The sequence below is a fragment of the Benincasa hispida genome, chromosome 11 (assembly GCF_027475165.1).
Source record: "Benincasa hispida cultivar pf3 chromosome 11, pf3_genome.v1.1, whole genome shotgun sequence".
NCBI classification, from domain to species: domain Eukaryota; kingdom Viridiplantae; phylum Streptophyta; class Magnoliopsida; order Cucurbitales; family Cucurbitaceae; genus Benincasa; species Benincasa hispida.
This window is the reverse complement of record NC_143488.1, coordinates 21,933,738-22,005,826: the sequence shown is the minus strand read 5'-3', so window position 1 is coordinate 22,005,826 and position 72,089 is coordinate 21,933,738. Positions and strand designations below refer to the sequence as shown.

At 32.8% G+C, this 72,089-nt stretch overlaps 1 long non-coding RNA gene and 2 pseudogenes across 5 annotated transcripts; 2 read left to right on the top strand and 1 right to left on the bottom strand.

The window, feature by feature from the left end:
- Positions 1-13,849: 13,849 nt before the first annotated feature.
- LOC120090593 ((+)-gamma-cadinene synthase-like) lies at positions 13,850-47,788 on the top strand (annotated as a pseudogene).
- Positions 47,789-48,111: 323 nt separating this feature from the next.
- Positions 48,112-51,403, bottom strand: LOC150032476 (uncharacterized). 5 transcript variants are annotated; one of them, XR_016524378.1, is made up of 4 exons: positions 51,138-51,391; positions 50,776-50,927; positions 49,875-49,934; positions 48,112-49,412 (listed from the first exon to the last, which is right to left on the bottom strand). It is a non-coding gene; the product is annotated as an uncharacterized LOC150032476 (long non-coding RNA). The 5 variants fall into 5 exon arrangements; XR_016524380.1 differs by lacking the exon at positions 49,875-49,934 and having other exon boundaries at positions 48,112-48,271; positions 48,890-49,412; positions 51,138-51,385; XR_016524379.1 differs by having other exon boundaries at positions 49,851-50,927; positions 51,138-51,403.
- A 9,860-nt stretch (positions 51,404-61,263) lies between these two features.
- Positions 61,264-67,597, top strand: LOC120090594 ((+)-gamma-cadinene synthase-like; annotated as a pseudogene).
- Positions 67,598-72,089: the final 4,492 nt, after the last annotated feature.

Below are 72,089 nucleotides of genomic sequence, written 5' to 3'. Positions count from 1 at the left end.
TGGAGTTCCTTTTCAAATTCCATCACAGCATGTTCTATGCCATCCATTGATTTTTTAGGCTGCAATGTAACATTCATGCAATCAAGCACCTTATCACGAATCTCACGATGGAGTTCTGTCACCATAATTAGACTTTCATCCTTCTTCCCTCACTCTTTAGCCTTTCTCTGGAACTCCTTCGCCAACACCTTCTCAACAGAGGCAGAAGCGCCTACTCCATTGCTTGTTTTATTTCTTTTGTTTCCACTTCTTCTCTCAATGGGCTCTTCCATTTCAACCACTTCGATGACGCCCTGTGTCTCCTTAGCCACCATGTTGACTGACTCAAGTAGCAATAGCTCAACCTCAACTTGCTAACCGCTTGGTTGATTGACCATGCCTTCGTCTAAGGATTCGATAGGGTTTATATTTTTTAGAATTTCTTCATAAACTTCTCGTTCATCCTTACGCCTTGCCTTGCTTATGGTGGAGCTAGATGGTTTAAGGTGATTATACGGCGATGAGGACTGGGATGCTATTGTGGCTGATGGGATGAGTATGGGATTAATGGTGAACGTGATGCCACCGTGGGTGGTGGTGCATAAGTCGGTGCGACGGTGACCGAGAATGAGATTGGGTTGAAGGAAACAAAAGAGGACATTACTTTGTAGGAAAAAATGAGGGTGGCTGATCGGGTTGAAGAAGAGGTATTTTGAATCGTGGATGTAGTAGGTATAATCGAAATGAGGGCCAGAGGGATCTTTAAGTTCACGGAGAGGCATTTGGAATGTAGAGGACATTGGACTTTAGGTTCGTGTAAAGAAAAAGGGTGCTCGAAGAGGGAGAGGGTTTAAATAGGCAAATGATGAAGAGGAAACGAATGGTTGGCTCGTGATTCGAGGCAATGATAGCGCCGCACACATTAATGGTGGGCTGATAGAATGTCTGGCAGCATTTCTTTTCACCATCCTATGTTGGGATGGCGTATCGTTCCCTCACATGCGATGGGTTCTTGGAGATGCGTTGGGATATAATTCTCCTACATCTCCAAGACTCATCGCATCACTCATCGCATTAAGAAACACTAATTCTCCCTTTCTCTAACATGTTTTCTTTTTAGCAGCTAATGATAACCAAAAATAAATAAACAAAGGGAGAAACAATAACTAAGCAATCAGAATAAAGGATAAAAAAAGAAATGAAAATAAAGTATACCAAAAAAGGATACGATATGTCCCTTGAAGGATATTTCTTTATTGCGCAGGGACTTCCTTCTATTGCATCATTTATGCTTGCCTAGGTCAATGAACCTTTTTTCGCAATCGAGATCCCATCCACAGTAAGGTTTGATGCGTTGTCCATTATCTTTGAAAGCATTGGCTTCGTCCTCACTGACCAATTCTACCGTTCCATGCAGATAAACTACATTGATGATGAATGGTTCTGACCAATGCGATTTCAACTTACTTGGAAAAAGACACAATCTATAATTAAATAATAGATCTTTTTGGCCAATTTCAAAATTTTTCATACGAATGTGTTGATCATGGCAACACTTTGTTCGCTCCTTTTATATTTTGACGTTCTCATATGCTTACAATCTCCACTCATCCAATTCCAATAATTGCAGCATCTTTGCTTCTCCCGCAACCTTCAAGTAAAAATTGAGCTTTTTTGTACCCAAGAATGCTATGTGTTCAAGCTCAAACAATAAGTGCCATGCTTTTCAAAAGATGAGAGTGTATGGGGATGTCCCTATCAGAGATTTATATGCAGTGGGATACGCCCATAACACGTTATCAATTCTTTGAGCCCAATCTTTTCATGTCAGATTAACCACGTTCTCCAAAACTTCCTTGATTTCCCTATTTGATACCTGTGTCTGACCATTAGTCTTGGGGTGGTATGTTATTGCTAGTTTATTGTACACGTTATGTTTGACTAAAATATTTCTAACGATGAGATTGATAAAATGTGTACCTTCTTCGCTTATAATGGCATGTGGAGTGCCAAAGCGAATGAAGATATTTTTCTACAAGAATTTTGATACTGTGATTCCATCGTTTGAAGCATAGGAAATCGCCTCCACCCATTTTGATACATAGTCAATAGTTAGTAGGATGTAGTTGTGTCCATTAGATGGTAGAAATTGCCTCACGAAATTTATTCCTCAGACGTCAAATAGTTCTACTTCCAAGATGACATTCATTGTCATTTCGTTTTTTTAGAAATTTCCCCGTGTGTTGGCACCTGTCGCATTTTATGAAATAGTCGCGCGCATCTTTGAATAAAGTAGGCCAATAGTATCCACTTTGCAAGACCTTTGTAGAACTGTGCTGACTTCCAAAGTGTCCACAATAAGGCGATTCAAGGCATTGATAGAGAATGCGATGAAATACCGTCTCAGGATATGGTCAGGTCATCTTTTTTACAGGCTGGGTCATCCCAATAATAGGATTTACAATCATGCATGAGCCTTTTCTTTTATTGAGAAGTATAATCTTTTTGGAATTGCTTGCAAACAAGAAAGTTAACAATGTCTGCATACCAAGGAAAGTATTCATCAATTTTTAGCATCAGTTTGTCAAGGATTGAGGTGTTCACAGAAGGTTGTACTCGATCATTTTCATGATGTTTGAGCCTTGACAAATGATCAGGGACCTTGTTCTCTGTCCCTTTTCTATTCACAATCTCTGTGACAAACTCCTGTAGTAATAGGACCCATCTGATCAACCTTGGTTTTGCATCCTTCTTGATCATCAAATATTTGATAGTAGATTGATCAGTGTGAATGATGACCTTTTATCCTAGTAAATAGGGTCGAAACTTCTCCACAACAAAAACCACCGTCAGCAACCCCTTCTCAGTGATCATATAATTCTCTTGGGCGTCGTTAAGGGTTTGACATGCATATGCAATAGGATGAAGAATCCTTTTTATTCGTTGAACTAATGCTGCTCCCATCACAAATCCGCTAACCTCACACATCAGTTCAAATGGTTTTGTCCAATATGGAGAAATTAGTACAAAAGGTGAAACTAGTGCTTTCTTCAACTTTTCAAATGCATTCAAACAATTATTGTCAAAAATAAAAGGTCGATCCACCTTCAGTAGCATATTTAGTAGCCTGGCAATTTTTGAGAAGTCCTTGATAAATCTATGATAAAAACCAGCACAGATGATATGATGACTAGCAAGGTTTCATTCTTTCATAGGAAAGCATACTTCAAATGGGCTGGTAATACCTTCAATACAAGGACTGGAGGTTATTTTAGAGAAGTTTTATTCAATCCTTTTTCTTCCTCTATATTCAACAGTTCATAATTTTTTTGTATCATGATCATCACATTACATGATTCGACTGCAATGTGAAAATTCGTCCTCTGATTCTTCATCTGTTTCCCAATCAAAGTTGCAGGGCCATTCCTCATCTACATCGCATGAGTGTGCTTCATCTGGGTAGCTCATCGCCTTAATGATGCTGAACTTCAGCTTTTGACCAATGAAATTCATTGTAATCTCTCATTTGTGCACATCGATTTGAGCTCTCCCAATCAACATCTTTATCAGCTTCATTACAAGTATAATGAAGTCTGAGGATGAACTTATCCAGTTTAACTAATACATCTTCCAACTTTCCTTCTGGATGAATGAACGATCAGTCTGCTAAATAGATGGTCACTGATGTGCGCTTGAGTTATCAAATTTCCAATTTTTTGAAAATTGACAAGGGCATCGGATTTATGCTTGCTTGTAGATTTCATAGTGCACGCCCAATATAAATTCCTTCGATTGAGCAAGGTATTATAAAACTTCCAGGATCTACATTTTTGGAGGAATGGTCGCGTTGCTGACTTGTGTTAGAGCCACCATCTCATATTTCCCTATGCTTCTTTTCTTGGATATAATATCCTTTAAAAACATAGCATAAGCGGGCATTTGTTTTATTGCCTCAACGAAAGAGATGTCCATGTGCAATTGTTTTAATATTCTTGAGAAGCGTTGATATTGGTTTTCATCGCTTTTCTTCTTTTTCAGTATCTGTGGAAATAGAGGTGACTACTTGTCTTGTGGTGTTAATGTTGTAGGAGTTGGTTATTTCTTCTAGTTCTTATTCTTCCTTATGAACACTTTCCTCGGACGTATGATCTTTGCCTTGTTGGATTTTAGATTCTTCATGTGATTTTCTTTTTACAACATTTGTCGTTATGCGTCCACTCCATAATGTTACCGCTTGACATCGTTCCTTTCCTTTGTCTCTCATATGGTGAGAAATTTTTGTGGTGCTGGGAAGTGCTCCTTGTTGCATGTACTTAAACTCACCTGCAATCTAGCCCATTTGTACTTCAAAGTTATGAATGCATGTTGCTTGATTTTGAAGATTTGTTTCATTCTTTTGAATGTATTCCTTCAGTAAATTTTCTAAAGAAGAGTTTGAGGATGACTGAGATGAATTGGTTGTCTGCTAGAAACCGTTTAGTCTTTGTTGAAACCCCGGTGGTCCATCTTTATAGGCGTTGTCATTATTGACTTATGCATGTTGTTGATTACCACCCCAAGAGAAATTCGGATGGTTTCTCCATCCAGGATTATATATGTTGGAAAAAGTGTTGTTTTTAATTAAGTAGACAAATTAAGGATTGCACAGGCATTCCTCAAAGGAATGAGGTTCTTTGGAAAAGACACAACTTTCGTTGTTCATTTTTGCAATTGCATTCATTTGCCCACCTTTTGCACCTGCCTTTGCCATGCTCATCGCCTGGAGCAAGTCTGACATCGCATTAACATGTGTTTGTAGAGATGCGATAGCGTCATTATTTTGGGTTCAATTAGTTCTTAACCCATATTCATTTTCCTGCCAATCTTCGTGATTCTTCGAGATCTAATCCAATATATTTTTGGCCTCGATTTAAGTTATTTCTAAAAGTTCATTTTTCGTTGTAGCATTCACAGCGATCTGTGATCCTGAGTTCAAACCATAATAAATGATTTCCATCTGAAGATAATCAGGGAGTCCATTATGCGGACAATCCCTAACCAATCTTTTGAATCTCGCCCACGCATCACTGAGCGTTTCTGATTCTCCCTACTGAAAGTTTGTAATCAACCTTCTCCTCTTTGCATAAACTTCTCTACTACTTGTTCCCATGAAGTTATCTCCCCTGGTTCAAGCAAGTATGCCCATTTTATAGCTTCGTCGCATAGTTAAAATGGGAATAATGTAAGTCGTACTTCCTCTTGTGCGGGAATACAAAGGTGTTGCATATTTCGATAAAACTCCTCAGATGAACGTGGGGATCTTCACTGCATCTTCCCCTAAATTTACCAGTAGCTTGAATCATTTGAAGCATTACGGGCTTCATTTCAAATCTTGTTTCATTCAAGGCTGGTCCTATGATTCTTGGGGAGAAATCATACAAATTGGGTGACACATAATCCCTAATGGGTCTATTGCGATCATTTGCCAACAAAATTGGGTTGGCAAGTGCTTCATTGTGATTATTTTCCTCTCGTAGTTCCTCCAGGTGGTTCTGCTATTCGGCCATCTTACGAGCTCTGTTTTGTCATTTTTTTCAGTTGGCTCTCTGTCTTCAACGAAAAGTTCTCTCTATTTCTACGTGGTCTAAAAGCTCGAGATTATTTTCTTCACGCATACAACATTTGCGCCTTTCTCGCAGTCAAGGTACAATACTCCATAAAGCTAAGGTATGCAAAGATCAATAAAAATAGCTTTAACACACTTAGTTACCGCAATCCCCAACAGTGGCGTCGAAAATTTGATGCGCTCTTTACATGCAATGAAATAATAATGTTTATGAGATTTAACGCTCAATTTTCTCTAGTCAAACCCAAGTACAAATTTGACCAAAGTTCCTGGTGAGTCCAAGGTCAAACGCAATGATTGTTTGTAAGCGTGTGATAAAACTAAAAATATGATCTTAGCAATAGTTAAAATGTTCAAGGGGGTAATTGAATAATCTAACTTACATCTAAATATGCGATGGGAATTATGTTTAAAATGAAGTAGTGTGAGTTGGATAAAAGTTATGCGATAAGAAGTTGAGAAGGATTTTTACAAACTCATTCTAAACAACTAGATGGAATATGTGATCAAGCTATACACTCAATATTACAATCAACACTTCTCAGTGTTCTTTGCCACATTATCTTATCTCTAAGATGCATGCGATAAGTGTAATATGCAGAGAATGTACTTATTTCCAAAGAACATTTTCTCTTTTTTTATGAGGTCCTAGTCTAAATTCTTTCAAACTCATATTAACTTTAGTTAGAAAGATTTCTCAATTGATCCAAGCGAAAAATATAAGCATGCATAAAACAAATTTATTGCATGATTCCTTTTGTTATTTAGTCGTGTTAGCTACAATCTTCTTAGCTCATGAGGCGATTTAGTTACGCATGATGTTGGTGAAAAATACAGACAAGGTATATAACAAACATGTATTCATATTGCAAATCTGAATTTGCCAATACAAAAATTACAATACAAATACATAAAACAAAAAGAAAGGGTTAGAGAGTTAAGCCGTGGTTCATAATGTCTTGCTTCCTCCAGGTCGTTTTATAGCTGCTACACTTAGACAATTGACCAATATTATCCTCTTCTCTCCCTAGAATCCTAAGCTCTCACTAAGGAATTTCTATGGAACATTGGTAAAGGTTTCTTGTAGAATTTCTTCTCAGGGTATTCTTCTCATCTCCCATAGTGTATCCCATGATATTTATCACAATGTTTGTAATATGACGTCTTTATCCTTTTTGCATGGCATTTGCATGGGTATTTATAGCCGTTCACAAGCACTTATTTTCTCTAACTTATGATTCTGTTGATGGGGCAAACTAAATTCCATATCATGCTACATCGTCTGCAATGTGTCAATGGTTCATTGAATCTTCAACAATATTTTCCTGTCGGCCAGTAACGCAACTTGGGATGTGACATCCACTGCCCATGTTCTGTCATGCCTCAACGCTTTGTAGCTTATGCGATCGTCTTTCCTTTTCTTCTTTGGTAATTCTTGCTTGATCGTATTAGTGGGTATGCAACATGCGATCGCACGTTCGTTAGACTGCTGAAGGATATTCTGTATAGAAATAGTGAAATTAGTTTGAAATTTAAATATGTTATGTTAAAAGTATGTGATTGCATGCTTCACTTTTCATATAGATTTATCGGTAAAATTATTTAAATTTCATGCCTTTGCATTATTATTTTAAATGAAAGAGATACATAACATGTATTTCTACAAGATTATCACACCACCAAATTTAAAATAATGTTTGTCCTAAAGCATATACTTAAGACTTCTTATGATTTCGATCGCCTCCAAGAATTGCCTAGAGACCTTTAAGTGCCTCACCCAGTTTGCTAGACTAGAATTTTTTTCAATTTTACTTATTCTTCCTATAAATTTACTTCTAGCCTTGAGAAGCTTCAAGCTTATTCTTCAAAACTCCTTTACTCATTTCTAAGACTATCTCATATTTCTGAAAATGAAGATTTGGAATGATAAAAAGATTTTTTCCTTACTACTTCTTGTTGTGATTTTGCAGTAATCAAAGCGTTTAACCTTCGTTTTGGCTTCCCCCACGGGTCTCATGCAGACATTCAACTACGAGCTAATCTCTTTTTTCAGACTAAACTCGTGCCTCTTTTTGAGGCAGTGGAGTTACGATCACTTATTCTTTGTGTTGATCACGATTCTTGCCTTCATTTTGGCCTACCTCCACGGGTGTCATACGAATATGCAACTATGAGCAAGTTCTGAACTCAACAACTCTCTTTCTCTCTATTTTTTTTTTTAATGAAAAGTACTTGAGGAGAATAAATATTTTTTTGAAAATTTTTCAAGTTTTCAAACCTTTTCCACCCCTAAATTTAGAAAGTATCAAGTCTATTAGAAAGAAATATGCGATGGTATTAGAAAGTTATTGTAAATGACGTTTGTTGAAAATCTTGCATGCTTGCTGAATCCTAGAAGTAACTTTAAAGGAAAAATAATATTAAAACTTAATACGAATTAGTTTAGGTGTTAGTGTTAATGCTATGAATTTGAGGCGAAAACACAAGCGTTGCACTGCGTAGCATCGCAACGCCCTTGTGCAGCGTTGCAACGCTACGACAACTGCTATATATAAGAATTTCATCCAAAACATAGGTCATAACGTCGTTTTCCACTTTTAGCTCGATTTTCCTTCTTCTTTCCTTCGATTCCTATAATAATTCGCCATGTTTAACATTTTTGAAGGAGATTACTGAATTTAGAGCATGATTTTTCCTTCTCCTTTCCTCCGATTCCTGTAATAAGAACATAGCTTCACATTGTAGTTTATTTCCGTTCCTACTTTGTTCTTGAGATTTGGTTGTATTTTGTTGAGGATTGTTCTAGTTTATTGACATATTATCATGTATTCATTCTTCAATCTATCTTTCATGGATAATCTGAAAATTAAGCTTTTATGGTTGATTAATTGCTTTGATTGGCCCTAATTCACAATGATTAGGTAGTTAATCACCTAGAGACAAAGGTTAAGTAAGTTTATGTAGTTAAATTGGTATCCCATTTAACCATCATTACTTTCTAATCTAGATTGATCTCGCTCAAGTAATTGATTAGACATTGGAGAACGATTGTTTGGCTTAGCATTTTCCTTAATCTTAATGCTTGTTGATTTATAGATTAGTGGAGGATTCTCACTAATTCTTTAAATTAACTGGTTCCTAAGGACTACTGGTAAGGATTCTAATCGAATAGGCCAAGTTTTTATTGGAAATTCTCGCATTGATCTTTCGAAAAAATTCATAATTGAATAGGAAGGGAATGGAATAAAGGACGTAAACCCAACCTAGGTGTTTTGTTTGATTGATTATTTTTATATAAAATTCACTCAACTCACTCTGCACATTTTAATTCACACGCACACTTTAACTTTCATGCAAATACATAGATCATCTTCACATACACCCCTTGGTTACATCCTATAAGTTTCTAAATTGAGAAATCTGACCCAGCTCTCTGTGGATCGACCCTGGACTATCCATTTGTACTACAGGTTAGTATGAGTTGCTTGTTCGGGATTTATAAATTTTATTTGTTCATCGAGGGTTTATAATCGACGATAAACCCCGAGCATTCACCAAATTTGACATCGTTGCCTTGGAGCCAAACTGATTTCTTAATTTTTTAGGCTTATAATTCCTTTCTTGCTAATCAATTTTCTCTTTTAATGCATGACCGATACTCTCGAAGGCTCTAGATTATTCTATTTTACAAAAAATTATCAAGAGAAGTGGAGAATCAGAAGACATAGGAGATAGCAAGATGCGCTTGAAAGAAATATCTGTGTTGACACACTTGAAGAAGAGTCTGAAGAAGAAGGTGTACTTGAAAACACATTGATAATCATGGTTGAACGTGAGGAAACACTTAAGGAGTTCGCAGTACCTAACTTCACTCAACAGCCTCTTTGCATTGCCTATCCACAAAGGACATGTAATTTCGAATTTAAGTCTAGACTAATTCACTTACTCCCTTCCTTTTCTCGTCTACTAAGTGAAGACCCGCACAAGCACTTGAAGAAATTTTATATGGTGTGTGATGGCATGAGACCAAATGGGTGACTCAGGAGCAAGTTAATATGAGGGTATTCCCATTCTAAGGAAAATGACAAACAGTGGCTCTACATCCTTCCACCAATAAGCATCATATCCTGGGAGGAGTTGTAAAGGGAGTTTCTGGAAAAGTTCTTCTTAGCATCTCGAGCTGCTAGTATCAGAAAGGAGATCTACAGTATTTTTCCGCTCGATGAAGAGATAGTTCACGAGTATTGGGAATGATTCAAGAAAACCTATGCAAAGTTCCCCACCATCAGATCTTAGACCAGATATTGATCCAGTACTTTTATGAGGGGCTGATGCAGACTATCAACAGTTTGGCACAAGACTTAATCAACTAGCAAGAGTAGCATAGATGCAGCTACATGAGAAGCCTTAATCAACTAAACCCTCACTGAGGCGAAACTGATAGCAACCATAGTGACCAACTATCAACAGTTTGGCACAAGGCTTCAGTTAGTGTAAAATCAACCAATGAGGTAAGTGAACTACGATGAGCTATGTTAGATCTCGGTGCATCCATAAATGTTATGACATACTCCATTTACCAAGAACCAAAGTTAAAAGACCTGATTGAAACGTGTGTGATAATTCAATTAGCTAATAGGTCTTTCATTCATCCATTAAGAATCATATAAGATGTCCTAGTTCAAGTTAATTATCTTCTTTTCCCTACTGATTCGATTTACTCAATCATTTCATTCTTATCAACGAAACTTTGATAGCGCATTCTTTCAAGTAACGAAACAAATAAAATTTTACATCTCGTAATTTTTTCTAACAAAATTTTTAAACCAGTTTTTTCAAAAGAAAAATTCTTTAATTTTAATTTAAAAAAAAAACAAATCGAATACTTAGCTTTTTAGATTTATTTAGAATCTTAAAAGTTTTAGAAATATCATATCTACTCAATTTTCTTTGTTATCCCGATAGGATAACCTTTGGTCTAAGAACAACCATCTTGTTAGAGTAGCAAGTCTAGACAAAGAGGATAAAAAATAGCCTAATGTTAATAAAAGAAAAAAGTTGCTTGCATAAAAAAAAAAAATAATAATAAAGCCAGCTTGCAAAATTAACTAACGTGTGTGTGTGCATGGATAGAGGTAAAAAGAGCTACCTTCATTATGTTTTTGTTATGGCCCACAAGAAAAGAGTGGTAGGTTCCTGGCGTTGTAAGTGTGAAAGCTAACCCTCTAGGTAAAAGAAATGCCAATTACATTTTGTGTGTGTGAGTCTTAAAAAGGCACCATTGTCTTAGAATTGCCTCACTCCAACAAGTCTTAAAAAGGCACCATTGTCTTAGAATACCGAGCAAGTGTTGGGCGAAGAGGATTTGAGAGTTGATGTCACCTTTCTACTAGTTTTGGCCTTTAATTAAACTAAAACCTAGTAGTCTTTTCTTTTATGACTTTGCAAGAAATAGACCTTTTCTTTTCAAAAAAAGTTTCAACTTTTTGTTAGTAAAACTTTAAATTTCTAAATGCTTACTTGTATTCTTACTTCCTTGATTGTTGAGAAAATAGATGAGAATCAAAACTTTGTGTGAATCAATTGAATGAATAAACCATTTGAATGAGTGAATGAATTAAAGTGAATGAAACTTTGAATAAACAATCCATATTTGCTTGAATGAATGCATACCTCTATTTTTAACTTGTTTGGGACCACCAAAAGATAAGTTGGAGGTATTTTGTTGGGTCTTTTAAAGAGCTATCTTATTAGTATTAATTCCCTCAATTATACTTCAATTCTTTGTTTAAAATGTCTATTTTATAGGTCAAATCCATTCCCGACACAAATGGACTTATTTCAACAAATTTAGAGCTAAATTGAGCCAAATGCCACCAAAGAATCACTTTAGAGGCAGAGCCAAGAAAAGTTACAACATTGCCCCTCGAAAGGATACATTCAACACACTTCAGCAATAGTCGGAGCGTCGCAACACTCCCCACAGCACTAAGCTCAATGCTAGCTTGATACTGAAGGATAGAATGCACCCATTTGCTACAAAACAGGGCAGCGTCGCAACACTTCACCCAGCGTCGCAACGCGCCGAAAGTTGACGGAAAAATAAAAATGCGCTCGCACCTACGCAACACAGCGTTAGATTCCTTATTCGCAGTGTCGAAATGCTGCAATCCTCTTCATAACAAAAAAGAGTTAGTTTCAGACTTCACCAAGAGGAGAACGAGAAAATTCATTTTATTTTGTTGATAGAGAGAGCTTAGATTGAAATTAGAGAGAAAAATTCACAAATGTTTTCTTATATTAAGAGATTTCTTACAATTTCACATGTCTTCTTTGTGAAATTATTCATGGACTGCATCAATTTTTCAAGGATTTATTTAAAGACTTCTAATTCTATGGCTACGTAATTGTATTTCTTGGGAACTCTTAAATCTAGGTTTATTGTCTTGAGTTCTTTTGTATAATTTATTGAATTTTCTGCATTCTTGAATATTCTTAGGCTGAATTTGAATAGAAATTAATAGAAGATAATTGACGCTTGATTCTATTGATTTCTTGTATTTAATTCTTGTTTGACACTATTGCATAATGGTGAGATAGATTACAAAATTAAGTTTTCTTGTGTTAATTAGGACTTTTTCCTAAATTGACTCTTGCATTTCTTAATTCAGAGCATTAATACAATCGTTCTTGAAATTTAATCTAATGTGTTTCTTGAATTTCATAATCGTAATAATCCTAGTTCCTAAATCAATATAAAAAAAGAACATGATTAATGATATATGGAAGTGTTTTTCCCTTCGATTAGGGTTAATTGATATGTTTCATGTTAATTGACTATATGGGTCTTTAAGGATCTTTCTTTAGTGGAATGACCGACAATTAATGAAGGTTGATTAATTTAATTAAAGAGTATAATTAATTAATTAAGTATCATTGGAGCTTCAATCTACAGGACCATAAGGTCCTCTCGTTAGCTCAATTAAGATTAATTGAGAATCGAATTAATTTTTTATTAATTTGATTTGTTCAAATTAATTAAAGGAAATTAATTATATAAGATATAACTAATGTATTGTATGTGATACGTTATATATATATAGCTAATAATGCTCATCAACTCCACATGTTTATGTTGCTTCTTTATAACCACTCCTTCCAATCGTTGATTAATGATCACGTGGCTTATAACAATACGAATCTCATTGAAGGTTGCCACACACAAGGTCCAAGTCTGAATGGGACCTAGAAGATGCCTGCATAGGGTTTTTACACATCATTAAAGAAAAAGTCAAATCATCGAATTCTGAATCGACCAGTCGAATTCGTAAATTTCATTAATGGAGAAATAATTGAACCGAGCTCATCACTGGCAATTTGCAACCTCAAGAGCCACAACCATTTTGACACCACCAATATTGTACATATTCCTAATGTTAGAGGATGAGTATTATAAATAGCTTCACACAAACAATTTCAATGAGTAACTAATTCTCTTTGTCGTTAACCAAGCTAAATACCTCTTATACTAACTTAAGCATCTGAGTGTACTCCACTCGACACCAAACTGGTGCTAGCATGCTTTCACAGATCGACTTCAATGACGTGGTAACAACCACATTGAGTATAATTGAACCATGTTGGAACTGAAAAACAAAGAACAAAAAAAAAAAAAGTTTAACCACATACTTTGTGAGTACAAAATATACGTAAACCTTATCTAGTATTATAGGTAAGTATCTCTCTCATAGTAATCATAGATGCTTTTAATAACCTTTTTAATATAAATCTACCTTCATAAATACTAATGAACTTCACATTAACGTTAGTAGGTATGGCTCTATTTTAAAAAGTATGTTAACGTGTCACACAAAATGAAGGTAATATGGAAAAATTTTCATACTTCCTTAATCCTAGAAAAATTTAAAAAGTATGTTGACGTGCCCATAAATTATTTTAAGAAAATTGATTGTCTGAAAATTATACACAAACAATTTTTTTTTTTTGTTTTTTGTTTTTTAAAGTTGTGTTTTGCTTAAGCCACATATTAAGCTTATACATACTATTTTTCATTTATTGATTTCTTGTTATGTTATCTGCTTTATTAAGCCACATTCTCAAAACTAAACAAAAAAGTGTCTTTTTTTATATTGAAATTTGGCTAAGACTACCCATGTTCGTGTTCAATTAAAATAGATAAAAATCATTGGTTAAAAACGTCGTAAGAAAACGTGTACAGTTTTGGAAAACTATAAAGAAAAACTCATGGACAACAATAGAAAATTTAAAGAAGCATCACATATGAGGAGATATGGAGAAGCTGTGCTTGAGGAAACTCTTGAATTTACTACCACATATATTGAATACTCAAATAATCCTCATTTTGCATCTGAAGTCAGCAATGCCATGAAATTGCCTATTAGAAAAGATGTTCCAAGAATGAAGGCAAGAGAGTATTTGGGAATATACCAACAACATCCTTCCCATATTGAGACTTTGCTTACATTCTCAAAACTAGACTTCAATATATAAAAGGAGCGATGTGAAATCTGCAGGTACTTCGACAATTATTATTTTTTTTACTGTTATGTTTTTGCTTAGGATCTTCGATAATAATAATGTTTTCTAATTATTTTCTAAGTTGTTTTTGAAGAAACAATATTGTCACAAATTATTTAATCAAATCATCTAAAGGATAATTCTCTACATAAATGACAATATATTTTTTTTTTTATTAATTTAGTTCAACTACTTCATATCTTATAGTCATTTCTAATTCGTAAAATATTGAATTTGAACACTTTTTTTCTTATACCAATTGCAAATAAATCAGGTCCAAAATATTAGTAGATATAACATATTGTAAAATAGTTACAAATATGATAAAATATTAGTAGGAATTTTGAGCCTATATGAAGCATCACATATGAGAGGACATGGAGAAGCTATGCTTGAGAAAGCTATTGAACGTAACCACACATCTTAAAACATATATTGAATACTCCAATAATCCTCATTTTGCATCTGAAGTTAGCAATGCCTTGAAATGGCCTATTATACCAACAACATCCTTCCCATAATGACACTTTGTTTACATTCTCAAAACTAGACTTCAACATATTACAAAATTTTCATCAAAAGGAGCTATGTGAAATCTGCAGGTACTCCTACCATTATAATATTCCATTTTCGTATCAAACAAGATAATTCTAACTGACTTTATTAGCATTATTTGTAGAAGAGAACAGTTATAATATGTTTCCATTTATTATTATTATTATTATTTTAAGTATCACGATGGGTGCAACGGGTATCGAAACTCCAACTATTATGAAAAAAGGTTTTGGTAATAATCATAGTTTAATGCTCCGCTTGGGATTTGCATTTGTAATCCTAAAAAGTAATTGAGGAAAAATCTTAACCACATATCTTCTTTGGTAAATCAAATTATTATTTAATATAAGAGAATCATTTCTAAATTTTAACAAAACTGTCACAACTTTTAGATTCAAGATTTTCTAAAACTTTGTTAATTTGTTAACAATTTAAATAAATATGTTATAACATTATTCATCCATATTAATATATTTTGTCATATCTATTTTCAAATTTTATTTGGTTCAATTTTTAATAATAATTATGTTTAACTTTTATCAAATAATTTTGATTAAACTAAATTAGTTAAAATTCAAATCATATAAAATTGAAAAAATATATTGTAACAAGTTATAAATTAACTATCAAAATGAAAGCAAGTAAAATAACAAACCTATTTTGATTCATATAACTAAACCACACAAATTTAATATTAATTTACTAAACATCTTAACTGGTTTTTTAATTTCAAATTAAATTTACCAAATATTATTTTACGAGTTTATTTTTGTAAAAGACATAGTATACAATAATTATTTTAAAGGGAAACTTTTAAGGATAGAAAAAGTATCAACCTATTTATAAAAATATATATATATATATATATGAATAGTCAGTAATAGACTTCTATCAGCGTCTATGTTTAAGAATGTACATGATTTCTTCTGTAAAACAAAAATAAAAGGAACAAAATATTCATGCAAAAGTTAATCAAGAATCCATTTCATTTTAGTTGCTTTTTTACTCTTTTCTTTTATTTAGTTTTTTTAATACAAGTGGGCATGAAAGTTTAAACCTAACATTAAACGTGAAAATTCTTCAAAAGTACAATACTTATTCAGGTGATTTTTCAAAACATTGATTTCTTATTGTGAGGTAACACAATTTTTTTTTTTTTTAATTTCGATAATATGTAGGGTGAGAAAATCAAACATCTATATCAAGATCGGTAGTATCCAAAACTTGATTTGTTTTTTTAAAATTAAACACTGGTAAAGGAGTAGACAAAAGAAAAGATGGAAGAAATTCGATGTTAATTGGCCTGATTTTACAAAACGAAAAACTAAAAGTCAAATAGCTACTTAACCGCAACTAAGTTCATATATGATTTGACTAAAAGGTATTATTAATCAATTATTAATATTTTTTTATTACTTGCATCTAATAATCAATGTTGATTGTATGATGATTATGTTAGAGTTAACATGCAAGAGGCGGAAGCAATTAGGATCTTAAGTACTCTAATTCCATTAATTTTAACAATCTAGCAAGCATGTTCATGTAAAAAAAAAATAGGGTTTCATAAATTATACATTTGTTGAACTCCTCAATTACTGAAATCCTGCTTAAATCTTCAAACGAAAACCTTGTAGACCACCAGTTTATCTTCCCTACTATTCTCTTGGAACATAGATTTGATGGTGAAACCTAAAATGAGGTTGAATCGTGAAGGGATTTTGGAGAAATTTTCCAGATTTTTAATCAATGGTCTAGAGAGAACATCTTCTCTTCCAACCTTCAATTGCATCACTTTCACAACAGATGTTTTTCCTGTTTTATTCTTCTTTAACATGCAATTTCATTTCTCAGGAGTTTAACATAAATCCCACTTAATTTGAATGGTAAAATGAGTGTTTAAAGCGGGAAAATCCCACTTAGGATATTTTCCATTTTCAATTGAACTTTTCAATTTTAAATTTTAAATTAAATTTTTATTTTTAAATCAGATTTCAAAAAGATAAAATGTAAAAAAAAACAATATTAATTCAAAAATTAATAATTAATAATTAATTTTCAAAAAAATTAAGTTTAACAATTAATTTTAAATAAAATTAATTTCAAATACTTAATTAAACAACTTTAATTAATTAAATTAATTTGATATTTAATTAATTAAATACCATTTTTCCAACATGAATCTCTATCCGTATAATTAATATTTAAATCAAATGTAACAATTTTCTAATTTTTCAATTTCGTTTAATTTGATAATTAAACATGTAATTATATCGTGTATGATTACTAATTTCCTTAATTTTTATTTGAACGCTTCAAATTTACTCATCACACGATTCTAAAGTTTAATCTGTTTATTACCTAGTACGGGGACCTAATCGACCTACATATCATGGGCTGCAATGATCTGAGATTAACCGGCTAAACTTTTTAACCTAATAGTTAACTACTAGGTCATTCTACTAAAGCTCAGTAGCTGCACTCCCCTCACTGTCGATATTTTTCTGTCCACTTGATTTAACCATAATCAGTAAGTCGACCCTTCACAGGTTGTTCGTAATAACAACCGGGTCGAAAATTGTTTTAGCCCCCGAGATTACATCTTGCTTTTTATGTCCCACTGATCCTTTAATGAACAATTGGTTTGTGATCCAATCACTAAACCGAGTTCTTTTTGGGTCAATGAGAGGGTAGGACCCTCTGTTTAAGAACTGAACTAAGTACTTAAGGAAATAACCTCTTTACTATTTCTAAAAGCAGGCAGAAGAGAATTCCATCTTTCACCTTATGTCCCCAATTATCTACAACATTTTACCCCTGAAATGGGAGGCTTATTAGGCTGGTGTTGTTGGGTCAACCCTCATCCATGAAAATCTAAGGATAATCCCAAAGAAACAAGAGTTCATAGTTAGTTCAGGATTAAGATCTAGTTATCTAGGTCATCACTTAGAAATAGTCAGTCTTAAACAGTAAACAACGTTATCATGTAAGAGTGACTTATTTTTTGGTCCGGTCTTATACAAACTCTTTGATCGATTTAGGATTACATCATTTGTATTAAATATAAAGTGAGCCACATCCAATAGTGTTTCCCGAATAAGGTACCCGGTATTATCTATATAATATAGACAATTTTTCCTATCTACTCGAACTTGATCCACTCTTATGTCTTCACATAAAGTCCAAGAACTTATGTAACAACCATGGATCTTAGTTTATTTGATATATTGCAATTTACATATTCAATAACAGTTTTATTGAACAAAACCTCAATAACATTTTTGTTGCAAATATAATATGTTTAATCTTTCAAACTGCGAGTTTTAGAACATACAACCTAATAAACTGCCACTTGAACTAAAAATCCAGTGGGTTTACATATATACAAATATATATAATGTTGAGTATGAGAGAATAAATAAATAAACTAAGGCATCGAATACCCAATAATTCTCCCACTTGCCCTAGATTTATCTATCTCGTACTCCTTGTCCCACTAGATGACTCTTTTTAGCTTGAGGGCTTTTGTAAAAGGATCAGCTAAGTTGTCTTCTAAGGCTATCTACGTGATGATAACATCTCCTTGGTGTACGATCTCCCTTATTAGATCGTACTTGCGCTGAATGTGGTCTCAACACTTATGGCTTCTTGATTATTTGGAATTTGAAACTGCTCCACTGTTATCATAATAGAGGGTGTGATCAACAGGTGCATATTTGGAACCAGTTCCGAATCAGTCAAGAAATATCTAAGCCATACTGCCTCCTTGGTTGCCTCGCACGCAGCTACATACTCCACTTCTATGTTAGAGTCAGTAATACAAGTTTACTTGATCCTCCATACTATAGCTCCTCCATTCAGAGTGAATACCGATTCCGCAGTTGATTCCCTTGAATCCTCATCAGTCTGAAAATCAAAATTATTGTATCTATAACGATCAAATATTTAGCACCATACATGAGCATATAGTCCCCCGTTCTCTGAAAATACTTGAAGTTATTCTTAACGGCAATCAAATGATCATATCCAAGATTGGACTGATATGTGCTGACGATTCCAATTGCATAGCATATGTCGAGGCATGTACACAACATGACATACATCAAATTTCAACTGTTGATGCGTAAGAAGTTTGTTTCATAACCTCAACCTCTTGAGATGTCTTAGGATATTGCTCCGTAGATAAATTAATTTCATGCCTGAAAGGTAACATACCTCTCTTTGGGATTTTACATTTTATACTTAGACAACATCTTTTCTATATAAGATGCCTGAGATAGCGCTTTTCTATTCTTGGGATTCCGAACTATTTGAATTTCAAGAACATATTGTACATCTCCCAAATTTTTCATTTGAAATTGCAATGTTTGTCATTTCTTAACGTTAACGAGGAATTCTACTTTATTTCCAACAAGTAGAATATCATCAAGATATAAAACCAGAAAAGCTACAGTCTTGTTGACACTTTTCTTGTAAGCACAAAGTTTATCAACATTTTGTTCAAATACACAAGATTTGATCGTAGTGTCAAAACTCATATTCAAGGATCGAGATGCTTGTTTCAACCCGTAAATGGATCTTTTAAGCTTGCAAAACTTTTGCTCTTGACCCTGCTCTATAAACCCCTTTGGTTGAGACATAGATACTCTATTCAAGATAACCATTCAGAGACGTTGTCTTGACAGCCATTTGCAATATTTCATAATCATAAAAAGCAACAACGAATAAAAGTAATCTAATAGATTTGATCATGGAAATTGAAGTGAATGTTTTTTCATAGTCCACCGCCTTTGTTTGGGTAAACTCTTTTTCCACGAGTTTAGCTTTGTAGGTCAGTACCTTACTAGCTTGCAACCAATAGGTTTTACCCCTTCGGGTTGATCTCCAAGTTTCCACACCGAATTGAAGTACATGGATTCCATTTCGAGGCCATGGCTTTTATCCATTGGTCTTTATCCACATTTTTCATTGCCTGTTTACGACATGTATAAATGATTTATTTATTTAATATGAGATATTTTAGGACAGGTAGTACCATTAACTCACAAAATCAATAAACTAACATCCAAGGTTATCTTTTGTAGCTTAAAAATTATGTAGAAACATACAAGTGGATCATATTTAAACGATAATCTAAATGGTCTATAGTAGATGTATAAGACAGGATACCTTATCTTGGTGACACTACGAATATGACCATCTTTGTACATAGTTGAACTATGACTTATTGTTCTTTAGAGGGATCAGTGATACTTAATGTGTTAAATGTATACAAGGGTAACTCGGTGATTTTGGCGCAGCTGTACTTACGACAATTTGTGATAGGTCATTGCATTGTTCACTGGTTATATCTAATGGGCACAAAAATATATTTGTAATACGAAGAGTGCAATTGTTGGTCATTAGTGGAGTGACCGGCAGTTAATGGATGTTGAATAATTTAATTATTAATTAAAGGAGTTTAATTAATTATTCAAGTACCATTGAAACTTCAATCTACAAGTCCAAAAGGTCTCATTTATAGCTCAACAGAGATTATTGAGAATTAATCTTGGATTAATTATAATTGTTAAAATTAATTGAGGTAATTAATTATATGTGATATAATTAAATTAAATTAAGTATATGTGATAAAATTAATATTATTATAGTATAAATTTTATTTTGAGAGGAATTAAGTATTTGAATATGATTCAAATACTATTTATATGGATGAGATTTACATAAATAAATCTCACGCGCATATCTTGGCATTGGTCAACCCAAGGCCTTAGTCGATCGTCGATGCTCAAGAGCTAAGGTCCTAACATTTAGCCTCCACCCCGAATTCCCCATTACTCCCTCTCCATTTTCTTTGCACTTTCACACTTATATGTTGTATCACTACAAGAAAAATAGCTTTCGGTGGTGAGTAAAATGCGTTGCTAAAAGCAAAAAAATGTCGCTAAAAGTATTAGCAACGCATAGAGGCGTATCACTGTGAGTATCACGATAGCCACATAGTCGAAAGTTTTATTGACATACTTACTATGCGTCGCTAAAACGTGACTTTTACTGATGCTAACGCGTTACTAAAAGTGTACTTTTCGCAACACTCGTTTTGTTGCTATTTGTGTTATACAGTGACGTTGAAAATTCGTCTCTAAAAGTAAAGTTTTAGAAACATATAAGATTGTTGCTAAATGTGGATCAATGGTTATTGCAAGTATCTTTTGCAACATATGTAAATGTCGTTAAATGTATTTTATTAATTAAAAAAAATAATATTCAATTTAATATATAAACCTGTTATCATTGGCACGAAACTATAATGTTAGCCAAAAACCTGTTATCATTTAATAACCAATTAATGCCACAACACCTCTATAATAGGACCTCGTGATGGACCTGAATGACTCTTCGCCGGCCTTCTACAATCACACAAATCCCACCGTATCTAACTTTGATTCCATAAGACTGAGGATGACATAAAATGCAGAATCAGCGTCAACGTTCCTCGTTCATATGCACAATCAAAAGTAGAATATACACTTGATGCTTTTTTGTTTAGTTAAACACATTAACATTTTAAGTCGTCGTTTTAATAACTAATCACGAATTCATCATATACGTCTGTAGAAGTATAGAAGACAAGATATGGATGTTAACCTCATTTGAAAAGTCAAATACTCCATCTTCAATCTCCTTGAATATGGTTGCGGCTGTCTTTACGAATGCCTGAATATGAGGTGCTTGTCATTTAATGAGATTGAATTTCTTAAATGTTACATGCTATAAAAATTACACCAACAAGCCTCAGTGTGCTTCAAAGTACTTCATAAGCATATTTCATGTAGTCACCTCTTCAACATTCTAGGCAGTTTTGGCAGATGCCTCCATGAATATTAAACCATGTTCCTTTGCAAACTGTTCACCCTCTTCTATGCTCCCAACCCTTCTATTAGCAAGATCACTCGTATTACCAATTAGCATAATTGTGATGTTTGCATTTGCATGTTGTCTTGCATCTTCTAGCCAGCTAACCAAGTGATTGAAAGTCTCCCTTCTGAATAACACAGTCACCACAATTCTCATGTAAAGAAGCAGCTTCGTAAAGGCACATTAGAATGAAAAACTTCACATTAAACATCCATTTCCAACACAGACTTCAAAGGAACACATCATGACAAGTTCAATCTTTTTAATCATTGAAGGATACATGTAAATATCCAACATTATTAAGATGAAGTGAAGAAGCACTTCGCATTAGCATACTTGTTAGTCATTCAAGAAGCCAAACGGAACAAAGTACGACCTGGTAATATCATAGACAAGCAAGGCACAGATCCGCAGCAGCACATGACGAAAATGGGGACGGTGTGACTAGATCTGGGTGTCAAACAGAGCGGCGGGAGGAACCACGAATAGATCGACGGTTGCTGGCGATGAGCAACGATGAACGGTGGAGCTTCAATAGTCCTTTGACTGGGTGCAAAATCCTAAACTTAATAGAAGAGGATTTCAAAAAATGAACAACTTTTTCCAAAAATAGGCAATGGCGCCACGGGGCCCGAAGGATCTCTTACCAAAGAGTTCCATGAGCGTGCTCGGATCGCTCTAATTTCACAGTGACCGAAATATAATAATATACATCCAAACGTATAGTTATGCAAACAACCAGTCAATTAAAGGCATGCTTTTAACAAAAATAAACGAGGGAGAGAGTTGCCATACCAATTGAAGACGTTCTTCCAACTTCGGAGATCAATGCAGCGGAAACCTCCGCGCGATCTACCAATGCCCAGTAGAATCCTCAGCTACAGCAGCACGAACACGAACGCCGTGGGGACAACCCGGGTATTCTCGGAGTGATATACGATCATTTAGCAAACTCGGCACACTATACGATTGTTTAGGGAAGCTAATCATGTAGGAACTATTGTGCGATCGTTTAGGCGCGAGGTGGACAATCGTTTAGGCGTAGAGCGACTATCGTATAAGCTCTCGATTTTGCTTAAGTGATCGTTTATGATTCACCAGCACGCTCTTCTTTTTCTTTTTGGACGAACTTTTCGAACGATTCAAAAAATGAAACCAATTTCATTTTTATTCATCAGTTATTGCAATAACCAACGCATTGCCACTAACCCACGTCTGAACGTGATTTTGGATTAATTATCATATAATTAACCAATTAAAATATTCATAAATATAATCATATTATATTTTTACCCTATAGTTTGATATCACATATCCGCTATAGTATTTTCTTCTTTATTTGATATAAATCATATTTATATCTTATTTCCTCCAAAATAATGTAGCTCATACATTTAGCCAATTATATCATATATAATCGAACTTCCTCTTGTCAATTTGAACATTTCAAATTAACCCAAACACTGATTCTTGACTTTATCCAAGCTACCTAGAGGACCTAATGGACCTATGGCTCAAAGCTCCAACGATCCGTGAATAACTGACTAAACTCTTTAGCCACGAGATCCACCATCCGTTAACTGTCAGACATTACACTAAAGACCAACAGCTGAACTCTTCTTACCACAAATATATTTCTGTGTCTAGTGGATATAACCAATCATGAGTACGATGACCCTTGACAGATGCTCGTAAGTATAGCTGAGCCAAATTATCGTTTTGCCCCTATAGTTACATCTCACTCCTTAAGTACAATTGATTCCTCTAATGAACAATACAACATAGTCCAACTATGTATGAACACCTCTCGGGCCAAGAGAATGTGTGTGGCACCACATTGTTCAAGCCCCAAAATCAGCTCTTAGAGGAGCTACCTATCTACTTACCCCTGCTTCAGGGAATGAATGAATTTCATCTAGTGTAGCTGAGTTCTCAACTCCCAAATGAGAGGAATCCCCAAAATGGTAGGTTTGAATTGGCGTCTTGGCCACTCGCACCCATACAAATTAAAGGACCGTCCTCAATGGCAAGAGTTCCCAACTCACTCAAGATTGAGGTCATGTTACCTATGGTCATCCTAGTGAAATGAAGTCTCTGTCATGAACGATGTTATATAACGAGACATTAACATTTCGTGATCAGGTCTTATAATAACTTTTTGTATTGGACACCCCCGTTCGCATGTCCCCAATATGAATGATCAGGATCGGACCATCTATGACAAGTCACAACACTTGTGACCATTCCACCAAGCGGGGCGCGTCTGTACCGTTACCAAGATAAAGTTTCCCTCCTATTGATGGCGGGAAATTAGGAGGTCAATTTTACTCGACAACCAAAATCCCGTGGACGCGTTATGCGATGCATGTTCCTAAGATATGTGTTGATAGTCATGCGTCGATGGTCATGCGTTTGAATAATATTACGTTAATGAATGTATGCGATGACCATGCATCTTGCCACAAGTTTTCTTACGATGGAACCAAGTATAATTTCAACGCAAGTTTCTCGGGTAATCCGAGGTCGAACACAGGGACTTGTAGCTATATGTTTGCAGTGATGTGCATCCGACAGTATTAATAAAAGAATGGAGGGGATGTTGCTAAGTTAATCTTACTCCTACTCCTATCTAACAGTCAACGAAATGAGAATATGTATGAAAGGTAGAGATACAAAAAACCTTGACATGAAATAAATGTGTGAAAAAATAGATAAAATGTGGAGATGTTTTCATTGCAATACTTAAGAGTGACTGCGAGGGCAACCCTAGTCAAAGTAAGCCAATGCGATCATGTAACACACATACAATAGTAAACCACCTCTCGGTGCGAATGTTATGGCTTCTATTGCTAGAACGCATACGATATATGTGCTAAGTGTATAGGGCCTACACATAATCCTCTATTCTTATTTATGCGATTACAAAATGACATCCACACAAATATGCGACCACATAATATCATACCTATTCCTAGGGTGCATGCGATGCAGTGTTGACAAACAGTGCTTATCTCTAAGTCCTTATCTCTTGCTTATGTCGATCTAATCTTACTCTCTCGAGTCTATATTCTAACCTAGCTCTCTCGAGCCATTAGATTCTTTCTTTAGACTTTCTCTCGAGTAGCTTTAAAGGGGTGTTGAGTACAACATAAAACAAGATAAACGCATGAACTTGGTTGACGCAATGTTGTTACTATCCCTAGTAAGCAACGCATACCTTGCTTAATGCGTCCAACCACTTACCCTCCCAGGAAGTTCATTGTTGCTGACTTTACTCATAGACAAGCAATGTGTTAGCCTATAGACAGGCGTTGCAGTAGCTTCACACTAAGAAAATAAGGTTAGTCATACACTTGCACAACGTATATCTCTCGGTGGGTTGCTACATGGTTCATATTCCTAATCCACATGACTAAGTATGAAATACCCAAGCACTCTCACTAAGTATTGCATTGAAAGTAAAGATGCTAAGCAAAGAAGATGGAGATAGAGTCGAAGGAACAGAGAAATGCATTGAAAACAGATTGTATTAATTCCTTAATTCCAAAATGTCATACAATACAACATGAGAAAAGAAAGGAAAAGGAAATGACTGGCTGGAAGCAAAGATTCTATTCGAGCAGATGTGCGTCAAGGCTGTCGATGGTGCCATTGATGGGCGAAGGAGTTGACTCTGTCGAGATCTAGCTCTGGTCGAAGGCTTCGGTCATCATTCGTAATGGATGAAGAAGGTGAAGAACTCTCAAGCGTCTTCTCACGCATTTTGTCTGGATCGCGAGGAAAATTCCCGATTGAAGGATAATCTCCGGATGATTTGAATTTCAGCTCATTGGCCTTTATTTATAGAGCTTGGATCACCGACAGTATTAATTGGACTGCTTTGAATCTGACATTCGGCGCGTTCGTCCTTTCTGAACCTCTGCCACTAACGACGTGGTAGGTGAGATGTCAACATCATCTTTTAGATTTTCTCGAGGTAGATGCATTGATGCATTTATTCCACCTACCTTGTGTTGATCCCATTAGTTTGTGTTGTCATGCACCTGCAATCATTCAATGGCCGCATTCGCTTAATACCGGAACTCTACACGATGACCACAATTGCCTGATGAGTGTAATTCCCATGCGATGAATGCATGTGGCTGATCACCGCAACACCCATGCGTTGATCTAATGCGTTTGCCTTGCGGTGGAGAGTTTCTCCTCATGCGGTCGTCTATGCGGTGGTCCGGTTTCTGCGTTTGCATTCATTTCCTACATTAGCTACAAATATAGAACATTGAACGCACAATTAACACAAAATAACGAGTTAGTTGAGATTCGATATGTTGATCGACGCAAGCTCATATTCTCGTTAATTCCTATCATGATCGACGCATATTCTACCTAACAACCTTCAGAATTCTAAGTAAAAGACCTAAGATGACATGCATTTCTACATTTCATCACCTATATCCATATACTACAGACCATTTTGGTTATCATTCAAAACATGATCCACTTGTATGTCACCACATATATGCTTGAGTCACATACAGATAAATAGAGATTTTATGTTTATTGGTTTGTGGTAAAGCAAATAAAACAAGAAACTGAGCAAAAATATGATGTGAAGTAAATATCATATATTATACAACACAAGCATTTGTACAAACTATTTACAAACTACAGGACACGAGACTTTAGGGCATCAACCCCAACAGAGCCATAATACCACATCGCATCCCCGTAGTGAATTTGCATGGCCTATGAAGTTCATCCATCGTGGCACCACTCCACAACAATGCGAGACTAGCCTAAAACCTCCTCTTAAATTAGAGCGTTGCGTAATGCTGTAGAGCGCCATGATGCCACAATTTTTGGGCAAACTAGACATGTTTCGGGAGATTTAGCCCTGTCTTGATTTTATTGGACAAAGTTAACATGTTTTCACTCTGTTAAATTTCAAATCTCGTTCTTTTGCTCAAAGTTTGAAAATCACTAGTAAATGACATAAAATATAATAATACTAAGCATAAACAACTATAAATAAAATTCAGTTTCATAATCTTGAAAGAAACATCTGACACCGAGACCCAAACACCAGAAAATACCAAGCAAACAGAGACCAATTGAACGGATTCTTCTCTGTTAGTGTTTCTCTCTCTCTCAATGCATATGTATTTCTTTCTCCCTATATATGCATTCTAATATGTCGTAGCCTCTATTTTGGCCTGTTTGGTTCATGGGAATAAGAGGTGGAAATAGAAAATGATATTCTATCACCATATTTGGTACAAGTTTTTAACCTTCGCGTGAGAATATCTTATTCCAAGGCATTTCATATTCTTATTCATGGAGATTTTTTATAACCACTTAAATATACGAGTTTTTTCCATTTTCAATGGTTTTTCTCTCTCTTATTTTTTATCTTTTTATTTTATTTGTTTTTATTTTTTATTGATATTGGTTAATTTATTTAATTTTGATAAAAAATGTTTAAATTCAATTTATAACTGACATATATAATTATTTTTATTAATAATCATGCTAATATAATAATTTATTCTATTATTGTAAATTAATATGAAAAACCATAATCTTTTTTTAAAAAAAAAATATGAATAATCATAACTAAATTTGCTTAAACTTCATTTTATTGATAATATATATTAAAATCATAAATTGTTTATTAAAATTATTAATTAGTCTTTAAAAAATAAAATTAGTTAACTAATAATAAAATAAGTTTATTTTTTAAAAATCATTTAGTTTATATCAACTTCTTTTATATAAATATAAGACTTATAATTGATATTAAACAATTAGTTAATTAACTCTTCAATTAACAAAAGTACAGAAAAAAAAAAAAGGAAAGTCGATATTTAAAACTACCATATTTTATAATAAAAATTGATAATATAAATATGAAATAACAAATTAATTGATAATAAATATATTAAACTGGAGGGTGAGTGAGTAAATTTAGTTATATTTGAATGGCTTAAAATTGATTTAATAACTTAATATAATAAAAATAAATTAACAAATGAAAATTAATTTTTGAAATTAATTTTTATTAATTTATACTTTATAATTGCATAAAAAAGTATAATACGTTCATAGATATCCTACTCCCATTCTCTACATAAACAAACACATTTATTTTTTATTTCCAGACATTTTCAAGACATCCTATTTCCAGAAATATTCTTTTTGTCCTTGTACTTTAATGATTGTTCAACTTTAGTCCCTGCAATTTCAAATATCTAATTGTAGTCCCTATACATTCTTCAAATCTTAAATTTAGTCCATACTTTTGTTTATTGTTAATTTTCTTTCAACTTTTGTTTGTAGGGCATTTTCACTCTCAATTTTAAAACATATTCATATATTATATTTTATAGCATGCAAATGATTATTATCATTAAGCCAATTTCGATAAAAATCAACTTTGAAGAATTACAATTAATATTTATTAAAAATACAAGCAGTAAACCTAGCTCCAACAGTACATGAATACTGACTAAACTCTTTAATCACGATATCCAATATTTGTTAACTGTTGGACACTCCACTAAAGACCAACAATTGCTTGTATTCTCAAAATTAGATTTCAACATACTACATGTTGGGTAAAAATTTAACTTTGCTTTTTAAAAGGAAAAAATTAAAGGTAACCAATCTTTGGTTGAGAATTTCACATTGGTAGTTTCTGAGAAGGGAGTCTTCTTTATGTACTCCAACTTTGGACTATGGGTTTGGGCTCTAAAGGGTACCTATATTTCGAACGGAGTGAGGAGATAGACCAATGTGGGTTGAATGAGGCGGGCATGGCGAGGAGTGTGTGTGATTATTTTTCAATAAAAATATCTTTTTTTATTTTTTTTATTTTTGTTGATTTTTTATTGAAAATTAAAATTTATGTATATATATATATATTATTAGTTATTGGCTTACTCGATCTACCCTGCCCATGTCTTCCACCTGTTCGCCCGTTCAACTTTCGCACGCACATTCAGATGCTGAACGCCTTTCCCTCTCGCGGTAGTTCACCTCTGAAGGCCTATAAAAGGTGTATTTTTCAGCAGTTCAGAGCACAGCATTCATTTTCATTCTCGATCGCTCTCCTCTATTTTTTCTCTCTCCATTTTCATTTTCCAAGCATCCAGTCAGAAAGGTGTGTTTCAGTTGGTAACAGTGCATTTTCGATCTAGTTTTTTTTGGGCTGTTTTATCATGGGGACGACATGGTAGTAATTCCTGAACTGCTTGCACACTTGGATAGAGTCATGAAACGTCTTAAAGAGAGTGAGCTCCATGACTCAGCCTATAACGAGCTTTTGTTTTGTTTGTTGCGTTTCAGACCATTTGCTGCTATCCTAAGGGTGTTGTCGTTTCCAACAATTTTATGATGAACTCTGCCAATTCACTCGACCACACCAACAACAACGACCTTATTACATCCGACCTCCACCCTTCATTACGGTTCGAAGGAGTGAACTTCAAACGGTGGAATAAAAAGATGTTGTTCTTTCTTACATGGGAGATCTGCTTCTGCCATGGTAAAACTTGACCAAAAGACAAAAGGGACAAAGAGAAAAAGTCAAAATCGTGGTTCCAACAACAAGAACCAATAGAAAAAAGTAGAAACCCCCTTCATAAGAAACGGTATAGTTCCTTTGCTTTATTTGTAATAAACCTGGACACATGGCTAGGAAATGTAGAAATAGGCGTCGACCTGCTAGTTACGAACCTAACAGAAGAACCATTAGCTGCCATGATCACAGAAGTAAATGTGATCGGTGCTTTTGAAGGGTGGTTGATAGACACTGGCGCTACGCTGAAGAAAATCAAAACATAAGGATTTCCATGAGTAGTGGAAGGGATCGTTCCATATTCCATTGAAATTGAACGCAAACAATTACACTCTAAAGCAGAAACTAACAGGTCAAGCATAAATCGAAACTACAACATGCTACAATAGGAATCAAGGGATAGAGTATGCATACCTTTGGAGAACCGTTCTTCAAGAATCCCTCGATCAGTCTCTAATGCGTCCAATAACAATAACACCCGAACGCAATGACCGGAACAACACGACCATGAACACAACGATCATCTGAATGCTCTTCAAACCCAATTCAGTCCAATTCGATTCACAAACTGAGTAAAGGCACTACCACAATGGTTATCTTGGTATTCTCGTTGTGAGAATCTAGGAGTTGTGGGCTCTGTATGATCTTGGCTTTAGGAAGAGACTGGAGGTCTTCGATCAAGTAGATGATCGAGCAAGTGGGAGACTGAAACCTATCACAGAGACTTTTCTACTCGATTATGTAACTACAATTAGCTGAGTAACTATCGTATAGTCAACTCTACATGATCGTTTAGTATTTGTCAACGCTATCACTTAGTGAAACTCTTTCACTTGATAGCTTGTCTCCGTGAGTACATTCTGAAAGAAGCAACCACTAAATTTAGGAAAACAAATTTTCTTTTATCTCACGGTTATAATAAAACTATCAATAACCTCCCACCCTATCGATTATTAAAGAAAAAAATTAATTATCATATAATTAATATATTATAAATAAATATGATAACCAACTTATCATATTATATTTATAACCTATAGTTTTAATATTTCATGCTATGAAACATATAAACCATAGTTCTTTTTCTATTTTATGGTATTTAATGTAAATCATATTTACATTAATTCATCCAAATAATGTATCTCATACATTACACCAATTATATCACACATAATTGAATCTACTCCTATTAATTTGAACACTTTAAAATAACCCCAAAATCTGATTCTCAACTTGTACCCATTAAGCTACGAAGGAGACCTTAGGGACCTGTAGCTTGAAGCTCCAATGGTACGTGAATAATTGATAAAGTCTTTAGTCACGAGATCCACCGTTAGTTAACTGTCGGGTACTCGACTAAAGACCGACAACTGGACTCTTCGTACTACAAATATATTTATGTGTCCATATTAACCAATCAACAGTGCGATAACCCTTAACAAATCGCTCGTAAGTACAGTTGGACCAATTTACCGTTCTGGCCCTATAGTTACTGCTAACGCCTTAAGTACCATTGACTCCTCTAATGAACAATAAGTCATAGTCCTGCTATGACTAGGTCAACTCTTCCAAAGGGAGGGTGTAGCCACTATGTTCAAGACCCGGAATCATCCTCTAAGAAAGCAATCTATCTACTTAACCCTGCTCTGGGGAAGGAGTGAATTTCTTCTTGTGTAACTGAGTTCCCAATGCCCTAATCAGACAAATCTCCAAAAAGGTAGGCTTGTTGAGTTGGCAATCTGGCCACACTCACCCATACTAATCAAAGGACCGCTCTCATAGATAGAAGTTCCCAAAACACTCAAGATTAAGGTCATGTCACCTATGGTCGTTTTAGCGAGATGTAAGTCTCAATTATCAACGACATTATATAGAGAGAAAAATAATCTCGTAGTCTGATCTTATACAAACTCTTTGTATAGGACACCCCCGCTCGCATGTCTCTACATGAATGGTAAGGATCAGATCATTTGTAGCACGTTACAACATTTATAACTATCTACAAAGTGGGTTGTATCCGTAGTGTCACGAGGATAAGGTATCCCTCCTTTGTCCTTATACTATAGACCATTTAGGTTATTACTTAAGGCATGATCCACTTGTATGTCTCATATACATGCTTAAGTTTATATAAAATAACTTAGATCTTAGTTTATTGGATATGAGTAAATGCAAATAAAATAACTCTTATTTTATTAATAATAATGTATGTATAATGTTTAAAAACTACGGAAGAATTAGGACACCAATCCCAAAAATCTCCAACTTGTCTTAATGCCTCGGGAGACTAATATACAATACATGAAAAGCCAGTATAATATACAATAAACTAGGTCATACTCAATACCCCAACATCATCTTCCACTTGCCCTAGACAAGATGCCGCATGTCCCGTAGACCCATACTCTCCAGATGTCCCTCGAACACTTTAGTCGTGAGAGCCTTTTTAAACGGATCAGCAATGTTGTGCTCCGACGCGATCTTCGTGACTATCACATTACCGCGATGCACAATCTCCCTGATCAAATGATATTTCTTTTTGATATGATTGCCTCTACGATGGCTCTGAGGTCCTTTAGTCTTTTTGCAGTTGTTGCTATTCTGAACATTTTAGTATTATGCAAGGCTTTTATGACTAACGACCTTAGTAAATACAAGTTATTTTCAATTGAACCAAAAACAATCTCCATACCATTCTTGAAACTAAACACTTTACTCTCAGAAAAGGAGACGGTATAACCTTGTTAAAGGAGACAAGAAATTGAGATTGAGTTCCTCTTGATATGAGGAACTACAAAAACATTATCTTGTCTAAAAATAACTTCAGCTTGTCTACAGCAACAACTGAAACAACCTCACCAATACCGACTCGAAAAGTCAACTTTCCATCTTCCAACATTTTCCAGGAACTAAATCCTCGATAGGAAGAAGTAACGTGGTTAGTAGCGTCTGAATCAAGTATCCAGGCAGAATCATCATTCTCTACCAAACACGTCTCCAAGACAAATAAATCACATTTACTATCTTTAGATTTCTTCCTCTTATGGAGAGTAGTGGGATCAGTATCATAACTTAAATAAGCTCCAAATTCCATTTCAGAGAATACTTCTCATCGATGAACTTCACTAGAGTCAGCAACAATTGCTTTCTCTTTTACTCCCTTGATATTAAAGAAAGATTAGAGATTATTTTGGAAACTGATGCTACTGGTTTCTTTGTCATCTATCCCTTTGTGCTAAAAAAAGTAAGAACTGACGTTCAAACAATTCTTGCAATGAGTCTATCGTCTGACGTGCAATGACTATGTTCTTAACCCTTTTGGCCAATGCATCAGGTATGCTGGAAAAAATTTGATGTTGGGACAACGAGTTAGCCTTCATCCACACCTAATATGCATTACGAATATTTCGCGGTGCATCAAGGGTCGGGACTTGAGGACATTCCTCAACCATGACAAACTCGAGGTCGTTTACCATGAAATATGTTTTAAAAAGACTGTTTCCAATGTATGTAATTGGTGCAATTAGAGGCAACTAACGGAAAATCATTCATATTGTTGAGAAAACAAACACATTGATCTACATTAGATTTTAGCAAATACTCGTTGAAAAACAACATCCAATACAGTTTAGCAAAACTGAAATGAACCCCGTGTGACATCTAGTTTCACAATGACGCTTTAGTGGTTTAGGACAAAAGCCACAGAAGGGTAGTCAATTTATCCCTCCTCTGAATTGAGACATTCTCAACCATTCATTAATACCAGAACAACTACTGTTCCTAGAATGAATAACCATCATTGATTTGGTCAAGAATCATTAACTTGCTTAACAATTTCCCATAAGTGTGACCTTTTATTTTTTATCATAGAGTTCCGCCCCAGGCAGCCAATCCGAAGGGAAAAATCCATTGGGGCAAAAACTAAAGTGACCCTACCCATTTCTAGAGTTCACCTTGATATTGACTTACTGCACAAAAGCCATCCAAAGGGGGACACTCCCAAGGTGCCACGAGGCAATGCAAGAAGATCTCACAGTGTAAACCATTGAAGGAGACCGCAGGACATGTTGACACACATCCTTCACCAACTTACTATAAACACTCTCTCCGTCCACCTTGATATTGACTCATGAAAACACTATTCGAAGGGGGATGCTCTCAGGGCACCACGAGGTCAAGCATGAATCTCACGGTGTGATCATTCAGGGAGAAACGTGAATGGAGTCTTTGAAATATATATTTCTTCCTCCCACTGAGTATTTTATAACCTAGAGTTTAGTTTACTTAGAAAAAACACGGTTAAGAATTTTAACTACGTGACTTTTTAGGTTTGCTCAAAAGTAACTCTTACTTTGGAAAGTTGAACAACTTTTGATCATCATTCATTAATCTCTATAACGAAGTCTTTGAATAACTGTCACATGCTTGCAGTAAATCTATCTAATTCACATTTCTAGGTAGGTTCCGAGGTAGGATGTTGTGTTTTCGTCAGCTTAAATACCCCAACCTAGACAGACCTGCCTTAGACAAAAAGTCCCTTATCGATATATTTAATACCAATTTAATATTTTATGGATATCAATTTAATTCTATTAAACCGATTTAAAAGATTAAACTTAGGTATCTAATTTCATTAGAACCTTGAACTTGGGTTTATCTCAATCTAATTTTAAAATCCTTTTAAAACATGAGTTCACCTAAGTCCGCATGCAACTCTTTTTTATTGATTTTAGTTCTAATTTCCATTATAACACTTTTAACCGAAAATAATAAAAAACATCCACAATGCAAAGCTACCCATACAAGGCATTCTTAACTCTTATAAATAAGTTTAAGTGTCATGCTCCATGCATTGTTCATTCATTGCTACTTTTATATAACACTTATATAACAAAGCAATGAATCAAGCATACATGCTTCCATACACCTTTATACTGTAACTATTATAATATAAAGATGATGCATGCATAAATATAACTCTTATATTTCATGATGCATGCACATGCTCTCTTGTAATTTCATCATGCCAATAACTATATTATAACACTTATAATATATGATGCGTGAATAAAGTGCATAACCTAAGGTGGGATTTAAATCTATATGTCATACACTATGACATATAAATAACATACATCTCATGTACATTAAATAAAAGTTGATGAACCGGGATAATTAGCCTCAGATCCTCAAAAAACAAAGCTAACTATTACAAAGAGCAAATGAGTCTTCGGTTCAAATAGACAAACCGAGTCTTGAACCATCCGAGTGAAGAAACGCGTATCCTTGATCGTGTACCGAATTCATTTGATCGCCTACACGATAGAATAAGCTCTTTATTCAATCGTTTAGTAATGTTGTGTGAGCATAAATGATCGTTTAACAACTATCTTATACCTTTGACTATTCGATGAAGCATGAAGGCACGTGATCGTGCAGCGCGCATCTTGCAATGCAATGCAAGCTCTTTAGGCACGTGATCAAGTAAATGAAAACGATGCGGTGAAGCATAATCATCTAAACGATTGTTGAACAAGCGTCGAGGTATCGTATACTGCCTGACCGTGTAGTCAGTGACTATACGATGAGGCATGTTGAACTACACGATCATTTAGTGTGTACGCCTTTTATTAAACGATGAGTGTCAAAAACTCTATGTGATCGTTTACCTCTAGTGTCCATGCGATCAAGCAACTAACGCTATGCGATAGAGTAAACACTTTACCTCATCATTTAGCATTAGCTAAACGGTTGTCTAGAATACTACACGATCGGGTAGAACTTTTCTGCACAATAGTTTAGTCAAATCTCAACGATCATTTACCTTGGGCTACACGATACGACCAACCTTTGTTCTTCTTCCTCGATGAGAACTACATCTCCATGCTTCGAAACTTCATCACGAACGATTCAAACAACTTCAAACACTTTGAATACAGACTCGATTGCTTGTTAATTATGCCCAAAAACTTTGTAAACTTAAAGAAAACTATAAATAGAGGGAACCATCCCATAAACATTCATCAACAAATGAACAAACACATCTAACTCTTAAACCCAATACAAAAAACTTAAAACCCACCACGACTGTAAAAGAAGTTCAATACATAAATGATAATTTGGAATATCAGAACAACCTGGCACTGATACCAATTGAAGAAAATCTAAACACGAGGATTTCCATGAGCAGCGAAAGGGATCGTTCAGAATTCCATTTAGATTGAACACAAATAATTACAGTCTAAAACGGAAGCTAACAGGTCATGCATAGATTGAAATTACAACATGCTACCATAGGAATCAAGGAATAGACTATGTGTACCTTTGAAGAACCATTCTCCAGCAATCCCTCGATCAGTCTCCAATGCCTCCAATAATAGTAACACTCAAACGCAACGACCGGAACAACACGACCACAAAGACAACGATTGTCTCAATGCTCCTCGAACCCAGTCGAGTCCAACTCGATTCACGAACTGAGTAAAGACACTACAACAATGGTTACCTTGGTATTCTTGGTGTGAGAATCCAGAAGTTGTGGGATCTGTATGATCTTAACTTGAGGAAGAGACTGGAGGTCTACAATCGAGTAGACGACGTGCTCGATCGTTTAGTAAATTGAAGCCTATCGCATAGGCTTTGCTATTCGATCATGTAGCTACAATCAACTGAGTGACTATCATATAGTCAACTCTACACGATTGTTTAGTCTATGTCAACGCTATCACTTAGTGAAACTATTTCACTTAGCTTGTCTCCATGAGTACTTTCTGAAAGAAGCAACCACTAAATTTAAGAAAACAATTTTTCTTTTATCTCACGATTACCATAAAACTATCAATAACCTCTCACTCAATCGGTTATTAGAAAAAAAAATTAATTATTATAATTAATATATTAGAAATAAATATAACAAACTTATCATATTATATTTATAACCTATAGTTTTAATATTTCATGATATGAAACATATAATCCATAGTTCTTTTTCTATTTTATGGTACTTAATGTAAATTATATTTACATTAATTCCTCCAAATAATGTCTCATACATTACACCAATCACATCTCATATAATTGAATTTTCTCTTGTTAATTTGAACACTTCAAACTAACCCCAAAATATGATTCTCAACTTGAACCCATTAAGATACCAAGGGGACCTTATGGACTTATGACTTGAAGTTCCAACGTTCCATGAATAACTGACTAAACTCTTTAGTCACGAGATCTACAATCCGTTAATTATCGGGCACTCCACTAAAGATCGACAACTGCACTCTTTGCACTACAAATATATTTTTGTGTCCATATTAACAAATCAAAGTGCAATAACCCTTCACAAATCGCTCATAAGTATAGCTGGGCCAATTTACCGTTTTGCCCCTGTAGCTACATCTAACTTCTTAACTTGCATTGATTCCTTTAATGAACAATAAGTCATAGTCCTGCTATGACTGTGTTCTCTCTTTCAAAGAGAAGGTGTGGCCACTATGTTTAAGACCCAGAATTAGCCCTCAAGGTGCAATCTATCTACTTACCCTTGCCTCAGGGAATGAGTGAATTCCGCCTTGTGTAACTAATATCAGAACTAGTTGTTTGACCATTTCCAAAAGAAAAAGTTGTTTGGCCATTTTTTAAGAACCTCATTTTGTTTTTGCAATTTTTCCAATCGTCCTTCTTAAATTACGAGTTTAGGCTTCTGATTAGTTATGAATTTTTTATGAATATGTTTCTAAGGCTCCATTTGATAACTATTTGGTTTTTTGTTTATAAGTTTTTGAAAATTCAGTCTATAAGTACTCTTTTCACCTATAATTTTCTTGCTTTTTCATCTACATTTTACCATTACTTTAAAAAAAAAAAAAAAGGAAAGTTTCAATCTTAAGAAAGCAATTTTTAAAAAGCTTGTTTTTGTTTTAGAAATATTTTAATTAAGTAGTCAATTCTTTTACTTTTGAAAATTTTAAACTATAGCAAAAAAAATGAAAAAAAATATTCTTAATTTTTTAAAAATAAAAAATAATAAACAAAATAATTACCAAACAGCGTCTAGATCTTACAATTTTGACTATGATAAGTCCCTTAAAAATGTATTTTAAAAATAGTCTCATATAGTATTAATTTATTCGACACAAAATTAAATTCAATGTCTAATATAATATTTAATGTTAACATTTGTGAAGAACTAAGAGACCTAAATTTGATATTTTAGGAATCTATTAGAAACACAAATTAAGAACTCAAGAATCTATATTACATATTTTGTTGAAGTTATGTTCATGGAATATATATAAACACAAATCTATAAATTTATAGGATAGACTTTTAATCCTTATATAAATTTGTGGCCTTGAAATTAAGTTTTAGATCCACCACTCTTTTAAAAATAGCTAATGTGTGTTTTAAACGTCGACATCAAAAAAATTTGAATGCATCAATTTTATAAGAGCGTTGATGAAAATATCTAAAGAAAATGTCAGTTATATCTTTGGTAGCATCCACATCATTATTATTTGTGAATTTGTCATCTTTTTTGAAAATTCGTTCAAATAGCTTTTTTTAGTCAATCTTGGGCGAGATTGACCATCGAGATTTAGTTGAAAAAAAATAACTTTTTTAACTTGTAGATTGTTTTGACCCTTTTCGACCTTTCTCGGTACATCTCGAACTAATTTTTTCAAAATATTATGTGATCTTCCTAAATTTTATACCAAATTCAATTATATATACCAAATATTATATCATATGTAATTTTTTTAAATCTTCAGCCAAATTTATAATTTCCAAATAAATTTACTAATTATCCAAATGAATCTTTTAGGTGGATCTCACGTGATTATTTTTTATTTTTAAATTTTTGAAAATATTAAAATTTTCAGAAAAATAGTAAAAGTATGAAAAATATATAAAATCTCAAGCATATTAGTACCGAGATTTTATATATTTTTCATATCTTACCTTTTTCTTTAGCAAAATTTAATCTTTCCCAAAATTTAAAAATCAAAATGCAATAATCCATGTGAAAAAATCTAATTGATAATTCATTTGGAAATTTAGAAATCCATATAATCATGGAAACATAAATTGACCTAGAATTACACTATAACATTAGGTAAAGATGATCGAATTTGGAGAAAATTTGAAAATATATAAGATATCGTATAAAATTTGGATAGATTATCTAATATTTGAAAAAATTACTAAAATTTCGACATTGTTCGATCTCACTCGAGATCCACCGAGAAAAAATAATTTATTCTAATTATCTACAAAGAAGATCCTTCACATAATCAGACTTAGCTTATATCCTCAAAACTAGACTTCAACATATTACAAAAATTTCACCAAAAGGAGCTAAGAAAAATTTCCATGTACTTCTACAATTATATGCTTCTGTTTTTGGTATCGACCATGCTAACTGGCTTGACTTTGTTGCATTATTTTTAGATGAGAACATTTGTATAAATGTTTTTATTTCTTAGGAGCTTTATAAAGACAAATATTAAATGTTTTCCGATTTTCTTATTTTTAAAAACTGATTTCCATAATTTCCAAAATGTTTTTCCTCCTAGAGAAGTTTATGAAAAATCAATATTGTCACGAGTTCTTTATCATTCTCTGTCTGGAAAAACAATTGCTCGGATATTTTGAAGGATGACTTAAGGAATAAAATGACAAACAACTCATAGAGCAACTACAACAATATCCTTAAATAAATACTGTCAACACAAAATCTTGAACCCAGTCTATAAAACATAAAATTTGGTCGGTTGACTGGTTGTAAAATCCTAAACTTAATAGAAAAATGTTTCAAAAAATAAACAATTTTTTTCGAAAATAGGCAATGGTGTCACAGTACCATAGTACCACATCGCAACCCCGTAGTGAATCTGCACGAAATGTGAAGTTCTTCCGTCGTGGCGTCACTCCACAACAATGCGACACTAGCCTAAAACCTCCTTTTAAGTTAGAGATTTAGCCCTGTCTTAATTTTATTGGACAAAGTTAATATGGTTTCACTCTGTTAACTTTCAAATCTCATTCTTTTGCACAAAGTTTGAAAATCATTAGTAAATGACATAAAATCTAGCAATATTAAGCATAAACTCTAAATAAAATTCAATTTCATAATGTTGATGAAAACATTTGAAATCGAGACCCAAACACCAGAAAATACCCTTGCAAACAGAGACCCACTAACGGGTTCTTCTCCGGCAACGTTTTTCTCTTTCTCATCGCCTATGTATTTTTTTCCCTCTCTACATGTATTCCAATATGCAATAGGCACGTTTGGTTCATGGGAATAAGAGGTGGAAATGGAAATTGATATTCTATCATCATATTTTGGTACAAGTTTTTAATCTTGCGAATGAGAATATTTTATTCTAAGATATTTCATATTCTCATTCATGGAGATTTTTGATAAACACCCAAATAGATGGGTTTTATCCATTTTCAATGGTTTTTCTCTCTCTCGTACTTTTTATCATTTAATTTTATTTGTTTTTCTTCTTTATTGATATTGGTTAATTTATTTAATTTTGATAAATATGTTTAAATAAATTTATAGTTGATATATATAATTAATTTTATTAATAACAATGCTAATATAATAATTTATTATATTATTATGAATTAATATGAAAAACCATAATCTTTAAAAAAATATATATGAATAACCATAACAATATTTGTTTAAATCCCTTTTTATTGGTATATATATTAATATCATAAACTATTTATTAAAGTTATTAATTACTCTTTAAAAAATATTAATTAATTAATTAATAATAAAATAAGTTATTTTATAAAAATTAAGCAATTGTGTACACTTGTACTTTTAGATTTAATCTAGAATCATATTTATTTTTTTAAAATAAAAAAAAATATTGTTTGATGATTTAAAATGAATCAATTTATATCAACTTCTTATATATATATAAATATATATAAAACTTATAATCCACATTAAAAAATTAGTTAATTAACTCTTCAATTAACAAAACTACATAAAAAAAATAGATATTTAAATTAATTATCAATACTTTTTTAATAAAAATTGATAATATAAATGTGTAATATAAAAAAGTTAATTGATAATATATATATTAAACTGGAGGGTGTGTGAGTAAATGTAGTTAAATTTTAATGGCTTAAAATTGATTTAATAACTTAATATATTAAAAATAAATTAACAAATGAAAATTAATTATTGAAATTAATTTTTATTAATTTATAATTATAATTGCATAAAAAAAAGTAGAATACAGACATCTTATTCTCATTCTCATATATAATTCATAGACGTCCTATTCCCATTCTCATACATAATCAAATACATTCATCCTTGATTCCTTTATTCCTAGACATTTATAAAATCTTAACCAAACAGCCCTTTGAGAAAAACTAAAAAATTGATTTAAATGCCATTAAATCAAAACCACTAGTATCTTAACACTTTATCAAGAATTACTTCAATTCACTAAGGTAAATTAAGTTGAACCAGATTTGTTTTATACGTTAGGTTAAAATTAATTTTTGTAATTGTATAAGTTTTCACATTGTCTTGAGTTAAAATATTATTTTTGTCCTTGTATTTTGATGTTTGTTCCACTTTAGTCTCAGTAATTTCAAATATCAAATCGTAATTCCTATACGTTCATGAAATCTTAAAGATGGTCCATACTTTTTGTTTATTGTTGATTTTTTTCAACTTTTGTTTGTTATTTATTAGTATTTTCACTCTAAATTTTTAAAATTTATTCACATATCATAATTTCAGGCATGAAAATGATTATTATCCTTTAGCCAATTTTGTTGAAAATCAACTTTAAAGAATTACATTTAATATTTATTAAAAGTAAGGAGTAAACGCGCACAAATATCAGACTACAAGGACCGAGCTATATTTTATTATTATCGTTATTATTATTTAGTGTCTAACCATTCCCTCCAAATGTGTCTTTCCATTGACATGTTACTAGGTGGTGGAAGGATCTGGATGTCCCAATAAACTTTCCTTTTGCGAGAGATAGAAATATGGAGTACTATTTTTGGGCATTGGCATTGGAAGCATAATTTTAACCTCATTTGAGTGTTGGAAGGAAAACGCTAACCAAATTAATCGCAATTTCTTCAATTTTAGATGATATATATGATGCCTATGGAACATTTGAAGAACTCTAAGTTCTCACACCAGCGATTCAAAGGTTGTTTCATTTCAATTCCAATGCAAACCACTCTTTCAATCTTTCAAAGTTGATCTATATGAAAAACCCATATCCAAAATCAAGTTGGAGAATTTTGAAACCAATATAATTATGTCATTGAATTTTCAGGTGGGATGGAAGCATGGCTAATATTCTCCCTCAGTACATGAAAACTTTTTATATAGCAATGTTGGATTTTATGAGGAATTCAGAGAAGAGATAGGAAAGGATGAAAGTTCACTTCACATTCAAATTGCAAAAGATGGAGTAATGTTTCTTCTTTTTCCTTCACTATCTCCTTCCCCTCAATTTATTTATACATCTAAGAGTTCTCATTTATTATTAAGTTTTTTAACAGATAAACAAACTAGCTGATTCCTACTTTGAAGAAGCTAAATGGTTAAACAAAAAGTATAGACCAAATTTCAAGGACTACATGGAATTGGCCTTAAGTACCACATGTTATACCTTGCTGATAAGCATTTAATTCCTTGGCATGGGGGACATAGTTACAAACGAGGTACTTGAAGGGCTTATTAAAGGACGTCAAATTATTAAAACCTCAACAATCATTTGTAGACTCATGGATTATATCAGTTCCCACAAGGTATATATTCGATTACTTCTCATATTTGTCAATTGGTTTTGAGATGAAATCTTGTATATATATATATAATAGGGGCAATTGTAAATAGAGAAATCAGACTAAAGTATTAGCAGATATAGCTCATGCAAAAGAATTTGCAGATATAACAAAATTTGGATTCAACATTCAAAGTCTGTCGATAGTAGACTATATCGTTGATGTCAACGATATAGTTTATCATTGATAAGAGTCTATCATCGATAGAATCTATAATGAATAGATTTTGCGATATTTACGATTTATAAGAAGTGTTAGTATTCTTAATGATTTTTTATTCATAAGCATCGAACATCATTTCAACATATTCTTTGAGAATAAAAGTATTTGAATGTTCAAGGGGTGTCATTTCCAAAACCACATTGCCACTTTTATCTAAAAAAACCCTAAAGCACTACAAGGATGTGTATGATATATAGCAACTTGATATATATAACTATAAGGATATAAGTGTGGCTTGCAGTTTAGACTAAGGATCAATATCAGGAAACAAAGTTGAGGTTTGTGGTCTCAAAAGAAAAGGAATTTATATTACCTAATGTAGCAAGTGAAATGAAAATAAATAAATAAATAAATAATGCAAATCAAACTCTTTAGTTCACATGGATGAATCTGTCCAATTGAACAAGTCCAAAGAGATCCTACCTAGTCATTTAAAGATAGAAATTTTTGTTACTTTCATATTTTAATTGTGTAAATGTAGCTAGAAATTTTATAAAAACTTTAAGAGTTAGATGGATGTGTAAAGAATGGAGTTTATAAGGGCTAGAATCAAGTTCATAGAGCCCTGACCATTACATATTCTTGTATGGGTCCCCTCTGGAATAAATACTCACACAGTTATTTCTTCACAAACTCTCAAGACTGAAGTCAAAAACCCTTCCTTCATATTCTTCCTATTTAAAACAAAGGAAATTCGACATTTTTTGTCAGAAACATTCATGACTAAGAAACACACATCTTCTCTTCAAGAAAATTAAGAAACAAAATGGAACTTAAACAAGAGAGTATATGACCTTACCTGATTTAGTTCAATTATGACACCAATAATGAAAGCCACTGATGTAAAATCAAGGAGTTGCAACAAAAGCTTTGAAGGTACCTTACAATGATTTTGAAGGAATCGGTGTGAAGAATTGCTAGAACCATTCTTCAAGATGTAACCTACACAAAGTGAAAAGGTTGAGTTGTGAAAAGGTATCGACCATGCTAACTGGCTTGACTTTGGTCGCATTATTTATAGATGAGAACATTTGTAGAAATGTTTTTCTCTCTTAGGAGCTTTATAAGGAAAAATATTAAATGTCTTCTGATTTTCTATTTTTAAAAAACTGATTTCCATAACCTTAAACGGTGTCTTTCAAAGAGATCTTTATTTTTATTCTCTTTCCTTCTAATTTCCAAAACGTTTCTCCTCCTAGAGAAGTTTATGAAGAATCAATATTGTCACGAGATCTTTATATTCATTCTCTGTCTAGAACAACAATTGCTCGGACATTTTGAACGATAATTCAAGGAATAAGATGACAAACGGCTCATAGAGAAACTACAACAACATCCTTAAATAAATACTGTCAACACAAAATCTCGAACACACTCTATAAAACCCAAAATTTGGTCCTTTGACTGGTTGAAAAATCCTAAACTTAATAGAAAAAGATTTCAAAAAATAAACAATTTTTCTAAAAATAGGCGACGGTGCTGCGGGGCCATAGTACTATATCGTAGCCCTGTAGTGAATCTGCACGTCATGTGAAGTTCATCCGTCGTGGCGCCACTACACAACAATGCGACACTAACCTAAAACCCTCTCTCAAGTTAGAGTGTTGCGTTATTCTGTAGATCGCCATGACGCCACATTTTTCGGGCAAACTAGTCATGTTTCCTCCCTACTTTAGAGATTTAATTTAGCCCTATTTGATTTTATTAGACAAAGTTAATATGTTTTCACTCTGTTAACTTTCAAATCTCGTTCTTCTGCTCAAAGTTTCAAAATCACTAGGAAATGACATAAAATCTAACAATATTAAGCATAAACAACTCTAAATAAAATTCAATTTCATAATGCCGAAAGAAACAACTGACACCGAGACCCAAACACCAGAAAATACCCAGCAAACGGAGACCCACTGAACGGATTCTTCTCCGACAGTGTTTTTCACTCTCTCACCGTCTATGTATTTCTTTCTCTCTATGTATGTATTCCAATATGTCGTAGTCCTCTATTTTGGCCCCTTTAGTTCATGAGAATAAGAGGTGGAAAGGGAAAATGATATTCTATGACCATATTTGATACAAGTTTTTAACCTTAGAGTGAGAATATCTTATTCCAAGACATTTCATATTCTTATCCATAAAGATTTTTCATAGTCACTCAAATAGACGGATTTTCTCCATTTTCAATGGTTTTCCTCTCTCTTATTTTTTATCTTTTCATTTTATTTGTTTTTATTTTTTTATTGATATTGGTTTATTTAGTTTTGATAAAAATATTTAAATTCAATTTATAACTTACATATATAATTAATTTTATTAATAATAATGGTAATATAATAGTTTATTCTATTATTATGAATTAATATAAAAAATCATAATATTTTTTTTAAAAAAATATGAATAACCATAACTAAATTTGCTTAAATCCCATTTTATTGATAATATATATTAACATCATAAATTGTTTACTAAAATTACTAATTAGTCTTTACAAAATATTAATTAATTTAGTAATAATAAAATAAGTTAATTTTTTTAAACTAGACAATCTTGTACACTTATACTTGTGGACTTAATCTACCATCATAATTATTTTTTAAAAAATTAAAAACATTGTTTGATGATTTAAAGTCAATTAGTTTATATCAACTTCTTTTATATATATAAGATTTATAATTGACATTAAACAATTAGTTAATTGATTCTTCAATTAACAAAACTATAGAAAAAAAATAGATATTTAAATTAACTACCATATTTTTTTTAATAAAAATTGATAATATAAATGTGCATTATAAAAAAATTAATTGGTAATAAATATTTTAAATTGAAGTGTAGGTGAATAAATTTAGTTATATTTTAATGGCTTAAAATTAATTTAATAACTTAATATAATAAAAATAAATTAACAAAAAAGTATAACACATTTATAGACATCCTATAAAAAATCTAGATGTCCTATTTCCATGAATCATTTATTCTCAAACATTTCTAAAACCTTAATCAAAACTCCCATTAGGATTAAACTAAAAGATTGATTTAAATGCCCTTAAATTAAAACCACTTAAATATCTTAACACTTTAACAAGTAATACTTCAATTCACTAAGGTAAATTAAGCTAAGCATTCATGAACTAGTATCTATAGATTATTACCCTTCGTTTAGAAAAACATTACTCGAACCAAATTTGTTTTATACTTTAGGTTAAAATTATTTTTTGTAGTATATAATTTTTCACATTTTTTGGATTAAAATATTCTTTTTGTCCTTGTATTTGGATGATTGTTCAACTTTAATCTCTGTAATTTCATATATCCAATTAGAGTTCCTGTACATCCATGAAATCTTAAATTTAGTCCATACTTTCTATTTATTATTGATTTTTTTTCAACTTTTGTTTGTTATTCATGGGCATTTTCACTTTTAATTTTTAAAACATATTCACATATTATATTTTTTGGCATGAAAATGATTATTATCATTAAGCCAATTTTGATAAAAATCAACTTTGAAGAATTACATTTAAGATTTAATAAAATTACTAGAGTAAACCTGGCCTGCACAAATATTAGACTACAGGGACCAAAGTTCTATTTTATTATTATCGTTTCTATGGTTTAGTTTCTAACCATTCAATTCTGTATGTGTCTTCCATTTGATATGTTACTAGGTGGTGGAAAGATCTGGATATCCGAATAAACTTTCCTTTTGCGAGAGATAGAATTGTGGGGTACTATTTTTGGGCATTGGGAGCATACTTTGAACCTCATTTCAGTATTGGAAGGAAAATGCTAACCATAGTAATTGCAATTTCATAAATTTTAGATGATATATATGATGCCTAGGGAACATTTGAAGAACTCCAAGTCTTCACTCCAGCAATTCAAAGGTTGTTTCATTTCAATTCCAATACAAATCACTCTTTTAAACTTTCAAAATTTATCTATATGAATAACCCATATACAAAATCAATTTGGAGAATTTTGAAACTAATATAATTATGTCATTGAATTTTCAGGTGGGATAGAAGCATGGCTAATATACTCCCTCAGTACATAAAATCTTTTTATACAACAATGTTGGATTTTTATGAGGAATTTAGAGAAGAGATAGGAAACGATAAAAGTTCACTTCACATTGAAATTGCAAAAGATGGAGTAATGTTTCTTCTTTTTCCTTCACTATCTCCAACCCCTCAATTTATTTATACATTTAAGAGTTCTCATTTATTATTAAGTTTTTCAACAGATAAAAAAGCTAGCTGGTTCCTACTTTGAAGAAGCGAAATGGTTAAACAAAAAGTATAAACCAAATTTCAAAGAGTACATGGAATTGGCCTTAAGTACTTTGAAGAAGCTAAATGGTTAAAGAAAAAGTATAAACCAAATTTCAAGGACTACATGGAATTAGCCTTAAATATCACATGTTATACCTTGCTGATAAGCATTTCATTCCTTGGCATGGGGGACATAGTAACAAACGAGGTACTTGAACGACTTACTAAAGGACCACAAATTATTAAAGCCTCAGCAATCATTTGTAGACTCATGGACGATATTAGTTCCCAAAAGCTATATATTCAATTACTTCAAAATTGGTTTTGAGATGAAATATTATATGTATATACAATAGGGGCAATTATAAATATAGAAAGCAGACTAAAGTATTAGTAGATATAGCACATGCAAAAAAAGTTGTAGATATAACAAAATTTAAATCCAGCATTTGGAGTCTATTACTGATAGACTATATCATTGCCTATCAGCAATATAGTTTGTCACCGATAAGAGTCTATGATCGATAAAGTCTATAATTGATAGATCTTGCTATATTTGCGATTCATAAGAAATGTTATTATTCACTTAATTATATTGACCATACAAGTGCTACTCATTGTAACTACTCTATCTAATATGGTACTAAAGTCCATGAAACCCAAATGAATATTTCGTCCATAGAAAAACTGGGTTTCGATACAAGAGTAGTGGATTCAATTAAAAGAGACATCATCTTGAGGATGCATGTTATGAACATCTCACATTACATGATGAACAAACCTCACAATCTTTACTTGAGATGGAGCCCTGGTTTTATCTAATATCTACTATACTTCAAAAGCTATACACGAACAAAAAAATTGAACATTTTTAAAGTAAACTATATTTACTTTGTTTTTCTTTTTGCAGTTTGAGCAAGAAAGGGAACATGTTGCTTCTGCTGTTACACGGAGCAATACGGTTGTTCAGAGGAAGAAGCTTGTGTGGAAATTCATAAACAAGCGGTTGATGCATGGAAGGACATAAACAAAGCATGTCTTCATCCAATCAATGTTCCAATTCCTGTTCTAATGCGTGTTGTGAATTTTTCAAGAGTTGTGAACTTGCTTTATTTGGATGAGGATGGATACACAAATGCGAAGAGTGGAACTAAATTTCTTATCAAATCTCTTCTCCTTGACCCTGTGCCTTGTTACTTGGACTTAAAGCCCAACTCGGTTGAAGGGCCAAGATTTTTCTTTGATCAATAAATGAATAGAAGTCACTTCAAAATACAAAATAAGCTAGTTTTATTGCCATATTCGTTCATATGAGATTATCATATATTCTTATGATTAGATAGTATAGTTAGATAGTTGCATCAGAAATTTGGGTCAATCATAAATTGTCACATCATAATTTGAATTAATAATATAATTATACTAATATAAAATTTGAGACCAATTTTAAATTTACATACGACATTCAAATTAAATTCTTAGACATGAAAGCTAAGTTAGCGATTCAAATTTAATTGTGTTATATGGCGATTGAACTCAAATATATTTCAACCGGAACTCACAAGAAATATGGATTGAACAAATAATCTTAGGTAATTTGAGCCTACTAAAAAAATCAGAATAAGCCCATGGACAAAAAGTCATGGGTCCAAAGTCAACCATGCCCATTCCCATGCATACAAGAAGCTACCTTCATTTTTGGCATACAGTCCTCCATTTGGTCATATTCATTCACTGACATCAATTAGAAGAATGAATATTCACGTGCATAAGAAAAGTAAAAGAGCTTTAAAGACTCGAGAAAAACAAACACTATATGAAGGCAACTAGAAGACATTTGAATTACATTAGGCTTTATGACTATTAGAATGCCTTTTATCTAGGGCTTTGAGAAAATAATTACTACGGCAACGTCTCTGGAATCTATATTATTTACTTATTTGCCATTTTTATGTTATTTATGTTTATGACCCTAGAGTTTACTGAAGTGCGTGATATAAACTCTCTAAACTATAAATGTGTTTTCTTTATGTGATTTTGTATTATTCTTGCTAATAAAATTGATCTCCCTCTGTCTCGTGAACTTAACTAACAAACTGTAAGTGAACCACAAAAATATGTGTGTCAATTCTCTACTTGTACATTTATTATGTATTCTTTATTTGTCGATTTCATAACACATTTGTATCAGAGTCTAACAATTGGAACTTGAAATTATGCATATGTTCTAGAAATTAAGGTATCAGTCATGAATATGAAAATCAATAAATTTATTGGGAGGAAAAGTTTCGATTTATGACATATCAAGATGTGATCCCTACTGAAGCAGCAAGGATTGTGGGCACTACTTACTTATAAATCCAAGAAGGTAGCCGCATATGATGAAGAATGGCAGACTCTAGAGGAGAAGGCTCATTCGACTATCATGTTATGTTTGGCTGATGAAAATATCATCGAGGTCATAGATGAAGAAACTGTTGTTAGTCTTTGGTTGAAGTTGGAAAGTATTTACATGAAAAAGTCTTCAACAAAGAAATTGCTTTTGAAGCAACATCTATATCATCTACACATTTAGGAAGATACGTCCCTTTTAGATCATCTTGTCCAATTAAATAAAATTTTGTTAGATTTGCATAGTGTAGAAAATAAGGAGGTGATGAGGATGATGTCTTAATTTTGTTGTTTTTCAAAATTTAAAATGGAACTTAAACAAGAGAGTATATGACACTTACCTGCTTTAGTTCAATTATGACACCAATAATGAAAGCCACTGATGTAAAATCAAGGAGTTGCAACAAAAGCTTTGAACGTAGCTTACAATGATTTTGGAGGAATCGGTGTGAAGAATTGCTAGAACCATTCTTCAAGATACATCCTACACAACGTGAAAAGGTTGAGTTGGGAAAAGGTCATTCAAGTAAAAATATAAGAGGAAAATGCATTGTTAGTATTAACAGGAAGTCCTTCACAATTTAATCGTTGCCAAAGTGGGAGCACAACTAGACTATAGAATAAAAATAACCATAAACAAGTGTTAACTTTGACCATTGTTTTAGCTAGTAAATTACAAAAGTTAAGAAGAGAAATGCTACAATGTTTCATAAAATTGGTTCTTCATAGAAAATCAAATTTGAATGCATATAGAGAGGTTTCCTGAGATAGCACATGTATTATCAGTGGGATATTATAAAGATCAATTAAACAAACTAATAAACACATCAACAATAGAAATAATCAAGTTGTAGAAATTTGTTCATCATTGTATGCTTCTAATAGAGGAGCACCAATCTAGTTTCACAATCAAACTTTGAACCTCTATTATTATAAGTTGTTTTACTTGGAGTTCTTCGAGAAGAGGCATGAAAAGCCGACAACTTCAAATCCTAGCTCACTTGCTCTACACAACAAACAATATGCAAGCATGTACGTTATCTTCCCAAATATGGAAAATGTGGAAAAACAGTGCATGAACACAAAAGCAATAGATCATTCCCTTGTATATTTATGTAAGGAAACAATACATAATATCCCCACAACCCATGTTGAACTGAGATCATGCTTTCCCCAAGATACAAAAGATTTATCATGTAAGGATTTCATCTACAACTAGCAAACAGATCATCAAGCGGAGCGTTACCTAAAAACAGATATCGGATGGTCTTTACTTTGTAACTCAATGAAAGAGCCAGAGGATAGATGGATTGATCACATTGAAATCATAAATCTATTATTCATTTGAATGCCTAAGAACTGATATATCCAAATTAATATCCTTCATACAAGATCTCATTCATTTAAGAACTAGGATGTACAAAGTGTACACAATCCACAACACACACGGATTATTTGACATCAAGGGTCAATTTGTCATTAATATGCTAGGGATTATATTGTCATATATCTAGATTAATCTCTTTGGTACAAGACCACATTCAGTGTTATGAAGTATAATAAGTGGACATTAATTATCACGTACAATAAGTAGACATTACTACCTCTAACTCGAGAATTTGTACAATCACAAAAATAAGCTCCCAACAAAACATCCACTTAGTCTAGAGTGAAGTTAGAGCATATTCCATTATGTACACGAACTTTATAATATAAACCCCCTAATTCATAATTATGTGTGTTAATGTTTATATTGAAATATCACATAGAACAATAGGGATGAAATGAATCAGTGAAGGACAATCTTGTTTTGATTAAAAAATGTCAATTTAATTGGTAACTCATACGGAATAAATAGTGAAAAGAACAAATCTTTTCTTCTTGGAGATGATCTTGTTTTGATTAATTTTCCGGCCACTGCTTTGTTGTGTGATGCTTGCAACTTCTTTCCATTTATCCAACACGATCACCTATGACAACTTGGATAACTTCTTTCCACCTACATCCACAACTCCCAACAACTCGGTCAATAAAAAAATCACAGAACTTGCAAACTAATCACCAAAATTTTCGATTTTAGTCATGATTTGTAGTAAATTTGGGATTTCTATCATAGATAGCTCTACAACGAATAAATTCGAAATTAAACCCATAAATAAAAAACTTTCAGCTTTAAGATTGCAAAAGGGATGAAAAAAGTGGTATTTACCTCACGAATAGCTCAGATCGGTGCACAAAACTCAGAAATTTCAAATGGAAGAACAACATAACAGAAAAGGTTGAAAGTTTGAAACACGATGCAATCGAATGAGGAAGAGAAGGTTGAAATTTAAAGCACGAAGTAGTCAAACGAAGGATAAGGGTATAATTTTCTGATCATTTTATAAGCTGGAACGCGAAGTAGTCAAAATTGGGTTTCGACTCAAGAGTAGTCGATCCAAGTAAAAGAGGTACCATCTTGAGAGTGCATGTTAAGAATATCTCACATTAAACAAGGAAGAATCCTCACAATCATTATCTGAGATAGAGCTCTGGCTTTGTCTAATATCTACTATACCTCAAAAGGTATACTCGAACAAAAAAAATTGTACATTTTTCAAGTAAACTATATTTACTTTGTTTTTACTTTTCAGTTTGAGCAAGAAAGAGAGCATGTTGCTTCTGCTGTTGAAGTGGAGCAATATGGTTGTTAAGAGGAAGAAGCTTGTGTTGAAATCCATAAACAAGTGGTTGATGCATGGAAGGGCATAAACGAACCATGCCTTCGTCCAATCAATGTTCCAATGCCTGTTCTAATCCGTGTGGTGAATTTTACAAGAGTTATGAACTTGCTTTATTTGAATGAAGATGGATACACAAATGCCAAGAGTGGAACTAAATTTCATATCAAATCTCTTCTCGTTGACCCTGTGCCTTGTTATGTGGACTTAAAGCCCAACTTGGTTGATGGGCCAAGATTTTTCTTTGAGCAATGAATGAATACAAGTCACTTCAAAATATAAAATAAGCTAGTTTTATTGCTATTTTCGTCCATATGAGCTTATAATGTATTCTTATGCGAGTTGAAAAGTATTGGGCTTAAACATTTTTTCCCTTCTATAATTATTGTGACCCTCGCCCCCATTACTATACATCCCCTTTAACTTAAGAAGATGGTTTGCTACGTGGCATGTGATTGGACATTTTGGTAAATTGCAAAAAAATAAAGATGGTACAGTTCAAGATACGCTCAAGTATTATTTATTTATTTATTCACATAATAGAGGATACGCTCATCATTTGCACTTTGTAATCTCAAGGACAACAACCATTTTGACACCACCAATATTGTAAATATTCCTAGTATTAGAGGATGAGTATTATAAATAGCCCCACAAAAATAACTTCAATGAGTAAGTAATTCTCTTTGTGGTTAACCAATTTAAATATCACTTGTACTAACTTAAGCATCTTAGTGTACTCAACTCGACACCAAACTAGTGATAGTATGCTTACACAGGTCGATATCAATGATGAGTTCAGACCAGAGGAGTGAGTTAGAAGAGTGTTCAAGCCCTCGTGTAGATTGCAAAAGATGTGGTAACAACCACATTGAGCATAATTGAACGATGTTGGAACTATAAAACAAAGAACAAAAAAAAAAAAAAAAAACAAGAGTTGCAACCACATACTTTGTGAGTACAAAATATACATAAACCATATATAGTATTATAGGAGAGTATCTCTCTCATGATAATCATAGATTCTTTTAATAACCTTTTTAATATAAATCTACCTACATAAATACTAGTGAACCTCACATTAACGTTAGAAGGTATCATTCTATTTTAAAAAGTATGTTAATGTGTCGCACAATAAATGAAGGGAATATGGAAAAAATTTTATACTTCCTTAATCCTAGAAAATTTTAAAATGTATGTTAACATGTCCATAAATTATTTTATGAAAATTGATTGTATGAAAAAATTTAGTTTTATCGTAAATAACTTGGATAAATAACTAATTTTGGTTATCTTCTAATATATTTTGGTGAATAAATCTACAAAGGTTTACAATAGACAATTTGAAATGAGAGAACCAATCGGACCTTCAAAGAAAACTATCGAAACTCTTTGAACATCTTGGGAGTACATTTGCAGCTTGGCTAGATGTAACGACCCGACTCCCTAGGACTTAAGTTAGGTTGTTACTAAATACATGCATGCATGAAACTTAAAACGACATCCTTATATGGTGAAATAAATGCTAAATAAATAAGGTAAGTTCAAAAGTCCTTCATTAAATTCAAATATTAAAAACAAATAATGGGGTACCCGTAAATCATAAATAATAATAACAAGTCTGAAAACAATTATGAATAGTAAGTTTCAAACAAAAAAACTGAAAATTGAAAAAAAAACATGAAAAGAAATCTAAATATTATGGGTGGAAGCATAAAACTGGTCCCAATGGCTCGATCACGAATTCTGCTTATCAATCGCCGGTTCATCTCTACCTTTACCTGAAACAACAACATGAGAAATGATGAGTATAAAATACTCAATAAGTAACCCACTACTAGGGTTGGGCTAGGCATCTATGTCCTCTAGATTCTTACCTCTGGCGGAACATAAAAACTGCTCTAGTCCTCATGGGACACATGCATATATGAAAAACTCGTTTCTATCATATTATAGTTAAGTATGTCCACTACCTTTGGTGAATCTCGAAGGAAACACAACCCCTGGTGAATCCCGAAGGAAACACAACCCCTGGTTAATACTGAAGATTATACAATATCTGGTGAATCATGAAGAAAATACAATCTAGTGAATCGCGAGGGAAACACAATATCTGGTGAATCCCGAAGGAAACACAATATCTAGTGAATCCCAAAGGAAACACAATTTTGTGAATCCCGAAAGAAACATAATCTGGTGAATCCCGAAGGAAACACAATATTTAGTGGGCATTTAACTAATCAGTAAAGAACACTATCACAGCCTCAACATCACATTATTACAATATTAGTTTTATAACATACATATACACCTCAATATCATGGCTATACAACATGCATATACGCCTCAATATCCTCATATAAAATACAACCTCAATGAATCAAGTATCATCTCTTACTAGCATGCAAGTATCTATGTGCACAAATAAATCTTTCATATTCTCATACAAGAACATATATCAGACATACTATACTATCCGTTTATCATGCTATCATTATGTCTTGATATTCATTCATTATGCTAGCATATATCTAGTGTCTAGCCCGTGGGCAGTTCCAATAGTAAGATTACTTACCTCGATACTAGATTTAGATATCGATCCAAGCGGTAATTTTCAATAGTAAATCTTTGAATTCAATTCCCCAACGAAGCCTGAGCAACAACCACCCTCAGGATTTCAGTCTCCAAAATCTTCCGTCAATCAGACGCTGCTTCCAACCTTTAATTCATTTCATCCTTAAAATTTTAAATTCACAAAGAATTTAACGCACCCCCTTTCACAATGAAATTAATTCTTGAAATTAATTTCAAATTAAATTTGTGTGACATAACCCCCTTCCAACATGAAATTAATTCATGATATAATTTCAAACTAAATTTGTATGATATAACCCCCTTCCAAAACGAGATTAATTCTTGACATTAATTTCAAATTAAATTTATGTGACATCAAAAATCCAATTTTCATAACTTCCCTCCAATTAAACCATTAAATTGAAACACCCCTTCCTTCCAAAATGAAATTAATTTTTAACATTAATTTCAAATTTAATTTGGTTGACATTAAAAATCCAATTTCCATAACTGCCCTATAATTAAACCATTAAATTGAAACACCTCTTCCTTCCAAAATGAAATTAATTCTTGACATTAATTTCAAATTTAATTTGTTTGACATCAAAAGTGCAATTTCCACAACTTCCCTCCAATCAAACAATTAAATTGAAACACCCGTTTCTTAGCAATTAAATCACAATAATTACATTTTGAATTTCCAAAATTCAAAAAATGCCCTCTAATACTAGAAAATATTGAAATTACATTAAGAACAAAATTTGAGGTGTTACATTCTTCCCTCCTTAAAGAACTTTCATCCTCGAAAATTCATTCCTGAAAAAGCTCTACATACATGGTCCTCATATGATCCTCTCATCTCAAGTGGCCTCCTCGAACAGGTGATTCTGCCACGAAATATTTACAACTGTTATTTCCCTACTGCGTAACTTCTTCACCTCTCTGGCGAGAATCTGCACAGGCCTCTCTTCATAACTCAAATTTCCATTCAACCACAATGACTCAAAGTCAACTACATGGGACAAATCTGTTATATAGTTTCTCAGCATCGAAACATGGAAGACATTATGAACTGAAGAAAGTTATGGAGGCAATGCCAATCGGAAAGCTACGAGACCAATTCTCTCTAAGACCTCGAAAGGTCCAATGAACCTCAGGCTCAGCTTCCCTTTCCTTCCAAACCTCAAAACACCCTTCATAGGTGCCACCTTTAAGAACACTTTATCACCAGTCTCAAATTATAGGTCCTTACGTCTCACGTCAACGTAGCTTTTCTGTTTCCTTTAAGCTGTTTGCATACGAGCCTTGATCTTCTTTATTGCCCCATTCATGGCTTGCATTAGTTCAAGTCCTAGCAATTTCCTCTCTTCTACCTCATCCCAACACACAGGAATCCTACAGGTCTTCCCATAGAGGGCTTTCAAATGAAGACATGCCAATGGCAGCTGGATAACTGTTATTATGCTAATTCCATCAAATACAAGTGAGAATCCCAACTTCCTGAAAACTCTAAAGCACAAGTGCACAACATATTCAACAATGTTTGGATCAAACGTTCTTTCTGACCATCAGTCTGTAGGTGAAAAGCTGTATTAAAATCCAATTGAGTACCCAATGCTAACTGGAGACTCATCCAAAAACTAGATGTAAAATGAGAGTCACTGTTTGACATAGCTGAAACTATTATCAAAAGAGGTGTGACAACCCCTTCCATATATAACCATGAAACTTAAGATGCTGAAAACCAACAATACTTTAACACGCTCTCAATTTCTCCAAAATGGTGTGCGGTATGACACAATCAATAATTCGCTTCATTTTCAATTAGGCCTAGCTTTAGCCTCTTTAGGGGTTATTACTTCCTTGGTCGCTTAACGTGGATGATCCGCTGAATCCATTGCTGACTTTACCACGATCGATTTGGTGAAACGGTTCTTTCGAGCGAACTTCTAAACTACCGTCTTCATCCTTAGAAAGGGTTTTGGTGGAACTCCATCCTTTTCCGCAAGAGTGAGAGAATACGGAGCCCATTCAACATGCGATAGGGGAAAAAATAGGCCACTCTGTCATCAAAACAAGCCGCTAGTGAATTTGTTAGAACACTTAGAACTGGTAGGTAGGTCTATCTCCAAATGCCACTTCTTTCTGTCGCATCCGACGATATAAGACAGAGATCACCTAGTGCAGAAGTGTCCGTCCCATCGTAGTCGCAGAAGCCAGATCAACATCATGACAACGGCAAACTTTTGCATCCATCCTAGCCAGGGAAATCCCGGAATCGCGAGTTAACTTGGATTTCAATTCTTCCATGTTTCCGAGCTCAAGCTGAGAACTATGAAAATTGTCATGAGCTTAAGAAAGTCTTATCCACTAAAAACATATATATAAGCTTACCATTATGTCACAGGAAAAACTTTATATCTGTAGTGGAAAAACTGGTCATGCTATATAATGCGTCATTTGAAAATACGTACCAGAACAAATCTGCTCAACTGAATACTACTTCTACTTTAGAAGTGCTAACTGTGATGTCTCTCTTAGGGTCTACATGTCTGAGAATAACTCTGTCTAATTAAGTCTCACATTCATGAGAAACTCATTATGAGGCTCTATATTTTCATGTGCTATAAAACTTGCTCGAGCCAATCCTTATATCATTCTTTAGCCTTAAAATAATAACATCATTACTTAGACCCTATTGTGGATGAGTCTAAAATTCCATCTAAAATTGAGGTTTTAAAGTCCCTAGACGATAAAGCATCAGCAAATTAATAACATATTTCCATAACCTCGTAATAATCGTAATTGATCTCTGAAGTTAGTTTTTACGAGAAAACCTTCCTGATTCATAAGTCATAGCTTGAATTACTCGTACTCCCTAGAGCTAGTTAAGTCATTGCCCATGCAAGGGAAAACATACTATAATGTACTGCTCCAAACCTACCTATAGCAACTTCTTGTTATCAACTCAACTTTATTACCAGTCTATCCCTTATGCCAATGGTGATATTGGAAGATCCAACTTACTTACTTTTTTTTCGTATACCACTTTTGTGTACCTCGAGCTGGATTAATTTCCTTTTTCAATCAAATTAATGGTGTTGCTAGTTCATGTTTCGAACTTGCACATTACGTCAAAATCCATTAAATCTTACTAATGCCCTCAATGGTTTACTTCTTAACTAATGAAGCCTCAACATACCATATCAATAGTTCTTGAACATCTTCTGTTATTAGTAACTCCATTTTAGCTTATCCTTTCTCAACCTTTTATTTATGTAAAAGATTATTGTGTTAACACAAAGTTTTATACCGATTACCCATGTAATCTATCTTTCCATCCAATCATATTCTCCTAAAGTTCCACATGATAATAAGATATTTTACTTTTACACCAAAACAAATTCCTTGTAACCCCTCATATCATGCTTCCAAACCATATTTAACTAGGGAGTTTTGAACACATTAAATTCCTTTCTATTTCTAAAAGAGTAAACTTTCTTGGATAATTTTTTTTTTTCACTTTCCAAGTGGAACATAATCTCCTTACTAAAGTATATTTACTTAACTCCTCCATAAGTCTTATCTCTCTCATTAAGAATTTTCATCTTGTAGAATTCTCCTTTGCCAATTTTCATGCTTTTAAACTCTAAAAGACTTTTGTTTGTTCAAATTTGTCAAATTTTGATCTCCTTATCACAATAAGACTATGGATTTAATTAATCTAGGTACTCTAAAATAATCCTTCAACCCAAACAAATAACACTTTGCTTTATCCCCTTTAAGTCTAAACTCATATCTAACTATTTTGGCTTCTTTTAATGACTTTAACTTAACTAGATATTCCAAAAGAATCCCTCATATCACTACACATACTTTACCTAGTCCATCAAGTTGTAGTATTACCAAAGTGATTATGACTTATTAATCCTTTCTAAAATTCCTCTCAAAATGTTCGGTTTCAATATCTCAGAACCTTAAATAAATCCATAGTCTCTTCTTTTTCTCCTTCTTATCCATAAAACAACTTTTAACCTTATAATTGAGTATGTGGCCTATGAAGAAATTTATTTGTACTAACACCAATTGCACTACTCGACAAAAAAAAAACATAACACTAATCCTTAATGTATTCTTATCTAGACAATTTTAATCCTTGGCTTGAACATTTAAATACCTTTGTTCTTGAATTATCATAACTTTACATAGTTTCATCAACCTTTAAGATCTTTGAACTGAGTTATATATTTGTTTGTTCCTAACAGAATTTCCATGGGATAAACTAGTGCCAAATGACCTTATAATTTTATTTTATTTTTCTCCTTTTGTAGCATTGTACCTGAATAATCCGCTTATAACTTCTAACGAGTCACTGTCCTAGCATTAGAATATAACTAGTGCATTTAAGCTAAACAAATATTTTAACGTACAACTATCATAAAACTTTTAATTGATAAGACATATATGGTGATGACGAGGAATCCATTCATGGGCCATAGGGACCATTTGGACTTATATAGTAAGTCAGTCTACAGAATCCAAAACATGGGTTCTGATACCAACTGTAACAACTTGACCCCCTAGGACTTTAGTTAGGTCGTTACTAAATACATGCATGCATGAAACTTAAAACGACATCCTTTTATGGTGAAATAAATGCTAAATAAATAAGGTAAGTTCAAAAGTCCTTCATTAAATTCAAATATTAAAAACAAATAATGGGGTACCCGTAAATCATAAATGATAATAACAAGTCTGAAAACAATTCTGAATAGTAACTTTCAAACAGCAAAACTGAAAGTCGAAAAAAGACATGAGAAGAAATCTAAATATTATGGGTGGAAGCATAAAACTGGTCCCAATGGCTCGATCACAAATTCCACTTATCAATCGTCGGTGCATCTCTACCTTTACCTGAAACAACAACATGAGAAATGATGAGTATAAAATACTCAGTAAGTAACCCCACTACTGGGGTTGGGCTAGCCATCTATGTTCTCTAGATACTTACCTCTGGCGGAACATAAAAACTGCTCAAATTCTCATGGGACACATACATACATGAAAAACTGGTTTTTATCCTACTGTAGTTAAGTATGTCTACTACCTCTGGTAAATCCCGAAGGAAACACAACCCTTGGTGAATCCCAAAGGAAACACAACCCCCGGTGAATCTCGAAGGAAACACAATATCTGATGAATCCCGAAGGAAACATAATATCTGGTGAATCCCAAAGGAAACACATTTGGTGAATCCTGAAAGAAACACAATCTGGTGAATCCCGAATGAAACACAATACTTAGTGGGCATCTAACTTATAAGTAAAGACACTATCACAACTTCAACATCACAATTATCGCAATATGGTTTTATAACATACATATACACCTCAATATCATGACTATAGAACATGCATATATGCCTCAATATCCTCGTATAAAATACAACCTCAATGAATCAAGTATCATCTCTTACTAGCATAAAAGTAACTACGTGCACAAATAAATCTTTCAGATTCTCATACAAGAATATATATTAGACATACTATACTATTCGTTTATCACACTATCGTTCTGTCCTGATATTCATCCATTATGCTAGCATATATCTAGTGTCTAGCCCGTCGGCAGTTCCAGTAGTAAGATTACTTACCTCGATACTAGATTCAGATATCGATCCAAGCGGTAGTCTTCAATAATAAATCTTTAAATTCAATTTCCCAACGAAGCCTGAGCAACAACAACCCTTAGGATTTCAGTCTCCAAAATCTTCCGTCAATCAGACGCTGCTTCCAACCTTTAATTCACTTCATCCTTAAAATTTTAAATTCACAAAGAATTTAACGAACCCCCTTCCACAATGAAATTAATTCTTGAAATTAATTTCAAATTAAATTTGTGTGACATAACCCCCTTCCAACATGAAATTAATTCATGATATAATTTCAAACTAAATTTGTATGATATAACCCCCTTCCAAAACGAGATTAATTCTTGACATTAATTTCAAATTAAATTTATGTGACATCAAAAATCCAATTTTCATAACTTCCCTCCAATTAAACCATTAAATTGAAACACCCCTTCCTTCCAAAATGAAATTAATTTTTAACATTAATTTCAAATTTAATTTGGTTGACATTAAAAATCCAATTTCCATAACTGCCCTATAATTAAACCATTAAATTGAAACACCTCTTCCTTCCAAAATGAAATTAATTCTTGACATTAATTTCAAATTTAATTTGTTTGATATTAAAAGTGCAATTTCCACATCTTCCCTCCAATAAAACCATTAAATTGAAACACCCGTTTCTTAGCAATTAAATCACAATAATTACATTTTGAATTTCCAAAATTCAAAAAATGCCCTATAATACTAGAAAATATTGAAATTACATTAAGAACAAAATTTGGGGTGTTACACTGGAGGTTGGTCCTATAGATCTAAATTGTTTAAAGATTTTAGTCCCTCAACTATCTGTTTAAATTTGGCTATTCTCATGTAATTGAGCTTCTCTCTAGCCCTTCACTCTTTGTACCTCTGGTTGATATGATCAGGCTGCCAAACCTAATTGAGATATTCCATGTACCTGCTAATACACAGTTTTAAATTCAAATTTATTAGACACGACATTAGAGAATTCAGGGACGTATATTAGATTTTTTTCTCAAGATAGGTTCAAGGAATATATATAAACACAAATCTAAAAATTCATGAGATAAACTTAAAGTTTTTGATCCACCACTCTTTTAAAGTAGCTAAAGTTTTAAATGTTGACAACAACAAAAGTTTTCATGTTTCAATTTTATAGAAATGTTGATGAAAAAATAAAAAAAAAATGTCATATACACTCTTGGCCACATCCACATCACTATTCTTTTTTTTAATACAATAATTATGGAGTAAGGGACTGAACATCCTATAAATAGACATCCTTTAGAATCACAAGGTATCTCACCAATAGTTTAAAACTCTCAAGTGAATAACATACATCCTTCTTCCTTTTTTCTTTATTTCCCCTCTTTGAGAAGCGAATAATGTCTTCTCAAATTTCAAATTTTCTTACTTTAATTATGAAAGCCAATGACATTCCTGATACTAAGCGTTCTATTGCAAATTTTCATCCTAGCCATTTGGACGGATCATTTCCTTTCATTTACCCTTGATGATGCATTGGTAAAACTAAATTTCAAAATTGCTTTCATTGAATATTTTTTCAATTAGTTATCATTTATTATGTGTATAACTTTAATCCAATACTTTTGTATTTTGAATAATTTTAAATTTTTATTCTTTTAATTTCAGAAAGTAGACGATGGAACGAAAGAACAAACTGGAAAGTTGAAAGAAAAAATATGGATGATGGTGGTTGTTTCAGAGTGGAAAACCCATTGGAGAAACTAAGGTTGGTGATTCAATCCAACGACTAGGTGTATCTTATCATTATGAAAATGAGATTGACCAAATCTTAGAACATTTATACAAGTCTTATTCCACTTTATTGAATAAAGATGGTGATAAAGATCTTCATACTATTGCTCTTCTATTTCGACTTCTCAGGCAACAAGGTTATAGGATTTCACGTGGTAAATTATACACAAACAATTTTTTTAATTTTTAAAAATTATGTTTTTTTAAGCTAAAAATTAAGCATATACATATTATTTTTTTATTTATTAATTTATTTGTTATGTTATCTTCTTTATTGGAGTTTGTTAAAAAATCAAGCCACATTTTGAAAATTAAACAAAAAAGTGCACAGTTTCGTATTCTTATAAGCCACGTGATCAAAACGTTATAAGAAAACGTATGTGCACAGTTTTGAAAAACTATAAAGAAAAAACTAATGCCTCTTTGGTAACCATTGTGGCCTTATTTGATAAACATTTTGTTTTTTGTTTTGAAAATAAGGCCTATAGACACTACTTTCATCTTAAATTTCTTTCTTTGTTATCTACTTTTTACCAATGATTTAAAAAACCAAGCCAAATTTTGAAACTAAAAAACATAACTTTAAAAAAATTGTTTTTATTTTTAGAATTTTGGCTAAGAAATTAACCATTGTGTTTAAGAAAGACGCAGCTGGTTGTAAGAAATGTGGAGGAAATAATCTTGATTTAAAAAAACCAAATACAAAATAAATAAATAAATGGTTACCAAACGAGACAATTATGTTTTATTTTTTATTTTTGAATATTAAAATTATTTCCTTCCAATTTTTTACAATGATTTGCATCTTTTCTTGTACAATGGTTGAATTCTTAGTCAAATTTAAAAAAAAAAAAAAAAAAAAAAAAAAAAACACATTTGCAAAAACTACTTTTTTAGTTTTTTAAATTTTGGCTTGGTTTTTTAACCCATTGATAAAAGATAGATAAAAAATAAGAAATTTGGAGATGAAAGTAACTATAGGCTTAATTTTAGAAAACAAAAATAAAAAACGAAATGGTTACTAAATGGGACTTAAACGATTATCAAAAGGAGTCTAAGAAAAACTCAAAGTTATGAATAAATAATTTAGACATCGAAAAATTTAATTATAATTATAATTTTTTTAAGAACTAGTTATTAATTATTTTGAAGTCTAAATTGAAACAGATATATTTTCAAAATTCATGGACTAACAATGGAAAATTTAAAGAATTATTGGGTAATGATGAAAGAGGAATTTTGAACCTATATGAAGCATCACATATGAGGGGACATAGAGAAGCTGTGCTTGAGGAAGCTCTTGAATTTACAATAATCCTCATTTTGCATATGAAGTTAACAATGCCTTGAATTTATTACCTGAAGCTCTTGAATACTCCAATAATCCTTATTTTGCATCTGAAGTTAGCAATGCCTTGAAATTGCCTATTAGAAAAGGTGTTACAAGAATGAAGACAAGAGAGTATTTGGGAATATACCAACAAGATCCTTCCCACAATGAGACTTTGCTTACATTCTCAAAACTAGACTTCAATATATCACAAAAACTTCACCAAAAGGAGCTATGTGAAATATGCAGGTACTCCTACCATTATAATATGCTTCTATTTTCGTAGCAAGCAAGATAATTCTAAATGACATTATTGGCATGTCTCATAATATGCTTCTATTTCAAAAACGAAAAACTAAAAGTCAAATAGCTACTTAACCGCAACTAAGTTCATATATGATTTGACTAAAAGGTATTATTAATCAATTATTAATATTTTTTTATTACTTGCATCTAATAATCAATGTTGATTGTATGATGATTATGTTAGAGTTAACATGCAAGAGGCGGAAGCAATTAGGATCTTAAGTACTCTAATTCCATCAATTTTAATAATCTAGCAAGCATGTTCATATGAATGAAATCGGGTTTCATAAATTATACCTTTGTTGAACTCCACAATTATTCAAATCCAGCTTAAATCTTCACACCAAAACCTTGTAGACCACCACTTTATCTTTTCTACAATTCTCTAGGAACATAGATTGAATGGTGAAACCTAAAATGAGGTTGAATCGTGAAGGGATTTTAGAGAAATTTTCCAGATTTTGTGTCAATGGTCTTGAGAGAACATCTTCTCTCCCAACCTTCAATTACATCACTTTCTCAACCGATGTTTTTTCTGTTTTATTCTTCTTTAACATACAATTTCATTTTCTAGGTGTTTGACACAAATCCCACTTAATTTGAATGGTAAAATGAGTGTTTAAAGTGGGAATATCCCACTTAGGGTATTTTCCTATTTTCAATTGAACTTTTTAATTTTAAAATGTTGGCCAACAAGAGCGTAGCTCAACTGGCATAGTACCTCAAAAATGACCAATTTGAAATAATCTTAAATTGGGAATATCCCACTTAGGGTACCCTAAGTTCGTGAAATGGCCAATTTGAAATAATCTTAAAGTGGGAATATCCCACTTAGGGTACCCTAAGTTCGCGAAAATGGCCAATTCGAAATAATCTTAAAGTGGGAATATCCCACTTAAGGTACCCTAAGTTCGTGAAAATGGCCAATTCGAAATAATCTTAAAGTGGGAATATCCCACTTAGGATACCCTAAGTTCGTGAAAATGGCCAATTTGAAATGATCTTAATGCAAATAATAAATTACAATAGGTGGTGGAAAGAATTGAACGTCCCAACGAACTTTCCATTTGTAAGAGATAAAATTGTGGAGGATTACTTTTGGATATTGGGTGTATATTGCGATCCTCATTTCAATGTGGGAAGGAAAATATTGACTAAAGTGATCGCCATGACCACAATTATGGATGATATTTATGATGCTTATGGAACATTTGAAGAACTCCAAGTCTTCACTTTAGCAATCAACAGGTTACTTTCTTTAACCTCTGACTTGCTTCCAAATTCTTTTTCAATTTTATATGTATAGTCCATATATACTTCAATTAGTTATACATTGTCTTTAATTTTTTAGATGGGACATAAGCATGATTAATCTACTCCCCAAGTATATGAATGTTTATTATACAACTATGCTTGATCTTTTCGAAGAGATTGAGAAAGAGATGGCGAATGATGGAACATTGTATCGTGCTTACTTTCCGAAGGAAGCGGTAATTAAATATCATCCTTCTCATAATTTCCTATTAATACCATTAATCTTGCTATCATGTATAAGAAGTTTCAACTTTATTTATGTGTGAATAGATGAAAAGGCAAGCTGGATCCTATTTCAAAGAAGCTGAATGGCTGAACAAAAAGTATAAACCAAAATTTGAAGAATACATGGAAGTGGCTCTAGTTAGCTCAGGTTATGGACTACTTACAACTATTTCATTTGCTTGCATGGGGTGACACTGTAACTCAAGAGGTATTTGATTGGCTTTTTGAGTGCCCAAAAATTCTTGAAGTCTCAACCATCATTGGTAGACTAATGGATGATCTTGTCTCCTGCGAGGTATGGGTCGCTCTCACTACTTCAAATAAGCCAATAATATCGCATGATTTTTTCTTAGTATAAAAATTACGGATGTAGGGATTGAACCTCCGACCTCTAAAGAAAAAAGTCATACTAATTACCTCCGAGCAAAGTTCACTTTTGTATTATCACATAGACTAAAGCATCAATCGATATCTCGAAACATATGATATTTTACCAAATATAGTGGTATGGTTTTAGTGATGCTTATTGTTTGTTTGAGTTGAATTATGCTCATTTTGACTTTATGTAATCATTTTTATGTTTTTTAAAATCATGATACTATCGTCTACTTAATTAACGAGTTTATTTCTTGATTCAACTAGTTTATCCAAAATACTACTATAGAAATTGGATTACTTGACGTTTTTCCAATGTCAAGTAAAAGGTATACCTGACGCTTATAAAAACGTTGAGTATTTGACTGTCAAGTATAGTGTGATAACTTAACTCCGAAAAAATACCAAGACAAATGTTTCTTGATACAATTTTCGTGTCAAGAAAGATAATACACTTGACATTGGTGGTATGCCAAGTTTATTGATTCTTAACATTGAATACGTATCATATATGATAATTCTTGACGTTTTTTATGTGCCAAGTATATGTATTTTATTTCAAATTAAATGTCCCAGTCCATATTTTCATTTTCTACCTTGTATTCCAACAATACAATTACATCAACTAAATAAACATTATACATTTAAGATCTACCAACTCAATATATTCACTAAAAATTCCATATGTTCGACCATGACCTTTCACATGAACATTCCTAAAAAATTACAACAATATTTCTCTTTCATACATGCACAAAATAAAATCTCAACTATTGCTTTTGAATACAAAACTCAACTTTCAACAAATACAAAAGTGACAAATTGTTTAATAAGTAACCTCTCAGTGAAGTACATTATTTAATCTATACATTGAGCTTTGAAGTCTAAAGATCGAGAACTAAGGATCAGGAAAGACATGATTAGGCAAGACAACCTGCAAAATAGAATAAAAAGCGATAACATCAAATTTTAAAATATAGAAATAAGTGTTAAGATACAACAATGACCATGAAAAAATATCATACTCGAGACTTAAAAAATATCTATAACTTAAAGTTAGGGACTTACTAGGATTTCATTCATTCTCTTTTGACCATATCCAGTTTTAGGAGGAACAATTACCTTTCGCTGTAAAACAAATGAAGATGGGAGAGATTTGAGAAAATACAATAAAGAGGAAGAAAATTATCAACAAATCAAGCATATGCTAAAATTTAAAATAGAAGAATGCAGATAACTTTCCCCCAACTTTCACAACTTTCACAACTTATCATATCTACGAGCAATAAAAAATAGAGAATAATGGAAGTCCAATCTTATCTACAAAATTTCATTCAAAACTACAATGAAGTAATCCAATCTTATCTACAAAATTTCATTCAAAACTACAATGAAGTAATCCAATCTTATCTACAAAATTTCATTCAAAACTACAATGAAGTAATCCAATCTTATCTACAAAATTTCATTCAAAACTACAGAATATTGGAAGCCGAATTCTTCGAACTTTCATTTACCAAAATAACCGATTAACTCCAAATAGATTACCCAAAGTGTGGCTTGATTCGAATGCCATTTCATAACTACAACAAAGTAATCCAACCTATGAAAAGTTAAATAATAATGATTATAAAACGCAAATTCAAGCAACTATGTAACAATTCTAAAAGAGTTTCAAGGCTTTAATACCTATTAAAATGTCCAAAGATCGTTAAGTTTGCTGGACAGTAGCTCCAATCCCTTGAAATCCTTGAATTGAACATCAATAATTGAAAATAACTCAATTATTAGACCAATACTTCAACGGGTAACAATGAACTATTAATACTAACCTCCAAACTTACCAAAACATTGTCAAGATCGGTCTCAAACCTATTGGACAACAACTTAACTTCTTCCAACAATTCAAAATAAATCTCATCATCAAACATTCAAACAAGAAAATCATTATAGAAGATGCTACATTATTACAAAAATCACAAATTCATTCCAATATATCCAAAACACTTACCCAAAGTGTTTGCTCAAATTGACGCTTCACTCGAGTCTCGACCAACTTTCTTGAAACGAAAAACAAAAGTGGAACAAGAGCACTCATAAAATTATAAAAAGCTATTACTTGACAGAGGCAGCACGATTGTCAACAAATCCGGTGGAGGGTTGACCGGATCTAGTGCGAGGCTAAGCTGGGCAACTGACGCGGATATGGTGGAGGACTGACCAGTGGGCGCTGTACGGTGGCTGGCCAGTGGGCGTCTGGCATGGATCCGGTGGTGTCTGGTGCGGATCTGATGGGCGTCTGGCGTGGATTCGGTGGTGTATGGTGTGGATCTAGTGGAGGATTGGTCGAATTTGGTGCAACTCCAAACGAGGTTAGGCGTCTGGCGTGAGGCTGGGTTGGGCATCTGGCATAGATCTGATGGAGGACTGATAGGTGGAGGCTGTACAATGGCTGACCGGTGGGCGTCTAGTGTGGATCCGGTGGCATCTGGTGCATATATGGTGGAGGCTATACGGTGGCTGACCAGTGTTGCGAAGAGAGGGTTTTGGGGCGGGAGGGGGGGAGGGGGGTTTGCGATCGAGAAAACAAGGAAGGGGGGAAGTTTTATTTGATAATTATTTTTTACATATTTTAAATAATAAGTTAATTAATTTTATATTTTATATGATATTTTTGATAGTAGGGAAACCAAATTTGTCAAGAAAATGAAAATGGGGGAGGAGGGAAACAAAAAATAAGGATTAAAAAAATATATTATTTTTTATATTTTACTTGACACGAAAAACATGTCGAGTAACAGCTTCTTATGCTTGACACGAAAAATGTGTCAGCCAAGACCTTATATTACTCGACACGAAAAATATGTCAAGTAATAGTTCGCATGAAAATATCTTAAACATTCTGTCAATCTCCGCTTTTTAAACTTTTTACAGTTTTCTTTTTTGAAAAGTCATTACTTGCCATTTTTTTCCTATGAAACATCAAGTAATGAAAAACTACAACTGTCAAGTAATGTAGATCTTATAATAATCAAAATACCACAAAAGTGATTCAGTTATATCTTTTCAAGCCTCCGTTTTTACTTTCCTCAACCTCTTCGAAATTACTATATCTATAATAGGAAAACTCTTCCACTACTTATGTAAAAGGTTAGGGTAAAAATTTATCTAAGTTGATGAGGATTTAATCTTTAAATTATAAGATGTGGTTCACCAGACATTGTTGGAATATCTACCTCCTATGGATAGAAGATAACTGCGATCAAATAACTCAAATGATGTCGGACATCGGAAATTAACCTACAAAAGAGAAAACTGTTACAGATTGAGTCGTAAAGCGTGCACTCTCTAAGACGCTTCGAGGCTTTGCCCCTTGGGCAAGCTGTTCAACAATGGCAACGCCGTCCCAAAGACAAAATAGCAAGAACAATACTGTCTCGAACATAACTGCACTCGAACCGATCGGAAAACTCACACCCTTCAAGATTAATTTGCTTGCAAAACGTAAATGGAAAATGTAGAGGGAAAACCTACATGCAAAAAAAAGGAAAAAAAGAAGTGGTTTATGTTCTGTGTATTCCTTCTGAAGCACTAAAAGCTAATTTATAGACCATGGAAGTGCATGAAGAAGGGGAAGTGAGTGAAGGATCTCACAATGTTGCAACAGTACAAACGTGCCCCAGACCTACATCTAGAGGTGAGGGTATTTGAAGGTACTTCCCCTTTAATTTATAAGCACTAAAAGCTAATTTATAAGCAATGTGATTCCGGTCTTCAATTTAAAAATGAATTTTCACCAACAATCATCCACTTGAACATTTAAAAATCATAAGAAAATCTTTATTTCCATCGAGCAATATCAGTCTGTATAATGTTGCGTATAAGTAAAGGTGTCTTATGACTTGAACCTTTACATAGTGTTAGGGGCAAAAAACGATGTCGTTAGTTCAACTTAACCCAAAACAATTAAAATTTGTAAACGCACAACTAGTAATACTAACACATAGTAATAGTGGAAGCACGAGGTCGATCCACAGACAAGCTCTATTAATTGGCAAAGTTTTGAATTTCAAATTGAGAGGGTTTGTTGGTTTTACAAAAACTAAGAAAAAGTAAATACAAGAATTTGTTTGACTATTTTAGTAATGAGATTGATATCAGGGAGAGTTTTAAGAAATTCAACGAAAAAATCTTGTGGATTTATGTTTAATAATCTAATTCCATCATCCACGTATTGATTCTATCCAATTTAATTGTTCCATAGTTCATTAAGAGATACTCCCTATTGTCCTAGTTAGTTAACTAACAACCTAATTAACCTAATTTGATCAATTAACCCCAATTTAGTTCATAATTGCTTCATAAACACATACCTCAATTAATCCCTAAATTGCATTAATTTCTTGGGTTTTCTTAACTATGACATTTTTTAAATTAAAAAATACTAAAATAGAGATTGATTAATTTGAATGTTCTAAACTAGCAAATCTTTTCAAGAAATTAGGAAAAAATTCAAATTCTAATTCAAGATTAATAGTTCTTGCAATCTAATTATGATTTTGCTAAACAACCATGTAGGCATAAAAAAAAAAATCTATTAAAATTTAGTTGTCAATTCAAACTTTAAAAGATTTTATTTAAATTTTAGCAAAAACATTCAAGAACAACAAATTGTAAGAAAAAAAATTAAAGAAGAGCCTCAATAATTGATTAAGCAAACATAATCCCCAAGAAAAGAACTTACCTACTCATGAAGAGGGTAAATCTTCAAGAAATCCATTGAATCTTGCATCAAAATGTATATAGTTTGAAGGATTAAAGAAAATCTCCAAAAAGAAAAAAATACAAAGATTAGCCCTCTAATTTTGTCAAAATTGGTATCTCTCTTCTTCTCCACACTCTAATCTCGCCTAATCTATCCCCTTCTTTCGTTGAGAAAAACTGAATTTTTAACCTCTACAGATCACAATGTTACAACGCTCGTTGACAACATCGTAACACTTGTTTGCGCAAGGCACGTGCGCACTTTCTCTATTTTTATTTTGTCAACCTACGTAGCATTGGAACGCTACCCTGTTTTGTAGTAAATTTGTACTCTCTGTCTTCAAGCACCGAGGCAGTGTCGAGGCTTCACAAATTCCAGCGTTGCAACTCTGCTTCAATGGCAAAAAGGTAATTTTCTCGACTTCAATGGCGTGTTTTTGCTTCTTTTAGCTCCAAAATACTTCTAAATGCTGTAAAGTGCTCCCAATGTTATTTTATCTATAAAATTGGGATATTAAGCAAATTAATAGTATAAAATGAAGGGAGTTAACATCTAAAATATAGTTCTTTTCAAGACCTATCAAAATACTCCCAACTTAACTCTTCGTCGTCCCGAGCAAGTAAAATAAAAACAAACATTCGGAAAAAATATGAATCACTTGATTGTTTATTCATACGTTTGTTCATTCAAATTGGTTATATGCTAGTTTGACATGCACAAATATTTCATTCTTAACTCTTTTCTTAACAATCAAGGACACATTGATATAATACAAGCATTTAGAAGCTTAAAATTTACTAACAATCAATTGGAACTTCTTTTTTAAAAGAAAACTCCTTTTCTACCAAAATCATGAAAGAAAAAGATTGGAAGGTTTTGAGTTTATTTAAGAGTCTAAGGCTAGTGGAAAGGTTCTATCCAACATTCAATTATTTTTCGCTTTACACTGACTCGGTTATCAGTCTAAGATATATATACACATGCAAAAGAGAGGCAATTATAAGACAAGGATGCCTTTTATAACCTCACATACACATCTTAATTGGCATTTATTTTACCTAGAGGGATAGCTTTCATACTCATAATGTCGGAACCTATCGCTTTTTTATTGTCGGCCCTAACTAGACATCATGGAGGTAGCTCTCTTCACCTCTATCCATGCACACACACATACAAGAATGAAAGTTATGTTATTTTGCAAGTTTGCTTAATTAATTTTTTATGCTAGCAACTTTTTTTAGAAGCCCTTATTTTATCCCCTTTGTCTAGACTTACTACTTTAACAAGATGGTCGTTCTCAAGACCAAAAGTTGTCCTATCGGGGTAAGGAAGAAAATCAAGTAGAAATGATGTTTCTAAAAGTCTAAAATTCTAAATAAACATAAAAACAAAGCATTCGATTTTTTTTATGAAATTAAAAGAAAAAGAATTTTTCTTTTGAAAAATGGTTCCAAAATTTTGTTAGAAAATTTTAAAATGTCTAAAATTTTGCTTGTATCTTTGCTAAAATGAGCACGTCATCAAAATTTTCATTGATAAGAAGAAATGATTTGTGAAAATCAAATGATGCATAAAAAAAGTGAATGTGTTTCTTTTATTTTGTGTTTTCATACATTCAATCAATCATATATTTATTTATTCAAAGCAAAATGAGTAAAGAGTCAAAGAATAGTCTTTTTAAGACAACAAGAAGTCACTCTTGATATGGAAGACATATTTCATTCAGAAGTAAAAAATTTTAAATTTTAAAACATCAAAGCAATTATCAAGATATTAGAGCCATGCATCTAATTAAAATATCAAAATGATAAATCTAAATTAACCCGAGCTCAGATGCTGAAGGGTTCCAAGCATGCATCATTATATATCATCATGGAGCAAAAATTTTTGTAAGGCTCATTTTTCTGTGAAAAAAATATATAAAAAACATGCAAGCGATGTTTCCCACCCTCAATATAAAAATTGAACATTGTCCCCAATGTTTAAACTAAGTATATATGTTTAAGAACAAAAAGTAACAGATGTAAAGAGAAATTTCCTTGATTTTTGTGATTGCTTTATTTGCTTTATTGGGAGAATGAGAATTCTTTATTTTTCTTTTTTTTTTTTTAGCTTTC